This window comes from Eubalaena glacialis, chromosome 4 (genome assembly GCF_028564815.1).
Source record: "Eubalaena glacialis isolate mEubGla1 chromosome 4, mEubGla1.1.hap2.+ XY, whole genome shotgun sequence".
In the NCBI taxonomy this organism is placed as follows: Eukaryota; Metazoa; Chordata; class Mammalia; order Artiodactyla; family Balaenidae; genus Eubalaena; species Eubalaena glacialis.
The window spans coordinates 23,295,662-23,367,750 of record NC_083719.1 but is presented as its reverse complement, the minus strand read 5'-3'; the positions used below and the strand labels follow the sequence as shown (position 1 = coordinate 23,367,750).

The window sequence follows — 72,089 nt, the reverse complement described above, 5'->3', positions numbered from 1 at the left end:
CTCCAGACCTCAGAAGATAGTTAAAATCAGTGATCTCAGGGTGGTCAAAGAAAACAATTACCAAAGGCTGACTCAGAACCCAAATATTTGTTGTGACTCTCTTCAAAGAACTCTTGGGTGATATTTTTATTTAAATCAACGTTTGCAGATTTTGTCAAGTTTTCTGAATTTGTCTGCTGAGTACACTCAAGCACTTTTTCAATAAATAATTGGAAAATTATTTTTCAATGTAAATGAACAAAAATAGTCCAATCCAAGGTAAAAATAGAAAGAATAAAGCATGATTTGAATCAAATCCATATATTCTTTAGTACCTGGCATGTATAGTATATATAGTTCAGATTGTTTATTCTTATTCATATATTTTGTTTTATTTTATTTCACTGAATTCTGGCAACAACCACTCTGCTCTTTATCAATAAGTATTTTCCATTTAATAGGAGAAGGAATGATGAATTTCTAAATATAATCTTATTTATCTGCATGTTCCCTACTCTTCAAAGAAAGGAGTTTATCTTTTTTCCACTCATGTTACGTATTCAGGTTTAAGAACACAACAGAGAGGGTACTGAGAATAAATATTTAAGAATATTTATAAGATTTCTAGTAAGTTTGATATTCTTGGAATAATACATTTTTATACCAAATGGCATAGATTGAATTCTTAAGTGGAAGAACAATTAGAATTTGAAGTGTTGCTATATTTGTTCAAGGACATTGCTCTTAAAAATTGGAGAAACAGTATTTAGTGTAATTGTTAAGAGCACAGATTTGAGGTCAGACTATTTGGGTAAAATAAATACATCTGCCTTTTATTGGCTGTGTTTACTTGAGCAAGTTATTTAATGTCTCTGGGTCTTTGTTCCTCAACTGTAAAATGGAGATAATATATTCATATCTGTTTTTAAGAATAAATAAATACACGAGAAACACTTCGAATGCAGCCTTATCTACAGTAAAGTACTGTGTGTTAGTGATTATATTTAGTCTATTTTCCTATCCAGTGATAAAAATTTTCATTTCACATTTAATTTCCTAGGGGCATTTTATAACAACTAGAATCCACAATAAAAACAAAAAAGTTCTCAACACAATTATTTTCACTTTCACAACATGCTTTCCGTATGTATGTGTTTCCCCCTTGATTGATCTACATTCTACAGTTGTTTAACCTACTTTACCGAAATTTCTCCCTGATGATATTGTCCTCTCAAATTTCATTTCAGATGTTCCCTCCTTCATCCTAAAGCCCAACTAAATCCCCTGATATAAATGATCATCTCTCCATCTTAAGTCCCATAATAATTATCACCTCGGTTATAGCAAAGATTGCATTCTGCTTTGACTTTTTTTCATCCTCATCCAGATCTTAAATAACTTATCTATGAGCTTTGAGTTGAATCATTCTCCATCACATGTATAACTTGAGCTTTTTCTTTGTTGTTTCATAGGTAATTTTTAAATTATAAAACTAATGATTTTAGAATATTCAATGTAACTTAATACTTTATATGTATATATAATACCTTATGTAATGTATAGTTAGAATTCAGATTCAATTATCTTCCAAATACTTTTATTTGTGGGTATCTATATAAACATTTGCCCTTGCTCTGTTTTCTAATTTTAACTTTAAGAAAAGGTAGTACTTTTCCTCTGTATTTACTAGTGGTTTTACAATATTTTAAAATGTATTTTTCTCACATAGTGCTCATCCATAATATTACAAACATTGGGTATTGCATTAATATGACTAAGTTGCTGTAACTTAGTTTATTAACAAGAATATATTTCAAGAAGTATACTGTCCAATTAGTTTTCTATTTGAATAATTTACAAACCTTCTGAAAATGGATAATAGTGAATAATAAAAATGTCATACAAATTAGTAAGACTTCTCTCTAATTATATAACTATATGATATATTCTAAATCTTTGGGCCTTAAACACAAGGTAAATCTAAAAAGCCTTATAATTTAAATAAAATGCATAATAACAAAAACAACAGCAAGGACAAACATTCTTATAGCTCCTACTATTTATCACACAATTTAAGAACTTTACTAATGTATCTATTTGAAAGGCAAACAAAAGCTTAACACTGACTATTTCTAGTGCTATTACATGTGATTATTTCTCCTTGTACTTTTTTGTTTTGTTCAATAATTTTGTTAACAAATATGTTACTTTGGGGCTGAAAATTTTTGCCTTTTATGCCTTTTTTCTTTATTTTATTTTTAAGAAGTTACTTTCTGTTTTTCCAAATAATTGTACCAGAGTGGGTTTTTCATACATTCTGATATTCAGTGGAGGAGACTCTCATACACAAATGTTTTTTTAATGATTTTATCTTAAAAAACCTTATAGGATTTTTAAAATTTGAAATATAGGTATTTATTTCTAACTTAATCTCAAGAGAAAGTCAAAATAACTGCAACTATAAGATATAAGAAACAGGTATACATGAAATGAAAGAGAAAAAGAAATTCTTAAAATCAGCAACTATCAAAAACTCTTATATATTTACTATATACCGTTTTCAACATACATATAATCATATGCCTCATTTTATGGAAAAAGTTGGCAATATTATATATAGTAAAAATGTAAAAGCAGCAGCGAGTTCAATGTGAGTCTTCTTTATTTATAGAAAAATTTCAATGAAATGTTTTCAATCTCATGATCTATCCCTTTAAAGAGGTTCTCTGGTTCCACCTTATCCCCACCCCCATCCATATATGTGTGTGTATTTGAAAAAGTTTTAGATTTTCATTTGGAAAAAATTAAAATGGTGTGATGTGTCTCTCTAATATGGGTCTCATTTTTTCAGACTTTTGTATACTTCAGTCTGAATGCAAGAATTAAGGTCACTGGTGTTATACTTTAAGGGTTTTGGGGCTTATTGGATAACTGTGAGACTGGGCCCATTTTCACATTAGCAGTGACTTGAAAATTATTCCACTGGGTAACAGACATATTCAAAAACCACAATCAATAAAATTAATATTTTAGATATGATCATAATAAAATCTTATTAATAAGTGATTAGGTTTGGGGGGAAATATTTCATGTGCATTTTGTTAATAAACAAAATATAACATGCATTCACTTTTAAGTGAATAGCCGATAACTCAAAGTACTGCCAGTATTGCAGTTTTGAAAGAAGAATTTCCCTTCACCAAATAAATGTTAGTCCCGGTATATTTCCTGAAACAATCTAACTTTTTATTTTCCAAGTTAGGTTTTTAGCCATGAACTTCAGCATATTTTTGAATGTTTCTTTTTTTTTTTTAATTTTATTAATTTTATTTATTTATTTTTGGCTGCATTGGGTCTTCGTTGCTGCGCACAGGCTTTCTCCAGTTTTGAGGAGCGGGGGCTACTCTTTGTTGCAGAGCACGGGCTCTAGGCACGCGATCTTCAGCAGTTGTGGCTCGCAGGCTCTAGAGCGCAGGCTCAGTAGTTGTGGCGCACGGGCTTAGTTGCTCCACGGCATGTGGGATCTTCCCGGACCAGGGCTTGAACCCATGTCCCCTGCATTGGCAGGCAGATTCTTAACCACTGCGAAACCAGGGAAGCCCGAATGTTTCTAATAATGGTGTACCGTGAACTAATTCAACACCGATCATTTTCACATACTGGATTTTGTTGTTTAAAGCAATGACAGCCACTTAACCACAAGGACATCCTTTATTGAGAAATAGGATACCACTTAGAAATGCATCACAATAGTTGCAGAATATATATTATCTAATATTCACTGGGCTCACTGTGAGACAGACTTGAGCTAGTAATAAAACAACCTATTTTATTAATTTTCATTTACTTAAGGGTCATTTAGTCCAAACTAAATATAAATTATCATTAATTCATTCAACAATATTTATGGAGCACTGATTTAGGGGCAGGTCCTTCTCCAAGCTGTGGAATTTCTATAAGTTTCCAAAAGACAACAGTCCTAAACTCATGGAGCTCAGTCCTATAAATCTTAATTATATTAAAAAGTCTTTTGTAAAGAACTTTTGTTGTTGTTGTTTCTAAAACAGACTCAATTCAAAGAATTAAAGATGAATTATATACTCATATAAAATTTCAGGTTGATTTAAGTTAAGAAAAAAAAAGAGAGAGAAAGTATATCTTTCAAATTTCAAAAACAAAATTATCCATTTCTCATTAAAGCATTTACCTTGTGGAAAATAAGGATGCTTCAGCTTTTTCTCTCACTTCCATAGGAAGGGATTTTTATTCTTTTAAGAGAGAATTTCCTAGCACTTTCCTTTTTTTACTAAAAAGAAACTATTCTTATATTTTTTACCGGATTTTCACAGCACCAGGACCCGGGGTAATCAAAGTCATTCACCAGAATGACCGTGCATTGTAACAAGGCCTTCTACTGCTGCCGTCCGTCAAGAATGGAATCATTTTTTTAATGTAGAGAAGCCAGGAAGAAATAAAATGAAATGTCTGCCCTTTAACATTTCAGAACTGGGATACTGATTCACTCTGCCCTATTCCAGTTAAATGTAATAGATGTATTTTTGTACTTGTTCAAACCACAGAGCGTCTGATGGACATTCTTTTAAAATACTCCTATAGATAGAATATATTCTTCCTCTCTGTTTATTTTCTTTGGAATGGCAGCTGCCTCAACTTAATGAGGTTGAGACCATTTCTCTAAGGATCAGATGCTAGTTCAGTGAGATTAATGAACAGTATGAAAGCTTAGTTTGATATTTGAAAAACTTATTTATTTATTTACTTATGACCACTATTCATGGAATTCTGCTCCATAACCAGCGAATTCTAGTTCCTCAGACCTGATTCAGGGTAACGTGTAGACTTTAAAATATGACCAATACTATATTTGTTCTAATTTTCCCAATATTCAACTCTAATAACACTGGGCTTTTGTTCATTTCAATGGCTAATTCTAAGCAATAAAAGTTTATTTTTCTTTATTTACTATTTTAGACCCTCAATAATTATCCTCCTAGTCTGTCAATTTGTTATAATTTCATCATGATGATATTTTGACATCCTTGACTCTCTAGTAGAATCAGTAGATTTTTAGCAACATTTATTATTTGTTCAGAGATTTAGAGTTCATTCATTTGCATTATCTGTCTTATCACAGTGCCTGAGTGAAGAATGATGGTGATGGTTTCTATAAATACACATTCTCAGTTGAAGGAAACATTTTTCTAATCCTTTCCTATGGTCATTAAAAATATTTTGAAAGTAAATATTAAATATTTTCAATACCAGTTAAAATTAAAGTATTATTTCTCTGTGTACCTATTAATATTGTAATTGCATCGTAGTAGGCTGAAAAATGTCTCCCCCCAAAATATTCACATCCTAATCCCTGGAACCTGTGAATGTTACCCTATATTGCAAAAAAAACAGGGGTATTTGCAGATGTGATTAAATTGAGATCTTAAGATAGAATATTATGTTGGATTATCCTGGTATGCCCTAAATGCCATTACATGTATCCCTATGAAAGGGACTCAGATTTTACACAGATGGGGGAGAAGGCAACGTGAAGATGGAGCAGAGAGATACTTAAAAGACACTGGAATGATGGGGCCACATTTGACGGGATGCCTGCAGCCACCAGAAACTGGAAACGTCAAGGAAAAAATTCTCCTATAGAGCCTCTGGGGAGACCATGGCCCTGCCGCCACTATGACTCAGATTAAGTGATACTGACTTTGATTCTGGCCTCCAGAACTGTGAGAGAATAAATGGAACACATTTTGCTTGTTTTAAGCCAAGTTTCTGCTGAATTGTTACAGAAACTTTTTATGACTTCGAAAAATTATTCTTATGTTATCTTCTTGATTGAGTGCGTAGCTAATTTATTTCTTAGTTTTTAGTTAATTCTTGAAACATCAATGTCTTTCTGAGAACTATTTTTATCATATTATATATTCATCGGCTCATAATCCATATGGTTGCCATTTAACCAAATTTAGTGAGATTTTTCTTAGTGCCCATATTCTATGTGTGTAAAACATTATAGATGTTTGAATAGATTGAATGTTATTCATATCATAGACACATATATTATAGGTTAATATATAGAGGGGTATGGATAGATAATTTTTATTATCAAGTAAAACCAAGTTTTATTATAATTCCTTCTTCATTTTTTCCTCTTAGTTTTTGGCTTGTTTTGCTATATTTAAACAAAATTGTTTTCTATTGACTTATTACTTAACATGTCATACAGTTTGTAGTGATTTCCTGTGAATTTAAAATATACATTGTTATATCTTTAATTAATAGACCTTTAGTTAACCAGCTTCTACCTATAGGTGATATGTTGTTTCATTGCTGGGTTTCAGTATCATTTCATATGTTGTTTCCTGCTGGGTTTCAGTACCTTTTTAAATTCATGAGGAAAGATGTAATAAGTTATATAAAAAAAAAACCTCATTGTTTGAAGGAGCTAGAAAATGTTTTATTTCTGTGACTGCATTGAACTTGTATTATTGTTGTTTCACCTGTCATATAAGGTCTTTAAAACTGGGCTTAAAATGCCCTAAGGCCAGCATTGTCACTGTTTCTTTAGCTTAAGACTTTTGTCTTGTGGTGGAAATAAAGGGGAAGGATCTGGATGCATATACTCGTCCCACCCACATGGCTGTGTTCCCCTCTCCAGTCTGCATCACTATAAGCACTTCTAGTTGATCTTTCAGACCTGTGCTGTGAGAGGCCAATGGGGTTCATGAAGAAAGAGTCCTCCAGGGCATGCAGACTCCCCCAGTTTCTTCAGTGCAGGGTTGTTTCACATGGCATTCCCAGCCTGCAATTAACTTTCTTCAAGTGTCTGTCCTTCTAGCTAAATTCTTCTTACCAGAGTCCTGCTGTGCCTACCAATTTTGTTTACTTTTGTGTTGTTTTAAGAACTTGTTTTATCTGTATGTAACAGTACTATTGTAACAGGGAAGAGCTAAATTGGACTCCAGGTTAGATCTGTTTCTTTGAATTTAACCTTTGCTTTTCATTGCTTTTGTTATTATATCATGCATAATGGCCTGCCTCAAGCAACACTGCCCCTCTGCCTGAATGTTAAACTAAACTGCCTTTGTTCAGCTCCCAGGGAGCCGATCTGACCCTGCCCACTTGTGAATGGCTGCAGATAAGAAGAAATTAACACATCTCCTCCCATTTTGCAAGATAAATGGCCTTTTTACTTTACTTCTTCACCTCCTCTCCCTCTCTGTTCTATAAAAGAAACTGGCGTCCAGACCCCCATAAGATGGTTTTTTGGGGACCCTAATCCGCCATCTTCTCGGTCTGCCGGCTTTCTGAATAAAATCGCTCTTCCTTGCCTCACCACTTCCTGTCCCGATTTATTGGCCTGTCGTGCGGCGAGCAGAGCGAGCTTGGACTCGGTAACACTATGCATTATTTGGAACATTAGTCATCTCTTAGATGTCATTTTCTAAGAAAGACAACTTCACATCTGACTCTTGACAAATTGTAAATTCTTAAGTACGTCTTCACTGCTAGAATTTTCTATTTTCTATTTCTTATTCCACTTTTTAGAGTATTTCCCTCATTCACATGTGTGTTATATTGTCCAAGTTTTACACACTTGTGATGTTTCTCTGTTCTTGTTTATCATAATTTTTACTGATATAAAGCAAACCCCTTGATTTTTAAATCATTTTTACTGTAAATTCTATTTTGACTGAAATTTATATTGAAAATCTTGTTCTAATCTTGCTTAAAATTTCCAGGTCTATAAATGGAGATACTTTTAAATGTCTTAAATTTTGTTTTTGATTTGTCTACTATAAATAATATAGTGATAGAATTTTAAGTAGTCAGTCTAGGAAAATTTGTCTTTTAATGCAAGCTTTATATCAATTCACAATTATTATGATCCATAATATACTTCATCTTATATCTGGTTTTCATTTAAATTCTTCTGCTTTTTCCCTTGTTTCTGCATTTTCTTGTATTCCAATTTAAAAACTTTTCTAGAAATAGTTTGTGTTTTATATTTATGGTTCTTATTTTTCTCTAATACTTAAAAATGTCTATCCTCTCTTTATAAATGGTACATGTGAAACTGAGCAGGGCCCTTTTGAGGCTCCCGGGCACGGAGGTCTCCTTTTTGTCCCCTATTTCTTGTCGGCAAGACTCCAGCCTCCATGACCTTCCCTGAGTTCCCGAAGGGCAGATTAGAACAGTTGCTAATCAAGGGAGGAGCAGCCAGGAAACCACCTGAGGCAAGATTAAAGGGACCACGGAAGCTCCTCAAGATTAGGAGACCAACCACTGAGACCCTGCACACACCCTAATCTTGTCAGCAACCCCACCCTTGGGAAGTATTGCTATAAAACTCCTTATCAGGGGGCTTCCCTGGTGGCACAGTGGTTGAGAATCTGCCTGCCAATGCAAGGAATACCGGTTCGAGCCCTGGTCTCGGAAGATCCCACATGCCGTGGAGCAACTGGGCCCGTGAGCCAAAATTACTGACCCTGCACGTCTGGAGCCTGTGCTCCACAAGAAGAGAGGCCATGATAGTGAGAGGCCCGCGCAGGGGGGACCAGGACCCTGCCCCCCAAGGCTGTACCATTGTTTCTTGACTGCTCCTCCTTGTCTCTGCATCCCTCCCCCTCCTGATTAGCAACTGTTTGAACCTGGCCTTTGGAACTCAGAGAAGGGGATATAGAAAGGCTTTTGTGCCCAGGAGCCCTATAGGGTCCTGCTGGGTTTCAGTATCTTTTTAAATTCATGAGGAAAGATGTAATAAGTTATATATAAAAAAAAAAACCTCATTGCTTGAAGGAGCTAGAAAATGTTTTACTTCTGTGAAGGAGCTAGAAAATGTTTTACTTCTGTGATTGCGTTGAACTTGTATTATTTTGCAATACAAATATTTAGTACTTAAATTGCATTACATTCCAAAGCAGTGTTGTCAAAAAGTATTTATGTTTTAGTCAGTTTTCTCCAGAAAAACAGAGCCTGTAGCAGATATAAAGATATACAGAGAGAATTTTTTTATGAAGGTGACATGTGATTATGGAGGCTGAGAAGTTCCACGATCTGCAGTTGGCTTGCTGGAGGCCCAGAACACTGGTGACGTAGTTCCTCTTCAAACCCAAAGGCTAAGTGGAGGGGAGCCAATGGCGTAGGTCCCAGTCTGAGTCTGAAGGCCTGAGAACCGAAAGCACTGATATCTAAGGGCAGAAGAGGGACCTCCTGGCTCCAACAGAGTAAATTCACCCTTCCTCTGCCTTCTTGTTCTATTCAGGCCCTCTGACGCCCCCCTGCATTGGTGAGGGCCATCTTCTTGACTCAGTCTACTGATTCAGATGCTAATCTCTTTCAGAAACACCCTCACAGACATACCCAGAAATAATGTTTCACCAGATATCTGGGCATCCCTCAGCCCAGTCAGGCAAGTTGACACATAAAATTATCTATCACAATTTTGCATGAGCTGTGTTTTGCTATTTACATATATATGTACATACATATATAGTTTTTTATATATAAATTTATTTAGTTTTACTGAGCTTATCTATGTGATTAATTTTCTTTTTCTGAAAAAAATATGTATGTAGTTTATTTTTTAATTTTTATATTTCTTCAATATATTTTGTTTTTTTATACTTGCATAATTAGTTACAGAGTTGTTTTTACAGTATCTTTTTTTGACCACACTTTCACAAACCGCTATATTGTTTTGGAGAATGGGGTCATCTCTCAATACATGTTTTATTACCTCATCAGATAATAAAGAAAATGTGCCTGTTTTAAAGTGTAAATATTCCTTTTCTCTAGAAGTTTGTAGGAATTTATTATTATTTTGTTTGTTCATTAATTTTGTCTGAATGTTTCCGTTGAAAGCACCATCAATCTTAACAGGTTTTGGGGGGTTTTTTTTAATTCAGTGAAATGTTCTACTATTTATTTATCTAAATACCTTTTTCTCTTATATTCTCTCTGTCCCTTAGTAGGATATATGTTACTGAGGTTGCATGTGCATTTATTTTAAATTCCTAAGCGCCCTTAAAGAAAAGTTTCATATTCATACTTTGCAGGAATGCTATCTTCTCAAACATTCCTAAACATATTTATTAAGTTATTTGTGTTTATTTTTCCATTCATTTCTTTCCTTAGTAGATAGTTCTTTCATTAGCTCCAGCCAGTGTTCCTCTTCTATGTTCCCCTCAGATATTTGGTCATTATGGATTTTTCTGTGTAAATTTATAACAGTAGTTAGCATTGATCAATATTAGTAGTTTAAGTGGCTTCTTTTTATTCACTCAGCACAACACTAAATATTTTTCTTTTCCAAACAGCAGATGCACTTTTACTTTATGTGATTTCTAGCTGTGGTTGTAATTATGAACTTGAGTCTGGTCTGGTTTTTCTGCTGAACAGGAAGAAATAGCCTTTTCTATGGTGATGACCAGAAGTTTTCCTCAGCACACCTCTTTCCAGCTTCAACACTCTGGGAACCTGCCATACTTGATCTCTTTGGAGAGGTATTCTGGGACAAATCCTCTAGATATAGAAAATGATAAGAGGTAACTGGCACAGAATTAACAGCTTTCATACTTGGCTACAAGACAGTCTTCTCTAGTTTCCCAGATATTTCTTGACCTGATGCATTTTAGGACGCTTGAAATCACACTATTTTGAAGTGTCTTAATTTTGCTTATATTGGGTTGTGGAAGTTTCAGATTAGGTTTATCCTCTCAAGGCAATCTGATCTTATTGGCTCTGTCTCCTTCAGAAATAACAGAATAATTTATTCTTACTAGGGACTTCTCTTGGTTTTTCAGGACCTCCAAGTCTTTAACTGTTTATTTACTGTATTTTGTGATTATTCTATAATCTCAATGGGATTTTTGAAGGAAGAAGAGATTAAAACATGCCCTTAGTCAGCCATTTTCAACCCCCAAGTCTCGCTTTTTTTTTAGGTAATATTATCACAGTGAGGGAACAAAAAAAACAGTTAATAACAATCAGAGTTTAATACAGAGTACGGTTCTCTGAGTTATACATGGAATTATATAAACAGCAGTTGAAATCTAATCCCTATTAGAAGGAAATGCACATTCTTAAATGTGATTATTTTAACTTCATTATGATTAACTTTAATAAAATTACATACAGTTTTCTGGAATCCAGTTTATCATTAATTAAAATGACAGGTATGATTAACACATCCACATTAAAAGTGTTTTTAAAAATTAAGCAAGAAAAAAATACACTAATAAAGTAAATGTAAATTTTATTAGTAAATAAGGAAAGTTAATTAGTTTGAAATAATTAGAAATAGACATATCCTAGATTTAAATTGGGTGTAGAATAGAAATCCCACAGAGAATGTAACTTTAATTCAAAAGGTAATACGGTGAGTTTTACAAATCATAACTTGAGTGTGGGTGGAAAATCACTTCGGATTCTTTTTAAAGTGTGCATTCCTGGACCTCATTTCCAAATATCCTAATGAGATTCACAAGAAACTAAATTCCTAACAAGAATCCCCAGGTAATTCTTTTTTTTTTTTTTTTTTTTTAATTTTTTGGCTGGGTTGGGTCTTCGTTTCTGTGCGAGGGCTCTCTCCAGCTGCGGCAAGCGGGGGCCACTCTTCATCGCAGTGCGCAGGCCTCTCACCATTGCGGCCTCTCCTGTTGCGGAGCACAGGCTCCAGACGCGCAGGCTCAGTAGCTGTGGCACACGGGCCCAGCTGCTCCGCGGCACGTGGGATCCTTCCAGACCAGGGCTCGAACCCGTGTCCCCTGCATCGGCAGGCGGACTCCCAACCACTGCGCCCGCAGGTAATTCTAATGGGAAACACTGTTCCAAGAGAGTATGTACTCATTTTACCACTCAATAAAAGAGCTCAACAGAAATAGCTGATCAGATTTGATAATGCTGCAGCAATGCTAACTATAAGAGTAATAGTAATAATAATTACAAGAGCAAACAAATTAATAGCTTTATAGTTGTCAGTCTGCTATGAACTTTCTTTTAATGGTTTCTACTAATCCTTATAAAAATCTGAGTTCCTACAAATTAAGTTCATACTTCTGATAAAGAATTTAGTCTAAGAAAAGAGAAGCTATTTGTCTGATGTCCTGTAAGTAGCAAGCATCAGCACTCTCTGACAGCAGAGACTTCTCCCATAATCCTCCCTGCTAGACACTTCTATTTAAAATCATAATTTTAATAGTGCAAGTTGAAAACAACATATATTTATATAATTACTATGTACCATGTTAATGTATCACATGACTAATAGAAAGACACTTTTCTGATATTGATTCTTCCCATACAAGAACGAGTTATTTACTTCCATTAGTCATATCTTTTTTTAAGACTCTCCATAATGCGTCACTATTTTATCTATTGAATTTCTAAAATTTATTGAATGAGTTATTTCTAAATATGTAAATTTTTGTTCTATTGCAACAGAGTTTTTTTTTTTCTTTCCATGATGTTTCTTATCAATTTTTATTAGGAGAAGTAATTTTGGTATATAATTAGATCACCAATTTAACACATAGCTTATTTTAATTTTTTTTTACATTACTAAAATTTTCTAGGTAATGTATCTGTAAATTGTTAAAATTTTACACCACTTATGCCTCTCATATAATCATATGATATTTGAAAAAATGCATATTAATCAAGAACTGTGTCAAGCACTGCGTTGAGTGTTGGAGTGCAAAAAACAAAAAGCAAAACCTTGCCTCATTAAACTTACAATTTACTGGTAATCTCAGGCATTTGCCAAATAACCATACAGAAATATAATTACAAATTGGATAGGTTCCATTAAGAAAATACTGAAAGTTTTTTTTTTCCAATAAATTTATTATTTTATTTATTTATTTTTGGCTGCGTTGGGTCTTCGTTGCTGCACGCAGGCTTTCTCTAGTTGTGGCGAGCGGGGGCTACTCTTTGTTGTGGTGCGGGGGCTCATGTTCTCATTGTAGTGGCTTCTCTTGTTGTGGAGCACAGGCTCTAGGCACATGGGCTTCAGTAGTTGTGGCACGCGGACTTCAGTAGTTCTGGCTCACGGGCTCTAGAACGCAGGCTCAGGTTGTGGTCCACAGGTTTATTTGCTCCGCATGTGGGATCTTCCTGAACCAGGGCTCGAACCCGTGTCCCCTGCATTGGCAGGCAGATTCTTAACCACTGCACCACCAGCGAAGCCCAAAAAAATACAGAAAGCTTTTAATGTATGCCACTGGGCATGTGATTAGTAGTTCAGATTTTAGAGAAATGCTGCAGTTAACTAGAAGTGTTATGGAATATTATTTTACATGGGTGACACTATTTGAAAGCTCCAGACATGAGGGAAAACGGCACAATGGAGAGCCTAGGGCCTGGTGACTGGGGCAGAGACCACAAAGGGGGATGAGATAGAAGAGTGTATTATCTACTGCTGTGTAAGAAATTACCCCCTAATTTAATGGCTTCTAACAATAAAAATGTATTTTCTAACAGTTTTTGGGAGTCAGGGATCAGAGTGTGACTTCGTTAAGTGCCTCTGTCTAACATCAATACTGAAATTATAGTCTGTAGGCCACCTGGGGCTCTGGTCACACCTATAGACTCAAAGTGAGGGGGGATAAATCCAGTTACAAGTCCATTCATGTGGTTGTTGGCAAGTCTCTGTCCCTCGACACATGAGCCTCCTACAGGGCCGCTCGACAAAGTGGCCTAACACGGTGATCAAATCCAAGAAAGCATGAGAGAAAGCAGCCAAGATGGAAGCCAGTCTTTTTACAGCCTAATCTTGGAAATGACAACTCACCCCTTCTGCTATTCTATGTTACGGAGGACTCCATAAGTCCAGCCTCCACCACTCACAGCCCCTCCCTCCCCCACCCACACCACCACGCACACACATGCACACTCCACCCTTCCGCTCTTCTCCATCTCACTGTCTATTGTTTCTGTGCCCAGGGTGACCATAAGCTGTGACTGAACCATAAAAATCGTCGCGTATGCACAACCTGACAGTGCTTTGCAAAATGCCCATACTGTGCTCCTCCGACTCCCTGTCTGACGACTTCTTTGAGCCGTTACAAGACCTCATTTGGCACGTTCCTTTGCACAACCTGAAAGTATGTGGGAGTTTGTAATGTCCCAAGGGATAAACGTTGAACAGTAGGATTCAGTAATTTGTGGGTAAATTCATTCCTATTTATCCCTTCCAATAGAAGGACCCAAAATGAAGCTAGTATGGATTTTTGAGAGTAATCATGGTATTCTGCAATTTGTCTTACTTAGTGGTAGGCAGTTCAATAATCTATACTTGTATTGTCTCTCCCTTCCTCCTTGCCACTTTGTCTTTCACTTCTGCTCCCTAGAAATGAACATAACTCCTCTGCCTCAGGCTCAGCTTTCTGGAAAGACTAAGCTACCAGCTTGTACTTAGAATGCTAATCTTCAAGGTGGAATTTCGGAACTGAATTTTACCCTCAACTGAAAGCAATAAGAACACCATGTAGCAGCACAATCACTAAAGATTTTATCTGTCATTTGGATGAGGTATAGGTGGAAGGTGAAGAGTTCAGATTTATAATGGCTAAGGCACTTGAGCAGTATGACAGCCAAAAATAATTATAAGGACTGTGAAGTGGGTTGGCTTTTTATAAACTGCTAACCATAAGAATGTACTGTAAACCGTTGTTATTTTTAACCCAAATTTTAGTATAAAAATATGTGACCTTCAAAAATTAGAAGTTTGCATTCCTATATCCCTTACCTAGAGTTTCCAGGTTTCATTATTTGCTATATATCCTTTATCTCTCACCCTCGGTCTACCTAAACATACACTCACAATAATACACATTTTGATTACATATTTATCAATTATTTAAAACTAAGTTTCTGATACTTCACAGAAATATTTTAGCTTGTATTTCTTTTTTTAAAAAAGATATTTTATCTAATTGTAATGTAATTATCACACCCAGAAAATTTAAGCCTGATATACAAGAATGTTCTTTAATATGTATGTCATGTGTTCAATATAACAATTTTCCCCAAATATGCCACCAAATATTTTTCTAGTTGTTTTTATTTCTTAGTCCTGATCCAAGATCTAATAAAAGATCACAGATTGAATTTTTTGGTCATCTAGAACAACCCATATTCCTTTTATTTTTATAACATGGACGTTTTCACAGTTGTGACTGTGAGAATTTTCTTCACTTACTTCCAAATACCAGGAATGAACTTGACTAAGGCTCCAAATCCACCACTCTGAAATCCAACTCTGTGATAATACTGAGGTCACAGGCTGTCCCTAAGGCAGATTCATGGAATAAACGGGACTCCTCTTGGAGCTGATGTTGCCAGTAGCAATGCCCCTTTATTTTCCATTCTTGATATTGAAATTTTTCATTCTTATGGGACGCTCCTCTCCCTTTTTTCTTGGTCACTGTAACTAGAGGTTTGTCAATTTTATTGAACTTTTCAAAGAATATGCTTTTATTTGCATTGATTTTTTTATTTTTCTATTTTCAATTTCATTAATTTCTTCTCCATTCTTTATTACTTCTTCTTTCTACTTGCTTTGGGTTTAATTTGCTCTATTTTTCTTTAAAAATTTCTTAGGATGAAAAATTAGATTATTGATCTGAGTCATTTCTTCTTTCCTAATATAAGTATTCAATACTAAAAATGACCCTGAAAGCACTGCTATAGCTGTATCCCTCATATTTTGATGTGCTATATTTTTATCTGTATTTCATACAGACTATTTTTTCATTGGTTTTAGACTTCCCCTTTAACCCTGGGTTATTTAGAAATGGGATGTTTAATATCTAAATATTTGAGAATTTTTTAGATTTATTTCTGTTTGACTTATAGCTAAATTCTATTATTAAAATGTAGCTATGATTTCTACTCTTTTAAATTGTTTGAGTTTTTTTTTTTTATAAATTTATTGATTGATTGATTGATTTTTGGGTGTGTTGGGTCTTCGTTTCTGTGCAAGGGCTTTCTCTAGTTGCGGCGAGCGGGGGCCACTCTTCATTGCGGTGTGCGGGCCTCTCACTGTCGTGGCCTCTCTTGTTGCAGAGCACAGGCTCCAGACACGCAGGCTCAGTAGCTGTGGCTCACGGGCCCAGTTGCTCCACAGCACGTGGGATCCTCCCAGACTAGGGCTCGAACTCGTGTCCCCTGCACTGGCAGGCAGACTCTCAACCACTCTGCCACCAGGGAAGCCCAGTTTGAGATATTTTTAATGGCTTATTATATGGTCTATCTTGTTGAATATTCGTATGTCTGAAAATAATGTGTATTCTACTGTTGTTGGGTGAATTGTTCTATAAATGTCAATTAGGACTATTTGGTTGATGGTGTTCAAATCTTCTATACTCTTATTGTCTTTCTGCCTACTTGTTCTATCAATTACTGGGAAAGGATTGTTGATGTCTCCCAATTATAATTTTAAAACTCCCTACTTGTTTTACTAATGTCCATTTTTGTCTCATTTATTTTGATGCTCTGTTATCAGTAATATATATATTGATGGTCATTATGTCTTATTGGAGAATTGACCCTTAATGATGATATACTGTCCCATTTTATTCCGGATAGTATTCCTTGTTCTGAAGCTGGTTTTTTCTGATATTAACATAGCTATTCAAGGTTTTGTGGGATATTTTCATGGTATATCTTTCTCCATCTTTTTACTTTTAACTTATCTTTATCAGTATATATTAACTGCATTTCTAATAGACACAGTAGAATTGGATCTTGCTGTTTGATCCAATCTGACAATTGCAGTCTTAAGAATGTTATATTTAAGCCATTCATAAGTAACGTGATTATGGATGTCATTGGATAAAAACTTTACTAAATTGCTAGCTGTTTTGTATTCATTTATTATATACTCTTGCTCTGCCTTCTTTGGCATTAAATAAAAATTATATAGTATATCATTTTACCTCCACTATTGACTTATTACTTATACATCTCTTATAAAGCTTGTAGTGATTTCCTGCTAATTTAAAATATACATTGTTATATTTTTAATGAATATACCTTTAATTAATCAGGTTTTACCTTCAAATGATTGTTTCACCTGTCATATAAGGTCCTTAAAACTGGCCTTAATATACCCTAAGGCCAGCAGTGTCACTGTTCTTTCTGATTAAAGCTTTTGTCTTGTGGTGGAAATAAAGAGGAAGCATCAGGATGCATATACTTGTCCCACCCACATGTGTTCCCCTCTCCAGTCTGTATCACCATAGGCACTTCTTAGTTGATTTTTCAGACCCTTTGCTGCGAGAGTCCAATGGGGTTCATGAAGAAAGAGTCCTTCAGGGCATGCAGACTCCTCCGGTTTCTTCAGTGCAGTGTTTCACATGGCATTGCCAGCCTGCAATCATCCTTCTTCAAGTATCTGCTCTTCTAGCATCCTACCAATTTTGTTTTGTTTTGTGTTGTTTTAAGAACATGTGTTTTTCTGTATATAGCAGTACTATTATATTATTTGGAACATTAGTCCTCTCTTAGATGTCACTTTCTAAGAAAGACAACTTCACATATGTCTCTGACAAATTGTAAATTCTTAAGTATGTATTACCTGCTTGAATTGTCACATAATAGTAAATGTTACACTGAAAATATTTTATGATGAAAGACCTTTGGAATAAAATACCCTTGGAATATTGTAAACAAAGTTTTAACATATTAAACAGGGAACTTTTTAAACAGAAGTACTTAGTAAGTTTCTCACAACTTGACATAACCTCAAATACATACCTCACTTAGAATGATTGCTTCTATCATAGAATAGTCCTATGCTGAGATCTATTCCATTATTGAAATAGCTGAAAATCAATGTGTTATTGGGAGATATATAGCCAGGTGTATATTCACATTGTCAGTATGCTTTATAATAAATGCTCAAGGACTTAAAATTGTTATAGCTAAGTGATTTGCCCTTGAAATTCAGGGATTACTGTTATGTATTTTGACTCTTGCATTTTATATAATAATAAGTTCATTTGGTTCAGAGCCCTAAATGTTTCCAAATGACTACAATTTTTTCAATGCCAGCAGTTTGGAAAATAATTGCTTTGAATCTCATTTTTTTTTTTTTTATTACCCATCATCTACACTATGCCATCCAGACAAGAGAACGGTGAAGTAAAAAAAACATTGTTGATTTTTTGGTTACATTACAAAGTCTTCCCATTAATGTTTATTGATATGGAGTTTTTTTAAGTGCAAGGACTAAGGTCACTGAAAGTATAAAATAACATGCCTTAAATTTTGTTGTTGCTGGTAGATAGGCTCTGCTATAGAAATGCTGTTTTGAAGGATAGTCACAAAAAGTCACAAAATCAGATATGTAAATTTTACATGGATTAGAATATATTAGCTCAAATTTAACTTAATCCTAATTTTAGAAAAGCTACAGAACATAACAGAAAGTCAAGTTAAAAGCTTATTATAATTTGTGATAAGACAAAAGATCATATATTCATACCATTCCACACTTCACAATATATAGGGCATGGAATTTCTAACACTCTTGATATCTTTGGCTTAATCCCATAAAGTTAACATTAAAAACTTCAATAATTTTGAGAAAGATTAACAATTTAAACAAAAATTACATATGGTTTAGGATTTACTAAATGAAAATTGAAATTCCTTTCTGAAATTTAGTGATTATTGATTTCTTCAATCCACATAAAATTAATTTCAGGGCACCAGGGCACAGTTCAGTCAGATGAGCACAAATTTCCTCATTTTCTCTGTTCAATGTGAGACAAGAAATATTCAAATATAAACCATACTATCTTCTATCTGATGATAGTGTGTCAGATACAGTGGTGTTCATCAACCCAATCTATTCAGCCCCACTGTTTTCCTAGTCTTCTTTCATCTAGGGAAAGCAATGTAGCATGGTTCCAACAATGAGATGGAAACAAGTCACTGAGTTGAGTTTTGGGAATGTTTTGAAGAATGGTGAGGCTCCATAGGCAGGCAGTTATGCTTTTGCCCTTAGGCACTTTATGTTTTTTCCACCCTTCTTCTTTGTGCTTGGAATAATGGCAGGTTGTTAGAAGATTATCAATCATTCTATGAATGGGAGAATGGAATCCACATGCTAAAAATGGCAAAGCAGGAAGACAGAATGTACCTGGGCCTTCAATGGCATTGGTCAGAAGCTGCATGTTTAAGAAAAACATAACAGCAACAAAACAACTAAGAGAGAAGAGGAGGATGAGAGAGGATGAGAGAGAATGAGAGAGAGAGAGAGAGAGAGACTTAGAATGAAGAATGTTCTTATATGTTTTTCTCCCTTGTTTGTACTCTTTCTTTGAAAAAGAAAACCATCATAGGATAAAGTGCTAAAAAAAATACTCAATATTTAGTTAGTTAACTTATTCAATATGCTTTCCAGAAGAAAAAAAAATTCATTACATGATGTGGTTGACAGAATTGTAAAAATATCTCCCCAAGATGTTTTGTTCCCTAGCTGTTCAGTAAAGCACTGATACAGGTACTGCTGAGAAGAGTCTTTCACATGGAATTAAGGTTACTAATCAATTGCTTTATATTAGGAAGGTTATCCTGGATTACCTGAGTGGACCTAATGTAATCATATGAGCCCTTAAAAGCTAAAGAGGAAGACAGAATCGTCAAAGAGATGAAGCTTGAGAGATTTGAGGCATGAAAGGGACTTGACCCATTCTTGTTGGTTTGAAGATGGAGGAATGGGGCCAGGAGCCAAGGAAGGCTAGCAGCCTCTAGAAGCTGAGAAAGATCCCTGATGTCTAGCCAACAGGCAATACCAGCAAGAAAACAGGGACCTTAGCCCTACAACCACAAGGAAGTGAATCCTACCAACCACTCACACAAGGCTGGATGTGGATTCTCCCTTAAAGCATCAAGAAAGGAACACAGCCATGTAGACACCTTGATTTTAGCCTTCTGAGACCCAAGGAAGTTAGACTTCAGACTGTGAAGGCACTGTGAGATAATGCCTGTGTTAAGTTTCTAAATTTGTGGCAATTTGTTATGGCAACATTATGAAACTAATAATCATAATAATACAAGAAAACCTGTTTAGGACATTTGCAAAAAATGTCCTGACGTATTAACCTTTCAAAAATTACTTTCATCAAATTATAAGGCACAGATCAGAGATCAGAACCCTGAAAAATTACTACTAAGAACTCAGTGTTTTAGTGGAAGCAGGGAAGTAAGGATCATGAGATGCAATCAGGGTAGATAGTGTGTGGCACTGTGGATGGTCCTTTGTGAGTGGGTTTCCCATTGGAAGTTTGAAAAATAAATGCCAAAAAACTACACTATTTCATAGTTTTTGCTAGTGTCAATTTCTTAAAAAAAATCTTACATGAATTACTATAATTTCAACAAAACATTGATTTTACTAACATTTTATATTGGTGTGACTCTAAGATTTGAACTATAATGATATGGTTTACTGTGAAATATAGGAAATTTATAATTATGTGTTTTTAAATTTTTTGCATGTAAAAAGTTGGTAGATTGAGACTATGCAATCCCATCTATTCACTCTTTTTGTGATTATACTGAAGTACCATTCTCTTCAAAAAAGAAAAAAATATAGAGAGCTCAACTGAAATGAAAGGATTATAGTAGTATGAATTACTCATTCATATTAGCGATATACTCAATCAATCCAAAAGTAATAATTGAATAACCATTATATCCAATGATTTTTATACATAAATTTACCTATATTGCCACAACACAATGCATATTTTGAATGCATTTAAATTATTTTACACATACACAAAATAAGACTGATGATGATTAAATTTCACCTCGAAGTATCTTATTAGGTGAGTAAATAGTAGGTGGCACAGAGTACAGTGAATAGTACCAACTATTATTTCATCACTCACTTATAGTAAGAAAACATTGAATAAAGAGTCAGTGTTGTATTTATCTGAGTTCCCCAAGCAAACAACAAAGTACCTAATACGTAGGAACATAAAAATGCTGTTGGAGTGAACTGTATGTTAATACTTACACGATTTAAGCAAGAACATGACCAAGGATAAATGTATAACTGAATAGTTATGTTCTGTCGTTTTGATAAAACATTTCAAAATAACACTAAAAAAATCAAAATTAAGTTTTATTCTTAATTATTTGCTATCTTTCATTCTCTAAACAAATATTACATGAGTACTTGCCATGTAGCAAATATTGTTCAAGACATTTAGGGGATGGAAACAAACAAAGAAAGTCTCTGGCTTTAAGAATTTCCTGGACATGTTAGAATGTTTGCCACACGCAATACCTGAAGATGTTTATTAGAGCTTTATTCAGCATGCAGCAAAGGGCAGAGGAGGAAGCGTTTAACTCAAGGTAAGTTGTTTATCTGCTGGGGGAAAATCAGTGAAATCAGCTGAGAAAAACTGTCATGTGATATTATGGTTTAGTTATTTTGAAACGGGAAATAAAAGAACATTTTATACAGAAATATTAAATTATTTTATGGTGTGCAAATTCAATGTTTTTTGCATTGAGGTTTTTTAAAATGACAATGTTAATCATGAACTTAAGAAAAAAATATAGGTGAAAAAAGAGAAATGAGTTATATTTTTCAGGATTGACCTGAGGGGAATATATTCCAGGCAGTGGCAACGGAAGATGCAACTTGCAGGGCTGTGAAAACTCATGGAAACTTTGAATGATGACAAGGAGTTCAGAGCTGGAGCAGAGAGGTTTTGTAGGCAGACAGGGATGAGTCTGAGAAGCAAGCAGGAGCAAGATGACCAAAGTTCTCAAATATATTGCCGACAAGTATTTTACTTCAAACTAGGCTCTGGGAACTCAATGACAGATGTGAATTGCAGAGGAATGATCATATTTCCATTTCAGAACAGTCACACTGGCAACAATGTGGGGGAGAGTCAGAAGGGAGGCCAGAATGTGAGCCCTCAAATGAAGAAATAATGAGCATGAGCCCAAGGCCAGCAGAAATAGGGTGGAGGAGAGGGCTTCCAGAAAGATTTAGGACATAGAGTCTGTAAGACTTTCTGATTGATTTGAAATGAAGGGGAGGAACAGCCAAAGGAAGATTCAAGAACCACCCCAATTTACTGGTTATCAAAACTGAACTTATCACATATACTTGTGATAACTATAAACTGAGATTTTAAAAAATCTTATTTATACTTAAATTTCAGAGTTAACCTAAACATCTCCTAATAAAACTTGCCTATAAATTATGATTCCTTCTATTTTCTTCCTAATACTCAAAAGCAGTAACTTTACATTTCATATAATCATGGTATAAGTAGCATGAGAAATACTAATTGCAGAATATTTACTTCAATAAGCCTTCTTCTCATATGTTTGAATATTTCAAAACATAGCTTGTGACATTAAAGAAGAAATAAAAAAGATATAGTTAATTCTAAAAGGCACTATGAAATGCAAAAGTGCAACCAATACAATCTAACTATACTTAAAAAAACATTAAAACATTGAGTATTTGTCCACATACATTGCCCACTGATTTGCAGCAGCAGTAATTCATGTAAAAGCTATCATGTAATATACATGAGATTGCTTTTCTACAATCTTGCAGAAAGGATACTTGGAAGTATCCTTTTGCACCAAAACTGGAATCATTTTTCTGATGATAGGGTAAAGTAAGGTGAAGCTTTGCATTTCATGAGTAGTCAGTAAATGTAGGTGGTTGAAATCATTTATTCCTTTCAAAAAGATCACAAAATGTGTTATTCTTGATGATTTCCAACAATATTATAAGTCCTTGAAGTAGCACATATATTTGCAGAAAAAAAATAATATACACATAAGCAAAGCAGGGTGAAAGAAACAAAAATTTACCCATGATCCCAATAGTGATTATATATATATTTGAAAGAGAGAGAGAGAGAGAGAGGATGCTAGCTAGCTGACTAGGTAATGAGACTTCCTGAGCAAAGTCTACCATTACAGGGATTTTAGGAATCTAGAGGTGGGCAGGAATATACTGATTCTAGTACGTCAAAGTGCTTAGTCACTGGGGAAGCAGTCTGGCATGAACACATTGGTCAATCTTGGGGCAGCTGGAGGCTGTCAACCAGCTATCCTTTCTGCAGAAGTTTTCCTTGAATAGAGATGTAAGCAAGACACCTCCCATCCATCCCTTGCTTCATACAGATTCTCTTCTCTGTGCATGAGGTTTGGAAAACAGCTCCTCCGTTGTTCTTTTTGTTTTTTTTTTAAAGCTTTGTATATGCATTTTATCTTTTGAACCAGAATTTTTTTTTTTAATTAATTATTTTTTTTATTTTTGGCCGTGTCCAGTCTTTGTTGCTGTGTGCGGGCTTTCTCTAATTGCAGCGAGCGGGGGCTGCTCTTCATTGTGATGTGTGGCCTTCTCATTGCAGTGGCTTCTCTTGTTCTGGAGCACAGTCTCTAGGCATGCGGGCTTCAGTAGTTGTGGCACACAGGCTCAGTAGCTGTGGCTCATGGGCTCTAGACTGCAGGCTCAGTAGTTGTGGTGCACGGGCTTAGTTGCTCCGTGGCATGTGGGATCTTCCCGGACCAGTACTCGAACCCGTGTCCCCTGCATTGGACGGCGGATTCTTAACCACTGCGCCACCAGGGAAGTCCCTCCTCCATAGTTCTTGTCCGTGTTTCTGAGGGGAAACTTATGAGAGGTTAGTGGGAAGAGGTACAGACACCATTGCTGCAGGTAGGTTCAGGGTACCATTAATACTCATCCTCTCCCTCCTCAACCACCTATACTAATTTCCTCCTACCCTTAACTATTACCACAGGATTTGGTAGCTTACCTGGCTTTATGACCCAGAACTAGCTACATAATTTGCTGTGTTCAGTGCAAAATGAAATGTAGGACTCCTTGTTCAAAAATTACTAAGAATTTCAAAACAGTGACAGCAGAGCAATAAACCAAGCATGAGGTTCTTTTAAGTATGGGGCCCTTCATTTGACCTGTGGGACTGCCCAGGTCAAATGCCCATGAATCTGGCCCTGTTGTGGCCCAAACTTAAATTTCTAAAGGGACCGAGACCTTGGTAATCACCCCTCTGTCTGGCTGGGGTTGCTGCATTCACCCACTCACAGGTACAACTAGGTAAGTTCCAAATTTTATAATGAGAATGCATAATCATTACTGAACTGAGCATGAGGAATTGGATTAATATCAAGATTTTAGGTGTGGAAATGTTAAATAGGAGCTTAGAATTCACTAAATTATAAAACTGAAGAATTCTATCTTAAAAAATGTTTCAGTGTTTATGCCAGTTGAATGGTATTCTTTTAACAATGTTACTTTGTTTTCATATGTGGTGGGAACCTCCTAATTCCTGAAAAGAACTGTGATTTCTGAAAAAAATAAACAATATCTTGAAGTTTTGTGATTTCACACCTACTTTATAAACTAATTGAGCTGAAGATTGGTGTTTAAAATTCTGTGTTCTCGAGTGGACAGCTTGTGAAAAAAATTGAGGAAAAAATAATACTTACTGGAAAATAAGAAATTTATTTGGTAAAGTATAAAAATATTATATTGGAGAAGTGAATATGGCCTGTGCATTACTTATTAATAATAACAAATATTTACAAAGCACCTTCTAGGCACTAGGAAAAATTCTAATTGCTTTACATGTTTTTTTATTATATGATAAATGCCCCCATTTTATGGATAAGGAAACAGAATGAGTAAATCTAGGTAAAAATTTAAGAGTTATAGTCTTAATCAGTTTTTAAAATTAATTACAAATTAATAAAATTCATGTTCTGGTATAAATTAAATTGTGTTTTGAATCATTTACTTTTAAAAATTTTGTTTTAATTGTACTCAAAGAGAAAAAATATACTCCTGAGTTTGATTAGAGAGAAAAGTGGTCACATTTCAGGAACTAGGTAATATATGATCTTTATATACAATGCCAGCACCCAGGAAGAGACTGCCTATCATAAGTTGTTTTTCTCAAAATAACAGCTTTATGGAAATACAGTTTACTTACCATACATTTACCACTTTAACGTGTGCAATGTTTAGCATTAGTGGTTAAGTGTTCATTGTTTGGTATATTCACAGAGTTCTGCAAGCATCACCACTATCTCATTTTGGAATATTTGCATCACCCCAAGAAGAAATCCTTTAGCAATCTCTCCCCTGTCCTTCCTCTTCTTAACTCCTATTAAACTCATAAGTTTTTCAAAATTGAAAAAAGTCACATTGAATCCTAACCTGAGGCCCCATTTTTTGTTTGTTTGTTTGTTTTTAAGCTGTGAAAGACTTATTTGTTTGAAGTTTATGATAATTTTGTTTTTAAGAGATTTACAATGCCAAATTACTGAGGGTTTGATAGTAATGTTAATTTAAATCTGTTACACTAGATATAACAAAATTCAGATTTTTCCTTATGTAGTATGTTTAAGATGGGTTGCTTATATATTTTAACCCCTTAACGTGACTCTGCATTGAATTTCTATGGTAACTGCATTTCCGCAAAAACATAAAAACATTCAGAGGCTGTGCCCTCTCTCTCCTTTTCCTGTTGCCTTTCAGATCAGGAGAACATGTCTCTCCAGAAGTCACTGGAATGCCCTACATACATTTATTATTATTGCTATTTCCATCCCCCAAATTAATATCAAAACTACCATGATAGATTTGTAAAGAAACCATTTAGGACTACTCATGAGAAAGAAAATTATCTTGGATGATGATAGAAAAGAAAAAAAAATACAGTTAGAAGATAGGAAGTCAAATTCAAAGCAACCTTGTAAAATAAGTATTCATGTTAGTTTAGCACCCTCTTCTCAATATATTTTAAGATGAGTATTGATTTAGGGCACACTCTATTTCTGTATATTGCTATTTTTGGAAAATAATGATATATTTCATCCTGTATTGTGGAGTGACTGAAATTAAAGGTAACTGTGGGACCAATTCCTCAATTTTATAATGAGTAAGGTTTGCATCTTGATCACTTACTTTATCCATTTCATTGAACAACTAAGAATATTGTGTTATTGGGTAAGCAGATTCAAACCTTTCTTGAAGAATAGCAAATCTGTTATCTTAAGTCACAATTAGAACCAAATAACTGTGGAGACAGTAACTGAAAATTCCTGACTATTAGTGACTAGAAAGGGGGGCAATTAAGTATATGGAAAGTACATAAATCTTCAAGTTGCTGCTAAAGAAATATATGTTTATTTTCCTCTTCAACTGCTACTATTAGGCTCATTTCAAGCTAGTATTCTTTATATCAAAGTGTTCCTTTGTCACATAAAATTATTTGTTATTTAGAACCTTCTCACAGTTGTTTAATCAAATCCACTGAACATTAACTGAGTTCTAAGTGACCAGCAAAGTGCTGGGTTAGGAATAAAACAAGGATTAAGAAATCTTCTGTATCTTCAAGGAAATTAGAGATAAGTGATGGACATTTACACATAAGCCAATGGGTTTGTGTAATAAAAGATAAATGCTAACAGACAAATAAAAAGCTGTGTTTGAGGAGTTTAAAATGAGTGGATTTATCTCCCCTTTGAGTTTCAAGGAGTGTACACCTAAACTGTATAGTGAATGTGAACAAAAATTAAGAAACTTAAATATATAAAAGTCAAACTATGAAATATTAGCCCACATGCATATAAGGAAAGTTTTATACAGCAGTGATTCTATAGAAATATATGAGGAAAAGAATAATGAGGTAAGACATGAGGCTACAGGCTGGGGATAAATCTATCCATTCTCAAAGGGGCTGGAGGAGGGGTGCAAGACTAGGTGCCGACTCTGGAATTAACCTGCTTCCTTGGAAACCTGACTTCCTTTAATTACCTGGGTGCTTTTGACCAAATTGCTTACTTTTCTCTACCTAAATATCTTAATCTGTAAAATGTGCCTGAGAGGTGATAAAGGCTTAAATGAGATGAGATATGTAAGCACAAGCCCTCTCTAGACCAAAAAGTATAATCTATTATTTCATCAAACCAATTATTCAAAGATAACTTTTATTATTCAATTAATGTTTACTTGTTCATGTGCTTCAATTAATATTTAAAACAAGTGCCTTTTGGCTGGGACTCAAGTGACCATTTTTGCCCTTTGTTATTATCAGTGTTTACCTCTCTATAACATGATAAATTAAACATCCTCTTATGAGTTTCCAACTGAGAATATTTGTATTTAATGAATTTTGTTTCAACACTTATAGACTTGCTACATTATCATATTTCCAATTTTTAATTTCTTAGTCACTTGAGGTTTGGTGTTACTCAAATATTCCAAGTGGGGCAGGTAGACCGTTTCTAATCTAAAGAGCTACTTGGAGCAGAAAAGACATTGCGTGGAGATAGAGGCATGAAGAGAATATTGAAAATCCCCACTTTCTCTGTGGTTGATTAACAAGATTTGCTATACCCATGGTTATCCTTACCATTCAGTCATGCAGGGATGAGTGAGGGGGAGTGCAAATGTAAGTGGCTGCAGTGAACAGAGAGCAGGAAAGGTTCACTGAGGAACTAGAAGGAACTCTCTCACAAAGGCAAGAGTCTTGGGAGCCCAGTGTATCCACAATACAGGAAATTTAAAACACATGCAAAAAATTAATTCACTCACAATACTAGTAAAATAGTTAACAGTATCACAAAAGATGGAATGCCCAGCTTTTCCAAGTAAGCTTCAGAATGAATCAGAAACAGAATAAAGGATAGGTCTCAGCTGAGATAGAAAAGGAGGGTCAAGGAAAACTAATGATAATATGCTAGCAAATGGAACCTGTGAACATGTAATAGGAAAGAACAAATCTGACTCCATATTGGATCTATTTCTTTTACTTTAACCTTTGTGTTCTATTGCTTTTGCTACAAGTAAATACCTAAAAGAATGTTGCTTAGAGCCTGAAATATACATGATAGCCCATTCTCAAGGCTCTGATCTGTAAAGGTATAACACTTTTCCATTCATGTAGAGTTTAAAAAGTTGCAGAGCAGAGAATAATATTTGTCATATTGGAAGTTTACAGGAACACTGTGACCAGAACTGGGTGGACAGCTGCAAGAACAAAGGATTCAGGCACCAAGAAGTTTGCACAACCACCACACACCCTCCCCTTCTTGAATTATAACTCGAGTAAGATGGTTTTTTGGGACACTAGCCCACCATCTTCTCAGTCTGCTGGCTTTTGAAATAAAGTTGCTATTCCTTGCCCCAACACTTGGTCTCTTGATTTATTCGCCTGTCCTGCAACAAATAGTAGGATCTTAGACTCCTACTAAGTAACAAACAGAGCTTTCCATAAGTATGGCCAAGGAGAAGAGAAATTGCCTGACAACTACAGAAAAATATTCATTCAATTTTTTTTAAGAAAACCTAGCATGAAAAAGACAGAAAAGAGCCAGATATTAGAGAAAACCTAATTCAAGGTACAGAAGAAATATTTCCATAGAGACTTAATGATAAAATAAACCCAATAAACAGGGACTCAAAATTGAAAAGGAAGCCCATGGAGAAAAAAGCAAATCTCACACAAAACTAATAAATGATTAGACATGGCAAGTAAGAGAATAGATGCAGCTGAAATGGAATCGCTGCCAAAAAGAAAGGTAAAAACTTACAAAATGATATAATTTGAAGAAATTAGGAAGAGGTAACAGATAATGAGGACAGAAAAAATCATCCAATTGAAAGATAATTGGTATTTCTAGACACCTTAACAGTGAGAAGAAAATGTTTTAAAATAACATATTTTTTTCTGAAAGGAAATTCATAAAAGAAGGAAATAACTGAATTTGAAGCCTACAAGAGCACACTGGGAAATGATACAGATAATTGACACCAAGACATATCCATTTTAAGTTGTAGAACTTCAAGAATAAAAAAATAATTTAAGCAACCAGGCAGAAAAAAGCGATATGATTTCATGAGGTGAAATTCAAACTGGGCACAGATCTCTTGTGAGTGCCATTCAGAGCCAGAAGATAAAGGAGCCATTAGCATTTTCTTCAGGTAAATAAAATATGACCCTATATTATACCTAGTTAAGGTGTTGTTCAACTGTGAAACTAGAACATATACATTGTCAAACCTGAAAAGCTAAAAAATAAGACCTAACACCCACTGGTCTTTCTTGAAGACAAAATCCAACCAGACAAAAAACTCATAGAGAAGCAAGCAAAGGACTAATGTGATATTTCTTCACAGAAGACAGAAGGGTTATGTCTGAAAAGTTCTGAGAGAAAGTGTGAAATAAAAATTTTCTACCCAGCTTTTTAAAAAAAAAAACTGGATAAAAGCAACACTCAAGCACTCACAAACATGCAGAAACTCAAACACCTGCAAATGGCTTTCACAAATATTAAAAACAAAGAGGGAAAAAAACTAGACAATTAAATCCAATGAACTAAGACATAAATGTGAAAAAGTAACTCATGACGGGAGAAGCTTTGACAAAGAAACTGGTGGTCCTGCTGAATTATGGTAAGGACCCAAACATGTTCACTACAAAGGAAAACTAAGAAATGTAAGACTTCAGTACATTTGAATTGATATTGATATAATAACAGGAAATATCAGAAACATTCTGGCATTTTTTATGCTTATTATAATTGTTAGAATATTTCTAAAACAGCTGTGGATGAAGTGATGTAGATCCTAAAGCAATCTCTATTTGACCTTATATGGTGAAAGGACTTTAGTCTATTTTAAAATATAATTTATATAAAACAACTGTGGAATTTAAGGCTAGAGCAGAAAAATTTAAGTAACAGAAATGATGAAAGTTGGAAGAGAATGGGTGGAAATGTGGGAGGAAAGGTAAGTGATCTAATTCTCTGATCTTTCAAGAAAGATTCAATCCCAATTCAAATTATGCATCTTTTTATATATATAAAAAGATAATGTTCCTAACTCTTAAATTTTTTTTCATAGTCTACTTTCTTTTAACTTCAAAGTAACATTTAGAAGAAACTTATATCTGAAAAACGTACATTCGTATCTAAAATTCACCATGCCTTTCACTATCATTTTAGCTTCGTTTAGTACTTCAAATCCAAGTATAACTGTGTTTTATTAATATAGCATGCATCTTATAGCAACTCGCTAAGAAAGAACAGTTTAAAAAAAGGTATATGTGAATACATTATTGGGGAGGTGATCTCAGGGAACAATGGTGAAAAATAGAAGGGAAACAGAACTGAAGGGAGGGCCGAAAGAAAGATATTCCAAATATTTCCATCACTAGGGGCTGCTACTTCCATGATTCCAAGGGACTGAGAAGCAGTGTGAAGTGTATTTCAGGACCAAGGAGCAAAAAGAAAAATCATTGATCCATCAGTTCCCATTGCATGTTTTTCAAAGATTTACTCCATAATATGTTGCATATGTGGGGCAGCCAGGTTGTGTTTAGAATGATTCAATATCCTGGTATTCCTGGGACTGAGGGGGTCCCGAGAGCCTTTTGGTGCTAAAAATAGGAAAGACCAGGAATTACTGAAATGAGTTGGTCTAGTCACCTTTCGTTATATCTTACCTCATGCCTTAGAGTCAACAGAGAAAGCACGTGGTGAGGGGCAAAAGTCATCTGTTGTGACTTGAGGCAAGACTCTTCTATGCTGAAGAACAGTTCCCTTCAGTGGTGGCTGGAATGAAAGTGAGTAAAACAGAGCTCCTACAGTGGTATATAGAAACAGTCCACCATTTGTAACACTAAGATATCTTATTCCTCCTGTAGTTCTAGCTCTCATGTCACAAAATGGGTCCTACATTGTTGGGAGAAAAATTTGCCATCACTTCTTCTCTAAGAGAGGGGAAGTACGAGTACCATCCATCATGGAGACCATTTAAAATTAGTATCCATCCACAATCTTTGAATGGACTCAAGGCAAGAGGGTTAGTGAAAAAGCAACAGTCCACACTGTTGTAGGTGGCTCAGGAATCTAGGTGACTTATACATGCAGCTGGTTGGATCCTTTCATAACTGTTCGGCCTAATTCTGAATGTATCATTTTCATTATATAGTCAACTTCTGCTGTGCCCACTTGACTTTATGGCTTAATGATATGATTATGCCCAGTTGATGATGAGTAGCTCCGGTCATAGGATCACCTGAAATCCTAGTCATGTTTAAATAGAACATAGTGGTATGTGAGAAGCTCTTACTCAAACTAAGAGTAATTTACTGCCACAGAAACCAAGACTTTGTCCCCCAACTTCAATTAGGCTCTCTAATTAGGATATGATGTTTTATCATAATATTTCATTCCTCTCAGATTTCCTATCTTTGGTTGTAGGACCAGATGGTTTCACTGGTGAATTCTACCAAATATTATAAGAAGTCATACAATTCCTTCTCAAACTTCTCCAAAACATAGATGAGGAAAGAACACTTTCAAATTCATCTTACAAGGCCATCATTACCTGATACCAAAGCCAGACAAGGATATACAAAAAAATTAAATTACAGGTCAATATCCGTGATGAACATAAATGCAAAATTACCCAATAAAATATTAGTAAATCAAATTCAACAGTACATTAAAAGGATCATACACCATGATCAAGTGGGCTTTGCTTCTGGGATGCAAGGATGGGTCAACACTTGCAAATTAATCAATGTGATTCACCACATTACAAAATAAAGGATAAAATCCTGTGATTATCTTAATAGATGCAGAAAAAGCATTTGACAAATTCAACATCTTTTCATAATAAAAAACTCTTAACAGAGTGGATATAGAAGAAATTTATCTCAACATAATAAAGGCCTTATATAACAAGCCCACAGCTAACATCATAATCAGTGATAAAAAGCTGAAAGCTATTGCTCTAAGATCAGGAACATGACAAGAATGCCTGTTCTCACTATTATTTAACACAGTACTGGCAGTCCTAGCCAGAGCAATTAGTCAAGAAAAAGAAATAAAAAGCATTCAAATCAGAAAATAATAAGTTAAATTGTCTCTGCTTGCAGATGATATGATATAATATTTATAATAGACTTCACCAAAAGACTGTTATAACTAATAAACAGTTTCAGTAAAGTTGCAAGATACAAAATCAATATACAAAGGTCAGTTGTGTTTCTATACACTAATAATACCTATCAGAAAGAGAAATTAAGAAAACAATCTCATTTACAATTGCATCAAAAAGAATAAAATACTTGGTAATAAGTTTGATCAAGGAGGTGAAGGATTTGTACACTCAAGAATTGTTCCAGATTGAACGTTGAGCATCTTTTCATGTACCTGTTGGCCATTTGGGTGTCTTCTTAGGAAAATGTCTACTTAGTTCTTCTACCCATTTTTTAGTTGTATTATTTTGTATTGAGTTGTATGAGTTCCTTATATATTTTGGACATTAACCCTTTACTCCATATATGGTTTGCAAAAATTTTCTCCCATTCTGTAGGTAGCCTTTTCATTTTGTTGATTGTTTCTTTAGCAGTGCAGAAGCTTTTTAGTTTGATATAGTCCCACTTGTTGATTTTTGCTTTTGTTGCTTGTGTTTTTGGTGTCAAATCCAAAAAATCATTGCCAAGATCAATGTTAAGGAGCTTTCCCTGTATGTTTTCTTCCAGACGTTTTATAGTATCAGGTCATATGTTGAAGTGTTTAACCCATTTTGAGTTAATTTTTATGAGGAGTATAAGATAGAGGTACAATTTCATTTTTCTCCATGTGGTTATCCAGTTTTCCAGACACCATTATTTGAAGAGAGTATTCTTTTCCCATCAAAATAAGATATCAAAGAGGTATCAGCACTTCTGTCATTATTGCAACTTTATTCAGAATAACCAAGATACGAAAAAACTGAAGTGTCCACCAATGGATGAATAAATAAGATGTAAAATATATATGTATGTATATGTATAATTATATTATATTATATTATAATTAATATTATAATTATAATATATATATATAATTCAGCCATGAGGTAAAATGAAATTCTGCCATTTACAACAACATGGATGGACCCTGTTTTATTATACTAAATGAGCTAAGTCAGACAGGGAAAGATTAAATGCTGTATGATATTACTTATTTGTGGATTCTAACAAAGATAAACTTGTAAAAACAGAGAGTAGAATAGTGATTACCAGGGGCTGAAGGTTGGGGGATTGGGGAGATGTTATTTAAGGATACAAACTTACAACTAGTAGATAAATAAGTCCTGGAGTTCTAATGTAGAGCATAGTAATTATAGTCACCAATACTGTACTATGAACTTCAAAGTTACCAAGAGACTAGATCTTAATTGTTCTCATCACAAAAAAAGAAGTGATAATTATATGACACATTAAAGGTGTTAGGTAACACTATGGTGGTAATCATATTGCAATATATAAATGCATCAAATCAACACATTGTACACCTTAAAATTACACAGTGTTATATGTCAATTGTATCTCAATTAAAAAAAGAAAAAAAAAGTAATTGGTTGAATAATTTAGCTATCAGAATTGATGTATGTGTAACTTTACCACCTCAACGTGAAACCCTGATTTCTTTCTAGTCTAAGCTTCAGAATTCAGTTTTACAGTTGTTAATTAGAAATGAGGATTTTGAAAAGTCCTACACATAAATTCATGTAGATACATATAGCACGTGCACACACACACACATCATACTTTGTATATTTATTTTGAATAGAAAATGGAATAAGCAGGTGAGTAGTTTCAAAGTTGAAGATTTATTCACTTTTGGAAATTTTTAGGTAATTTTAGTCAGTTTGATATAAATATCAATATACTATATGTTGGCTGCCATTGGTCTAAAAATCTACCAGATCTTCCAGCTCCGTGCTACTAATAATATCTAGTACTGTTGTGAGCTGAATCGTGTCCCCCCAAAAGATATATTGAAGTCCTGAACCCAGGCACCTGTGAATGTGACCTTATTTGGGAACGGGGTCTCTGCGATTTAACCAAGTTAAGGTAAGGTCGTATTGGATTGAGGTGGGCCCTGAGTCCAATGACTAGTGTCCTTATAAGGAGAAAGAGACACAGAGAGGTAGACATACAGGGTAAAGGGCCATGTGATGGTGGAGACAGAGGTTGGAGGGATGAAACTGCGAGTCAAGGCACGCCAAGTGTTTGCCAGTGATCATCAGAAGTTAGGGAGAGGCAATGAAGGATTCTTCCCGAGAGTCTCCAGAGGGAGCCTGGCACTGCTGACACATCAATTTCAGACTTCTAGCCGCCAGAACTGTGAGAAAATAAATTTCTGTTGCTTTAAGTCATATACTTGTAGTATTTTGCTATAGCAGCCCTAGGATATTAATATACATACTTTATACAGTAGTAGATAGTAGATTGGCCAGTGATATTCCAACTGGGTAAACATTTCTTTGACATGTTCTTACACAGATGGGCATTCAGCATACCTTAATGACTTGCAATTTATAATTTTGCTTCTGTGACAGACCCATGATATGAACTTTGGAACAACAACAACAACAACAAAAAGTACTGGGTGAAGGAACAGTATTGTTTCTCCTGAGAGACAATTAGAAACTGGTTTCAGACAGGCTGGAAGTGGAGAATGCAAATTTTCTGTTAAAAATCAGTGGAATAAAAGCATTTTATTTCAATCTCATCTTTTCAACCCCTGGCAAATGCCCAAAAGAACAAAAGAATAGTAGAAAATTCAAGCTTTAATATAATAGAAAAAAAAATTTCAAGATACAAATAGAATTATACTAGCCAAAAAATGTGAAATATTAACCTAAACAAGAGTGCATGATATTTATTCTCACAAACTTCCTCAGTCTCCAAGATATTTCTACATTTCCAAAAAATTAAGTATCTTATTCTGCATAATCTCTACAAAATGACAGTTAAGACATCAAGAGTTATAGGAAGGCTCTGGGTACTGTGGAATATATCCTGTTGGGACCCAGATATTTGCGACAGAAAAGCAGATACCTGGCAAATAAAAAATAAATAAATAATAAAAATAAATAAAACCATCTGTACACTTTCTTTCCTAGCCTGAAAGTCACTTCACTGAAAGCTGAATAGAGGAGAGAAAGAAAAGCATTGCCATAGACTAAATGTTAGTGCCCCCATTCATATGTTAAAACTTAATTTACAGTGGGATGTCATTTGGAGGTGGGGCCTTTGGTTGGTGATCAGGTCATAAGGGCAGATCCCTCATGAATGAATGACACCAAACCTGCTGACACCTGATCTTGAATTTCCCAGCCTCCAGAAGTGTGAGAAATAAGTTTCTGTTGTTTATAAGTCACCCAGTCTACGGTAATTTGTTATAGCAGCCTGAATGGGCTAAGACAGGAATAGAGGAGGCAATCCATGATTTTATAAGTTGAGGGGTGCTCTGGACACTCTAGCTTTCAATACGATGGGCTCTCAATATTACACTTTCCTTTCTGCACTTTCTTCTGTACTTCTGAGGGATAAACCTGCAAGCCACATATTTCAGACACCCTAGCTTTCTGAATTTCTCTTGGTTTCTGCCAGTTGGAGGCACTAGATAGAATTTAGAAGGAAGAAAGAAGAAACAGAATATTACTTTGCTATTTCAGTTTCTTTCAGCACCTAGGGGCTGTGACAGTAGCAGTACCATAACGACAAAAGAAGGCATCTTGCTCATGTTCTTCTTGGCATGGAACCTCCATTCTAGGAGAAGAGTATGCAGGGGTGGAGGCAAAGAAAGGCAGACCAGCTCTGCAATATACAAAAATTTATTGAATTAAATGCTCACAAAATGGGTGAATTTTATAATATTTAACCTATATTTTATAAAGCTGTTTTTTTAAAGGCGATTTTAGGCAGCAGTGAATGTCAGCAACTTTGAGAGTAATTTGGCAGCAATGGGAGAGTGGGTTCCTGGGTTTTGCTTAACAGCAAAATACATTTCTAACGGTAGCAGACACAGACAGAGAGCTTACCCCTCATACTGTCAGCAGCTCTGGGGCGAAAACGGTCACATGAGTTGTAGCCTAAGGCAGTGACAGTTTCTTGATCTATGAAGAACAACCCTCCTCTTCCCTTAACACCTTTAGCCATTCCATCACTCTAGTCACCCGTGATCAGCTATAAATTTCCCCATCCTTAAATACTGAATGGTTTTCACACCCACCAAATGTATGCTGAATACCAAAGAAGATTTTTCTGTCACCCAAGCAATTTGTTGAGGAAAAGTTTGGAGTCAACACCTCTGAATCCACGCCCCAGATAGTCCCAGTTACCACAGCTGCCAACATCTCTGGCAAGCAGCAAAAATAATTCAAAGATGGATCATACTTAGAAAGAAAATGATATGTGCTCTACGCGCAAAACATTTTTCTTTAAATTAGTAAACGGCCATTTCCGATGAAAAGATGGTTACAGTAAAACAAAGGAATGAAAGAAATGCTTCTCATTATTCTCACAGAATTTATAGATAATATCTTTATAAGTAATAAGCGAAATTTGAGCAATGAGAAAAAAGTATTTCAAAGAGACTTTATAGGATGTCCAAAGAATATGGAATTGAGTTGCAAAATGTCACAATATGGCAAAAAATGAAAAGCCAGTGTAGAGAATAAATGCCCGTTATAGGTGGAAAAAGTTACATGTTTATAAGTAGTTATGAGGGTGACTCAGAGAGAAAGAAAGAGAGGGAGGGAGGGAGGTGGAGCGGGGAGAGAGAAAGGGGAATGTAAACATGATCACGGAAGGAAGGCTAGACTTTAAAAAGGTATATCTAACATGCATTATTGATATTTTTAAGAAGAACTAAGCAAATGAAAAAATAGAAAGAGTCTAAAGTGTAATTTTTTCAACATTTTTCTGAAATAAAGACAAGTTGAATGTGTAGACTGAAGGGGCTCATAGATTTCCAAGAAATAATGAAACCTAACATTCATACCTACCATTCCAAATCAAAGCATATTCTGGTAAGGATGTTAAAATTCAGGTACAAAGAAAGAATCCTAGGAGTAGGAGGGGAAAAAATCATGCCCCCTACTAGTGTGAAATATCAAGATGGATTCGACATCTTCACAGTAATATTCATGCAAGGAGACAGTTTGATCAGTATCTAAAATATACTGAGAGGAAGAATATGTGATGCAAGAATTTTATAATCAGCCAAGTAATCCTTTGATTTTAAAGAAAACTTTTGAGTAAAAAGGAAAAGGGTGCACGAAGTTATGCCATTTATGAATAACAAGGTCTGAAACTCCTAGGGGACAAGGCTAGGCAGTGATAAAGAAAGAAAAGGGGGAAAATGGAGCTGAAATCAACAGATTAGGTGATGAGAACTAAAGGATATTTTTTAAATTGACAGAGTAGACACCCATGCCAACCCACCCCCACTCCTGCCCAAATATATTAAGATTAATTTTTATTTAATGAAAGTGACAGAAACGTGAAGTGGTCACATGATCAGAGCAAAGGTAGCGGGAATATTCAGCCAGCCTCCTTTGGGTTGCAGAGTCTGTTAATTTTGACTCTGTTCCCATGTGAGGACTCTTGTCAATACGCAAAGCTCATTTTTTCTAAGCTCAAAGCTTTTTCAGAATCAAGTCACCTAACACCATTCAGAAAGAACTTTAAGCAGCATCTATGTCCTTCCTGTGAAATATTTATGAGCAACTTGGATTCTGACTTTTCTGTCAAACCCACCAAAACCTAGTCTACATTCTCTTTTAAGGACATGATGGATGTTGGAAATGGAAATCCTGTTTATCCCCAGCCCACTTCCATCTTTCTATTTTTTTCTATTTCTATAGATGATAGATAGAGAATAGAGATATAGTTAATTTCTCACTGAGCTTATTAAAAAATCTATTTTCTTACAAGATGTTACTTATATTATTTCATTTGATTTCCCCAATACTGTTAATAGTTGGCAACATAATTCCCATTTTACAGCATAGAAATTTCAATTCCATTAGGCTAAATCAATTTGTTCTAAATTACACAGAAATTCAGTTTTGTGTCTCATATTAGAAGAATCTCTTTGTACTTCCCCACCACCCATTACTGTAGTTGTAAAGTGCACCTGTTGGCAATCACATATGATAAATGATCATCTGATTCCAGAGAATAAATTACAAGTGTTAAACTTAAAAATAATGGCTTGTTAGTTCCTTATCCCCACATCTTTAATGACAGAAATCACAGCTCTTGTTCATGAGGATCACAGTTTTTGAAGTAAAATACTGGATTTTTATTTCTATTGCTATGATGGTATTATTACAGTAATACCAAAACAAGAAAAAGACAATACACAAAAAGAAAACTACAGACCAATTTCCATCATAAAATAAATGTAGAAATCCTTAGCAAAATATTAATAAATAGAATTAGCAATATATAAAAATAATTATACACCATTACCAATTGATATTCATTCTCAGCATGTAAAGCCAGTTCAATATTCAAAAATTATCAATGTAATTTACCCAATCCTAAAGAAAAAAAATTGCATGGTCATATAATTCAATGCAGAAAAAGGGTTTGACAAATTTCACAACCATTCATGTTGTAAAAACAACAAACAAACAAAAAGCTCTCAGAAAAATAGGAATAGAGGGTAACTTCTTCCACTTGATAAACAGCATCTATGGACATCAAAAACAAAAAGAAAACCAAAACCAAAAATCCCAAAGTTAACATTATACTTAATGATGAAAGACTGAATTATTTCCCTCCTCAAGATCAGGAACAAGGCAAGGATATTCACTCTCACCGCACTCATTTAACATAGTATGAGATGTTCTAGCAAGTTCAGTAGGGCAAGAAAAATAATTAAAAGACAGATATGTAGGTAAGAAAGAAATAAAATTGTCTCTATTCACAGATGATATGATTATATATGAACTGAAGTCTAGGAATACACATATACTCAAAAAAATACCCTTTTAGAATTAATAAATTAAGCAAGGATACAGGATATAAAACAAACATAAAATATTAATTGTAAACCTATTTGCTAGGAATTAACATATGGGCAGTGAGAGTTTTATAATCACTCAAAAAATGAAATATAGAAATATATCCAAATAATCAAATATTTACAAGACTTGTCATCAAAAAACTATAAAACACTAATGAAAAAAATCAAAGAGGTTCTAAATAAATGGAAGACATTCAGTGTTTATAGATTGGAAGCTTCAGCTTGGTAACTGTTAGTTTTGCAAGGGCTATCATAAAAACATATCAAAGACTGGGTAGCATAAATAAAATAAATATATTTTCTCACAATCCTGGAGGCTTAAAGTCCATGATCAAGATGTCAGCAGGGTTTTATTTTGCCTAAGGCTTCTCTTCTTTGCTCGTAAATGGCCATGTCTTCTCTGTACCTTCACAGAGTCTTCCTCTATGTGTGTCTGTGTCCTAATTGCAAATCATGCTGGATTAGAGCCCATCCTAATTACCTCATTTTAATTTAAATACCTCTTTAAAGACCATATCTCCAAATATAGTCACATTCTCATATTGTTAAGTCTGGGGGGTTAAGACTTCTACACGTAAATTTTGGGGAGAGTCAATTTAGCTCATAACAGTAAGGATTTCAATTATGCCAAAATTGATATGTAATTTTAAAACAATTCTCATCAAGACATCAGCAAGAATTTTTGTATAGACCAGATTATTTAAAAATATATATGGAAAAGAACAAAGGAACTAGAAGAACTAAAAGAATTTGGAAAATGAAGAGTATAGTAGAAGGAGTCAGTCTACCCAATTTTAAGCCTTATTTTTTCTCTTTTTCTTATTACTGCTTTATTTTTTTTTTTAATTTTTGGAGTATAGTCGCTTAACAATGTTTTGTTAGTTTCTACTGTACAACAAAGTGAATCAGCTATACATATACATATATTCTCTCTTTTTTGGATTTCCTTCCCATTTAGGTCACCACAGAGCACTGAGTAGAGTTCCCTGTGGTATACAGTAGGTTCTCATTAGTTATCCATTTTATACGTAGTATCAATAGTATATATATGTCAATCCCAATCTCCCAATTCATCCTTATACTATCTTTGGTAATCAAGACTGTGTGGTGTGAGTGGAGGAATAGACACATAGGCCAATAGAAGAGAACAGAAAATTCAGAAATAAACCCACAAATATGCCCAAATGATTTTTGACAAAAGTGGAAGGAACAATTCAATGGAGAAAAGATAGCCTTTTAAACTAATGGTTCTAGAGCAATCTGATAGGTTAAAAAAAAATTGAGTCTTGACTTAAGTCACACATCTTACATAAAAATTAATACTCTGGTTGTGATATTGTACTATAATCTAAGATGTCACCATTGAGAGAAACTGGGAAATGAGTACATGAGATCCCTCTGCGTTATTTCTTATTACTGCTAATGAACCTACAATTACTTCAAAATGAAACTTTAAAAAAAAATTTAAATACAACATTTAAATCCTAAATAAGATCAATAGTCTGAATGTTGATTCATAGTAAAGCCTTTGTCAGTTTGGTGCTTGTGCTATCAAGAGCGAGGCAGACTGCTATGATCAGGTGAAAAAAAGAGATTACTGTGTGTAGACTCTCATCCTATAATACCCCACTTGAGTACAGAGCTAACTAGAAGACAGTCCTATTTACCAATCAGCTGGGGGAACACATACTGTCTATATATATGTATATGTTTCATTTTTAGGAGATTAAAGAAATTCCTAAGCTATAAAATCAACACTATAGTGCTTAGGACTCAAAAATGTTACTTGCTAATTTCATAGTTTATGAAGATCTTTCATTATGAGCTTAAGGGAAGAAAAGAAACTAATATGTAAATTAAGCAAAAGAAAGTTATAATAAAAGAAAAACAAAGAGAAAACCCAACAGAGAAGGTAATAAAATTCCAGTGGAGATCATTACAGGTACTTTTAAGAAATAAAGGTAGTAGAACATAATGATAAGCATGATTTAGAACTGAAAAATGTTGAGAATAAAAGCAGTACATGCAATTTTTACATGCAATATAACCTCCAAAAATGACAGAAACTGAGGATGGAAATTATTTTCCAAATATAATTTTAAATGATTTTTTACCAACTGAGGAAATTCTTTCAGCCTAACATTCTCCCTCAAGGGGGCATTTGGATTTGAACTCCTAAAGATGGGAAGATAATTGGTATTTTATTGCTCAATATGTTTGCAACCATAATGATGAAAATAATGTTCATTGACTTTCAATTTTGAAGCAATCTTCAGGCCACGGAAAGAAGATGCTATGTTTAAGGATGGAATGAAAATCCAAGAGCTATGATAAAAAGTGTAACTGACACAAAGCAGATTGTGAAGAAAATTGGGTAGAGAAGCAAGGGCATTAAAATTGCCATATAAAGTATGAAAACTGAATTAAAGGACTATAGAAAAATGATTGAGTTTAATTACATTGTTTATACTAAAGATAATTGACAGAAAAACCAAAACAATAACATAATTGACTAAAACAGATGGAGAAGAGGACCTGAGTGAGTTAAATATTTATATTTGATATTGGGGGAATAATAAATGTTATCTGATATTAATAAATTCAGAAAATATCTTATATATTGTTTGAGAAGGGAAATAACCAAAATATAAACAATTTTGAAGAACTTGTCTGGAGAGTAGACTTAGAAGTGAAAAAGTGGTCTGACTCTGTTGATATTTAATATAAAACATTCTTTAACATGTAATTTTTTTAATGAGCATATATTACTTGATAAAAACAAATATTTTAAAACTACAACCCTACTTACTTATAAGTGATAGTGATTTATATGATAGGAAGGTACTTATTGTTGAATTGATATGAAAAAATTTAGAATAGAAACAATTACCAAACTGGAATCATGCATATAAACATTTTTTCTAGCATTTTTTATGTGTTAAAATGTTATTTTTCTTTGCTTTATACTGTTGAATTTGAAATATCACCCACCCAAGGCTCTTTGTTTCTCCCTAAGTTACTTGGCTAGCGGCTGCTTTTATTTGCAAGCACATATCATGTGAATTACAAGGAAGTAAAATAATTGGCCTTCAACTAGACTAAATTTTCACCAAGTGGATTATTGTGCCCTGATAATGCCCACAGTCTAAATGACCACACTCAAAACTCAAATGTGTTCTTAATTTAATTAATTATAATTTCCAATTTAGGAAAATTGTGTTTTGTATAAAATGTTATTTCATTAAATTAGCCACAATAAAAAATAAGAATCAACTTTCATTGGGAATATACAAGAGTAAGCTTCAAATAATTTTATCATGGAAAGTATTATAATAATCATTTCTAATATTTACAGATAAGAATTTTAAAATCCTTATGGCTTTACTTTCAAGAAAAGTCATCAGCAACATTTAAAAATGTAATGCTTATGAAATAAATCATCCAATTACTCTATTTCTATGTTTAAATCCCCCAGTTCTTCTGGCAATAGAATATGTCACTGAAGTTTTGTTTCCAGTGGAAAGTGGCTGGTACCTCCAATCCTACCCCAGAAACCCACAATTATATAATCTGCAATAATTATCCAGGTATTTTTAGATCATTTCCATGGCTTTAATATTTACTTGTCATGTTACTTATTTTCACAGCTAGGCATCACATCACCCATCTTTACAAATAAATTTATTACAAATTAAAGGATATAATCTTTCTTCTCTGACTAGTTTTCTACAATTTCTTTTTCCCAGTAACAAATATAATTAAAAATAATACTTGATCATTTGTTTTAACTTGTCAGTAGAACTTACCATTTCCTGGTAAGGACATCTTTGTTAAAATTGGATGATTTTTAAATGTGTCAAAATGATCAAGATAATAAAGGTCTTGAAATATTTGCCTATTTGAATTTAGAAATGTAAGCTATGACAGAATACAATTTCTTTCTGAAAAACACATACAAAAAAGAATAGCACGTTTCAAATAGTTAACTGTTATTTCACAAGGATCATAAAAATTAAATAATTAGATGAGGAACTCTATTCCCTTATTCAACAGGACAATTAGTTCTATCAACATTTACAAGTTTTAAATATAGATTTATAATGCAAATATATTTATAATGTACTTTTATTTTTTATAGTGTATTTTTTAAATCTTCAATTAAAATCAGTAATCAAAAGAATTTAACATTAATGATAATAAAGCATTTATTATAATGTTTCTTTTATTCTTCAGTTATACTATTTCAATACTTTAAATATATGTTCAATTTTATTACCATATTTATGAATTAAAAACCTTAGTTTTGCTTAATTTCCTCCATTAGCAAGAAAATAAAAATTGAATGATACATTTCCATTTATTTATAACTTGAATTCTTTATAAATAATTTTATTTATCAAATATGAATAACTACGATTATAAATATAAGGTTTCAAAAAATGAGAAAAGTGAAGATACTGTTCATGAATTTGTGCTAATGACAGTTAATTATGCTTAAAATTTATTGTCAATTTGAACAAAAAACTATCACAAAAACAAAGTAGGACACTATATAATGATAAAAGGTCAAATCACCAGGAAGATATAACAATTACAAATATATATGCATGCAACATCAGAGCACCTAAATATATAAAACAAACACTGACAGAATTGACTAGAAAAATAGACAGAAGTGCAATAATAGTAGACGATTTCAACATCCCACTTTTAAGAATGGAGAGGCAGTTACCTTATAGGGAACAATTTTTATGAGTTTTTCTTCTCTCCTTCCCTTATTTATTTTTGCAAATATTAAAAAAAAAGCACAAACTGTGAAATAATAAAGAAAGAAAAGAAACAGAGATGAAAGAGAGAGAAAGGGGTGGAAGGAGGGACGGAAAGAAGGAAGGGAGGAAGGGAGGGTTTCTTACACAAAATGTGACATACTATACACAGTTTTCTGCAACTTCCTTTTATCACTTAACAACTTATACTCCAAAATATACAGTATATAATAATATACAGTATATAATATACAGTATATAATCCATTTTGTAGAGATCTTCCCAACTGCTTTGCACAAGTACATAGTAATCCACTGTGTAGATATATTGCAGTTTATACAACTGTTGGATTTTGGTGTTAGAATTTTGGATTTTGGGGGTGATTTCAATTTTGTTACTAGTACCGATAATGTTACATTGAAGAACATTTGACACATGTCATTTCAAACTAATGTCAGTGTACTTTTGGGTCTTTGGAACAGATTCCTGGAAGAGGGATTGATAGGTCAAAGGCCAAATACAGCTATGATTTTGTTAGATATTGATAAAATCCTCTCCATAGATGTTGCCCCATTTTACATTTTGAAAAACAAAATATTAGACTGCTTCTTTCCTCCTTAGTCTCACCAACAGAGTGTTATCAAACTTTTCACATATTTCAAATCTTACAGGTGACTAATGGTTTTAGTTTTAATTAGCATTTTTCTCATTATAACGATTATAATACAATATGAAATATATTTTCTAACAAACATTGTTCCATTGAAAATATGAAATCTACATTTGGATCTGAGTAGCCCAGGGAAGTATCCTGGGTTAATGACATAAGTGGCTATTTAGTTGTAATTAATTAGGTTAATCTGAAACCATCCGTTTTACTCAGGACTGCAGTTTAAAGAGATAGGAGAAAGAAAGGCAGAACAGAAGGAAGGAAGGAAGGGAGGAAAGGAGGGAGGGAGGGAGGTAGGGAGGGGTGAAATAAGCTAGGTCTGAATTAAGACCAAAAAATATATGAATAAATGGGAAAGAACTGCTTAAATCAATGTAATTACCCTTGTTTGCTTGAAATCTGTGTTATAGTTTGAAGTCTGTACCATAGCTACCTTGTTAAAAAAAACACTAAATTTACCTATTTTGCTCATATTCATGTTTCTCATAAACTCTGACCAGAAATTACAAATTTTAAAGTTTTACTGCATTTCGGCAGTAAACTCCGTGCATAACCTCAGAAATGGATTGATGTCTCTTGTTAATACATATTTTGTTCATCATATGCTGGGTAGGAGCTACATATTAGTATATATCCTCAAAATTTTTATTGCATTTAACACACCAGAAGGGACATTATACAACTAATAAGAAGTGAAGTCCATGTTAAGTTATTTGATCAAATATGTTTCATGCAAACTGCCTAAGAACATCAAAACAATTAGTCAGACCCAAAATTCAATCTGAGCTAGCATTCATATTCAAAGATTTGAATTCAAAGGTAAGTTCAGAGACCAAATATCATATTTTGATTTGTTCTGAAGTGGCCATCTGCCCATATCAAAAAGCTACTGCAACAGTTTGGCAGGCAGTTTAAAGAACCAAAATAACTACTCTGTGCAGGTCAGGTTCACAGGCATCAGAGTGTTGACTTGGAAAGCACAAAAAGTAATAATCACAGCATGTGGTACTTTACCGAGTAGCCAGCCAAAAGTGTCTGTCTAAATAGTCAAAAATTTCAGCTGTCATAAGAATCCTTTGAGGAAACTTTATAAATACCTATCAAATTTCAAATATCAGTGGCCAACATTTTTAAAAGCAGCATAAAGATCTAATAAAATGTTATAGAAAAGTTATAATAATCCTAGGTACCCATAATTTATATCCTGACACATTTAAAATGTTCCTTTTATTTAAAAATGGCTTCAAAGATATCAATAGTTTTATTTGTACATTTTATAAATATTTGTGTGCTAGTCAATAGTCTGATTTTTAATTGTTTAAAGCAAATCCAATGCCACAAAGACCTACGTTAGTCATGCCTTGCAGGAGTTCAAGGGGAATATCCTCTATCTTCTCCCCTCTGCCCCTCCCCTACCTTCAAGTCTCCTCCTCACAGGTCTCTGCCTGGGAACTGCGGACCTTTGCTGCTCCTTTTCTTGGAAGAGTGGCTGTTGAAAGGAGTTAAATATGGCTCTTGGGTAAGTAAGTCTGGGTTGGAGGGCCATGAAGAAGGGTCAGCAAGAGGACAAGCTCCCTTGGTGTCCAGAACTTGTAGAATAGCCTGCAATGGAGTGGACCACCAGCTGAGGTCCTTGGAGTGAGAGCTACAGGCTGGCTGGGAGAAGGGTGACCCTAGTGTCAACCAAGAAAAGTTAGATGTGGCTGCACTTCAGAGAGCTCACCAACCAGGTGATGGTCACCAATAACAGCAGGAGGATGTTCCCAGTGCTGAAGTTGAGTATGTCTGGCCTGGACCCGAACACCATGTGTTGTTTCGTCTTGGACTTTGTGATGGAGAGCAACCACTTCTGGAAGTGTGTGAACAGAAAGTGGGTGCCTGGGGGGTCAGTCCAAGCCATATGTGCATATTGAACTCCTTACATAAATAAAAACTCTAAATTCATATAGTACAAGTTGAGAGTCTACAGGGGATGACTACCAGCCACGGCATTCTCAAGACTCAATGCATATCTGTCAAGGCTTACCAGAAAGAGATTACAGCTCTTAAAACTAAATACAACTGATTTGCAAGGGCTTGCTGCGATGTAAAAAGAAGCAGGGATCACAAAGATAAGATGGAAGAGCCCAGAGACAAACAGCAACCGGGGTATTACTAATGGAAGTAGCTTATCCCTGGAATCAGTTCCTTCTATCTGCTGTCAACCCCCATCCTCAGTTTGGAGGTCCTGTCTCACTTTTCTCCACCCATGGCTGTGAAAAATGCTCTATGCTGAGGAACCACAGTTCACCCTTCCCTGTCCCTGTCCTCAAAGCTGTGCCTAGGCCCCCTTCCCACTTGGACAAGCTCATACTTAGCCCATACACTCATTGGAAAAATTCTCCAACCTATTCTGACAATTCATTTGCAAGTTGTCCATGATCTGATCCCATGAACTTAACCCAGCCTCAGCATGTGTGTACATACTATCATGTTACTCTTGAGCACAACAGGACTGCATCATACCCCAACCTGTGGTCAGCTAGCAGGGCACCTTCACACCAGGGTCTCAGACAGCATAGCTGCCTAACGGGCTGGGAGTCCAGTTCTTCCCAGTGAACATTATCTTACCCAAATAATCTCAGGTCCCTTCTCCTCAGGATTCTCACTCTATAAGAACCATGTCATGGCCACAGATATTCCTGACAGCCAATATCACACCTTGGCCTCATAACCTCATGGATATCCCTGTCACCACCTTCCATGTAAACCAAAGCCTCTCCTTAAAATATACACTATTTTTTTTTTATGTCTACCAGTGTTGATTTGATCTAGGTACAAAATTACAGTCTCATAGGTCAAGAAAGAAAAAAAATCTTATTAACTTCACTTTAAAATATGAAAAGTAATATATGTTCTGCTGTTCATCAAAAAAACAAACCCACCCATCATCTGCAACACAAGTGTAGTCCTATGTTGTGTTTATATGCTACAGATGAATTTAAGTATGGAAACAAAACTCAGTTGGACTATTAAATCACCATTACTTGATCATAATAAAATTTTGTTTGCTAAGATCCAGAAACTTATTTTTTTGTGCCTCATACAGCATATAGAGGATTTGACACACTAGAATTAATAAACTCAACTCGTCTTATTTAGTGAAATAAAAAGCATACTTTCAATTGCATTCCTTGTTGCTTCAGAGTAGTTTTCAGGTCCCTTTTGTGACAGCTATCATACTTATAGTTGAGCTGTTAAGGACAAAATAATAAATTCATAGTTGAGGACAACAGACTTTAATTGAAATGGAAATTTCACTGTTCTGCCCACTAGAATGTGTTTATTTTGAGCATATGTAATTGCCTCTTGTATTGTTAAACCTACAACGGCAATATTTTTCTTCTGAAAAAAATAGCCAAAGACAATCAGCAAAACATTTTCTGCAAAATAAAGGCAATATGCAAAAAAAAAGAAACAACAACAATGAAAAACTAAATACAGTTCTAAAAAGATCTAGTGAGAGGATTCAGTACTAGAAATTAGTAACTTAAACATAATCCACTAAAATTTTCAAAAGTTACATAGCTCAGCCCTCACGCCAGGAAAAAATAAATTTTAGGATGGAGAACTCTTATTACATATGTATATTTTTTAAAAACCTAATAAATGATTTAAATGACTTTTCTTTATTAAGTATCTCCTCAAGTCTGCCTCTTAAAGACAGATTAAAATGCAGTAATTTTTTTCTTAATTTTTAAAAATTAATAGACTATTTTTAGAGACTATTTTTAGGTTAATGAAAAAAGTAAATGTAAAATACAGATTTCCCAATTGCGCCCTTGATTGTGTTTAGCATTTTTTGTCTGGACTATAAAAGTCCCTGACTTAGTAAGCTTCCATTTTTAATCCATCCACTGTTAGGGCTGTAAAAGCAATTTTTTTAAAATGAAAGTCTTATCTCCTGTCATATCTGTGTGGTAAACTAGAATTGAAATATTGAAAAATATACCATTCCATTAGTGAACATCCCTGACTCTACTACTTAGGTAAAGACTTCACTGTGGTCATTGTTCTCACATGCAATGGGAATCACCTGAGAGCCTGTTCAACCCTGGGTTGCTGATTCAGGTTTTGAAACAATGGGTCTGGGTAGGTCTTGAGAATCTGCATTGCTAACAAGTTCCCAATTGATGCTGATACTCCTGGTCCCAGAGCCAAAGTGTGAGAACTACTGCCTTATAATTTTCCTATTTCTGATAAGTCTGCTCTTCTTCCCTCTGTAAGTGTTTTGGTTTTTTTATTGCTGCATTAAAAAAATTCTGATATTTAATGACAATAAAATTACAGTTTATTTAGCCCCCAAATCTGAATTCCTTTATGTCTCTTCTAAAAGGAAACTTTTTATTCTCTACTTCCTCAGCCAGTATATTTCTATCAGCTTTGTGTCTATAATATCTTTTATTATCTTGTCCACTGTTCTTCCACTCCTGTTCCCTTTCTATTGTAAGTTTGTATCATTTTAGTACTGAATATCATTATATTGGGATGTCTGAAAAAAAGATAAAACAAACGTGTTAGGATCACCACTTTGGGTAAACATATCTTTATGATTTTATCATATCTAAATCTATAAATATAACTGTAGCATAAAAAAAGAGAAAAACATGAGGATGGATAACAAAAGCTCCTCATATTTATATTTAGGAACTGGTTATAAGAGAAAAGTGACCAACAGGAACAATCAGATAGAGAAAATTTGGAGTTTGTATTGGCATTAAAATCAAGAGAAGAGAGAAAGGAGTAATAACAAAATAAGAATAGAAAAGTGAGCTGGTTAGTACCTTCATGTATTATTTTGGCAAGAAGCTATAATTTTAAAACAAAATTTTGTTAGGCTACATGTCATGTCCCTTAGGAAATATTCTCCTCTCTTCATGTAATACAAGGAGTAGAATTATCTGGAGAAACTCAAGGAGCTCACTCTGGGAGAAAGGGACAGTGAGTCCACTGGGACCAGGGTCTCCCATTCCCTTGCTCAGCTCTTCCTATGGGAAGTGTGGCTTTATTTCATGACAAGAATATCTATAAAAATCCTTTGGGCCCCAAAATATCTCTGGATGCTGGGAACTCACTTGTCCAAATAACTCCTGTTAGTGGTTGGCACCTAGACTTCTTGACACCAAGCAGTCTGTTTATCCCAAAGTGACAAACTTTCAAGTTTGAACTATAAAAAGAAAGAGTAACTAGGGGTAGGTCTTTCCAATGAAAATCAGACTGACCATATTGGCCCACCAGCTTTACCATACATCTCTCCCTGTGGTAGTGGGGGAAGGAAGACCTGTGCATCTTTTTTTTTTTTTTTAATTGTGATAAAATATATATAACACCAGAACTTTTTCATCTTCCCCAATTGAAACTCTGTAACATTAGATATAACTCACCAGTCCCCCTCCCTGTTTCCTCTGACAAGCTCCATTTCACTTTCTGCCTCTATGAATTTGACTACTGTAGGTACTTCATATAAGTAGGATAATACAATAATTATCTTTTTGTAACTGGCTTATTTCACTGAGCATAACGTTTTCAAGGTGCATCCATGTTGTGACATGAGTCAGAATTTCATTCTTTTTTTAAGATTGAATAATATTTCATTGTATATATGCCTTGTTTATTCATTTATCTGTTGATGGGCACATAGGTTGATGCCACCATTTGGCTATTGTGAATGATGCTGCTATGAACATAGGTGTACTGATAATCTTTTTGAATCCCAGCTTTCAATTCTTTGGGGTATATGCTCAAATGTGAAATTGCTGTACATATAATAATTTTATGTTTACAACTTTGAGGAACAGTTATACAATTTTCTACAGCAGCTGCACCATTTTACATTCTCACCAGCAACGCACAAGGGTTAAAATTTCTACACGTCCTCACCAACACTTGTTATTTTCTGTTTTTGTTTCTGTGTTTTTGTGTTTTGCTTGTTTTCTTTTGTTTTTTATTATAGCTATCCTAAATGGTACAGAATGGTATCTCACAGTGGTATTGATTTAGCCTCCTTTACCTTGGCAGTCGTTTCTTGATGCAAGTTTTCATTTCTTCAGTAAAGCTTATTTCTTAACCCATGTTATGTAACATTGAGAAATTTGTCCCAAAGCTGTTGCATGACAGGTAGCAACAAAAGAGAGCGCTGCTTTTTATTACAGGTGGAGACCTAGAAAGACCCACTTTCCACACAATAGCTGTGACAAAGGGACCTACCTATAGGTCACATCAGGACTATCTATTAAGAAAATGAAAGATTTTTTGACTTTTAAGAACCAACTTTTAGAGGGGACCTTCAAGATGGTGGAGGTGTAAGGTGTGGAGATCACCTTCGTTTCCACAAATACCTCAGAAGTACATCTACATGTGGAACAACTCCTACAGAACACCTATTGAATGCTGGCAGAAGACCTCAGACTTTCCAAAAGGCAAGAAACACTCCACGTACCTGTGTAGGGCAAAAGAAAAAAGAAAAAACGGAGACAAAAGAATAGGGATGGGACTTGCACCTCTGGGAGGGAGCTGTGAAGGAGGAAAATTTTCCACACTCTAGGGAGCCCCTTCACAGGCGGAGACAGGGGGTGGGGGTGGGCAGGAAGGAAGCTTAGGAGCCACGGAGGAGAGCGCAGCAACAGGGGTGCAGAGGGCAAAGCAGAGAGATTCCCACACAGAGGATTGGTGCCAACCAGCACTCACCAGCCTGAGATGCTTGTCTGCTCACCCACTGGGGTGGGTGGAGGCTTGGAGCTGAGGATCGGGCTTTGGAGGTCAGATCCCAGGGAGAGGACTGGGGTTGGCTGCGTGAAGACAGCCTGAAGGGGGCTAGCGTGCCACAACTAGCTGGGAGGGAGTCAGGGGAAAAGTCTGAATCTTCTGAAGGGGCAAGAGACCATTGTTTTGGGGTGCACGAGGAGAGGGGATTCCTTCCCCATGTACCCACAGAAGGCAGAGAACTGCCTAAGCAAGCTCTAGAGATGAGCATGAGCCTTGGCTATCAGCTCAGACCCCAGAAATGGGCATGAAACGTTAACGCTGCTGCCTCTGCCACCAAGAATCCTGTGTGCAAGCAGTTCACTACCCACACACCCCCACCACCCTGGGAACTTGTGCAGCACACCACTGCCAGGGTCCCGAGGTCCAGGGACAAATTCCCTGGGAGAAAACATGGAGAGCCTCAGGCTGTTGCAATGTCATGCTGGCCTCTGCCGCCGCAGGCTTGCACCGCATTCCAATTATGACTACCGTACCCCTCCCTCTCCGAGGCCTGAGAGAGCAAGAGAGCCCTAATCAGCTGCCGCTTTAACCCCTTCCTGTATAGGGGGAGAAAAGTCACCTGAGGGCGACCTACATGCAGAGGCAGGGCCAAAACCAAAGCTGAACCCCAGGAGCTGTGCGAAAAAAGAAGAGAAAGGGAAATTTCTCTGTGCAGCCTCAGGAGCAGTGGATTAAATCCACACAATCAACTTGATGAATGTTGCATCTGTGGAATACCTAAATAGACAAGAAATGTTCCCAAAATTGAGGCAGTGGACTTTGGGAGCAAGTGTAGACTTGGGGATTGCTGTCTGTGACTGACTTGTTTCTGATTTTTATGTCTATCTTAGTTTAGTTTTTAGTGCTTGTTAACATTGGTGGATTTGTTTATTGGTTTGCTTGCTCTCTTCTTTTTTTTATTTTTTATATTTTTATTTTGATTTTTTAACATTTTTTATATTTTATTATTATTATTATTTTTTCTTCCTTTTCTTCTGAGCCGTGTGGCTGACAGGGTCTTGGTGTTCTGGCCGGGTGTCAGGCCTGAGGCTCCTAGGTGGGAAAGCAAAGTTCAGGACATCGGACGACCAGACACCTCTGGGCCCCACATAATATAAATTGGTGAGAGCTCTCCCAGAGATCTCCATCTCAACACTAAGACCCAGCTCCAGCCTATGGCCAGCAAGCTCCAGTGCTGGACGCCCCATGCCAAACAACTAGCAAGACAGGAACACAACCCCACCCATTAGCAGACAGGCTGCCTGAAAATCATACTAAGTTCACAGACACCCCAAAACACACCACCGGATGCGGCCCTGCCCACCAGAAAGACAAGATCCAGCCCCACCCACCAAAACACAGGCACCAATCCACTCCACTAGGAAGTATACACAAGCAACTGAACTAACCACGCCCACAGGGAGCAGACACCAAAATCAATGGGAACTACGAACCTGCAGCCTGCAAAAAGGAGACCCCAACACAGTAAGTTAAACAAAATGAGAAGACAGAGAAACATGCAGCAGATGAAGGAGCAAGGTAAAAACCCACCAGACCAAACAAATGAAAAGGAAATAGACAGTCTACCTGAAAAAAATGCAGAATAATGAGAGTAAAGATGATCTAAAATCTTGGAAATAGAATGGAGAAAATACAAGAAACATTTAACAAGGACCTAGAAGAACTAAAGAGCAAACAAACAATGATGAACAATACAATAAATGAAATTAAAAATTCTCTAAAAGGAATCAATAGCAGGATAACTGAGGCAGAAGAACAGATAAGTGACCTGGAGAATAAAATAGTGGAAATAACTGCCACAGAGGAGAATAAAGAAATAAGAATGAAAAGAATTGAGGACAGGCTCAGAGACTTCTGGGACAATATTAAACACACCAACATTCGAATTATGGGGTCCCAGAAGAGGAAGAGAAAAAGAAAGGGTCTGAGAAAATATTTGAAGAGATTAGAGTGGAGAACTTCTCTAACATGGAAAAGGAAACAATCAAGTCCAGGAAGCACAGAGAGTACCATACAGGATAAATCCAAGGAGAAATATGCCAAGACACAAATTAATCAAACTATCAAAAATTATATACAAAGAAAAAATATTAAAAGCAGCAAGAGAAAAATAACAAATAACACACAAGGTAATCCCCAAAAGGTTAACAGCTGATCTTTCAGTAGAAACTCTGCAAGACAGAAGTGAGTGCCAGGACATATTTAAAGTGATGAAAGGGAAAAACCTACAACCAAGATTACTCTACCCAGCAAAGATATGATTCAGATTCAGTAGAGAAATTAAAACCTTTACAGACAAGCAAAAGCTAAGAGAATTCAGCACCACCAAAACAGCTTTAAAACAAATGCTAAAGGAACTTCTCTAGGTAGGAAATACTAGAGAAGGAAAAGACCTACAAAAACAAATCCCAAAAAATTAAGAAAATGGTAATAGGAATATACATATCGATACTTACCTTAAATGTGAATGGATTAAATGCTCCAACCAAAAGACATAGACTGGCTGAATGGATACAAAAATCAGACCTATATATGCTGTCTACAAGAGACCCACTTCAGATATAGTGACACATACAGACTAAAAGTGAGGGGATGGAAAAAGATTTTCTATGCAAATGGAATTCAAAAGAAAGCTGGAGTAGCAATTCTCATATCAGACAAACTGACTTTAAAATAAAGGCTATTACGAGAGACAAAAAAGGACACTACATAATGATCAAGGGATCAATCCAAGAAGAAGATATAAAAATGGTAAATATTTATGCACCCAATATAGGAGCACCTCAATACATAAGGCAAATGCTAATAGCTATAAAAGAGGAAATCCACAGTAACACAATAATAGTAGGGGATTTTAACACCCCACTTTCACCAAAGGACAGATCATCCAAAATGAAAATAAATAAGGAAACACAAGCTTTAAATGACACATTAGACAAGATGGACTTAATTGATATTTATAGGACATTCCAACAAAAAACAACAGAATACACACTCTTCTCAAATGCTCATGGAACATTCTCCAGTATAGATCATATATTGGGTCACAAATTAAGCCTTGGTAAATTTAAGGAAATTGAAATTGTATCAAGTATCTTTTCCAACCACTATGCTATGAGGCTAGATTATCAATTATAAGAAACACAGTGTGAAAAATACGAACACATGGAGGCTAAAAAACATGCTACTAAATAACCAAGAGATCAATGAAAAATCAAAGAGGAAATCAAAACATACCTAGAAACAAATGACAATGAAAACACAATGACCCAAAGCAATGGGATGCAGCAAAAGCAGTTCTAAGAGGGAAGTTTATAGCAATACAATCCTACCTCAAGAAACAAGAAAAATCTCAAATAAACAACCTAACCTTACACCTAAAGCCATTAGAGAAAGAAGAACAAAAAACCTCCAAAGTTAGCAAAAGGAAAGAAATCATAAAGATCAGATCAGAAATAAATGAAAAAGAAATGAAGGAAACAATAGCAAAGATCAATAAAACTAAAAGCTTGTTGTTTGAGAAGAAACAAATTGATAAACCATTAGCCAGACTCATCAAGAAAAAAGGGAGAAGGCTCAAATCAATAGAGTTAGAAATGAAAAAGGAGAAGTAACAAATGACACTGCAGAAATACAAAGGATCATGAGAGATTACTACCAGCAACTCTATGCCAATAAAATGGACAACCTGGAAGAAATGGACAAATTCTTAGAAAATCACAACCTTCCAAGACTGAACCAGGAAGAAATTGAAAATATGAACAGACCAATCACAAGCACTGAAATTGAAACTGTGATTAAAAATCTTCCAACAAACAAAAGCCCAGGACCAGATGGCTTAACCGGTGAATTCTATCAAACATTTAGAGAAAAGCTAACACCTCTTCTTCTCAAACTCTTCCAAAATATAGCAGAGGGAGGAACACTCCCAAACTCATTCTACAAGACCACCATCACCCAGACAAAGATGTCCCCAAAAAAGAAAACTACAGGCCAATATCACTGATGAACATAGATGCAAAAATCCTCAACAAAATACTAGCAAACAGAATCCAACAGCACATTAAAAGGATCATACACCATGATCAAGTGGGGTTTATCCCAGGAATGCAAGGATTCTTCACTATATGCAAATCAATCAGTGTGATACACCATATTAACAAATTGGAAGAATAAAAACCATATGATAATCTCAATAGATGCGGAAAAAGCTTTGAACAATATTCAACACCCATTTATGATAGAAACGCTCCATAAAGTAGGCATAGAGGGAACCAACCTCAACATAATAAAGGCTGTATTTGACAAACCCACAGTCTACATTGTTCCCAATGGTGAAAAACAGAAACCATTTCCCTTAGATCTGGAACAAAACAAGGTTGTCATTCTCACCACTTTTATTCAAGATAGTTTTGGAAGTATTAGCCACAGCAATCAGAGAAGACAAAGAAATAAAAGGAATCCAAATTGTAAAAGAAGAAGTAAAACTGTCACTGTTTGCAGATGACATGATACTATATATAGAGAATCCTAAAAATGCTACTGGAAAACTACTAGAGCTAATCAATGAATTTGGTAAAGTAGCAGGATACATAATTAATGCACATAAATCTCTTGCATTCCTATACACTAACAATGAAAAATCTGAAAGAGAAATTAAGGAAATACTCCCATTTATCACTTCAACAAAAAGAATAAAATACCTAGGAATAAACCTATCTTAGGAGACAAAAGACCTGTATGAAGAAACCTATAAGACATTGATGAAAGAAGTTAAAGACGATACAAACACATGAGAGATATACCATGTTCTTCGATTGGAAGAATCAACATTGTGAAAATAACTATACTACCCAAAGCAATCTACAGATTCAACACAATCCCTGTCAAACTACCAATGGCATATTTCACAGAACTAGAACAAAACATTTCACAATTTGTATAGAAACACAAAAGACCCCGAATAGCGAAAGCACTCTTGAGAAAAAAAACCGGGGGCTTCCCTGGTGGTGCAGTGGTTGAGAATCTGCCTGCCAATGCAGGGGACACGGGTTCGAGCCCTGGTCTGGGAAGATCCCACATGCCGCGGAGCAACTGGGCCCGTGAGCCACAACTACTGAGCCTGCGTGTCTAGAGCCTGTGCTCCATAACAAGAGAGGTCACGATAGTGAGAGGCCCACACACCGCGATTAAGAGTGGCCCCCGTTCGCCGCAACTAGAGAAAGCTCTCTCACAGAAACGAAGACCTAACACAGCCAAAAATAAATAAATAAATAATAAATAAATAAATAAATAAAAGAGTTCTTCAATAGAATATCGAAAAGACTTGAATTAAAAAAAAAAAAAGAAAGAAACATGGAGCTGGAGGAATCAGGTTTCCTGACTTCAGACTATAACACAAAGCTACAGTAATCAAGACAATATGGTGCTGGCACAAAAACAAAAAAAAATAGGTCAATGGAAAAGGATAGAAAGACCAGAGATAAACCCACACACCCATGGTCACCTTATCTTTGATAAAGGAGGGAAGAATATACAATGGAGAAAAAGACAGCCTCTTCAATAAATGGTGCTGGGAAAACTGGACAGCTACATATAAATGAATGAACTTAGAACACTTCCTAACACCATCCACAAAAATAAACTCAAAATGGATTAAAGACCTAAATGTTAGGCCAGACACTATAAAACTCTTAGAGGAAAACATAGGAAAGACACTCTATGACATAAATCACAGCAAGATCCTTTTTGACCCACCCTCTAGAGAAATGGAAATAAAAACAAAAATAAACCAATGGGACCTAATGAAACTTAAAAGCTTTTTCACAGCAAAGGAGACCATAAACAAGATGAAAAGCCAACCCTCAGAATGGGAGAAAATATTTGCAAATGAAGCAGCTGATAAAGGATTAGTCTCTAAAATATACAAGCAGCTCATGCAGCTCAATATCAAAAAAAAAGAAAAAAATATCCAATCCAAAAATGGGCAGAAGACCTAAATAGACATTTCTCCAAAGAAGATATACAAATTGCCAACAAACACATGAAAGGATGCTCAACATCACTAATCAGTAGAGAAATGCAAATCAAAACCACAATGAGGTATCACCTCACACCAGTCGGAATGACCATCATCAAAAAATCTACGAACAACAAATGCTGGAGAGGGTGTAGAGAAAACAGAAGCCTCTTGCACTATTGGTGGGAATGTAAATTGATACAGCCACTATGAGAACAGTATGGAGGTTCCTTAAAAACTAAAAATAGAGTTACCATATGACCCAGCAATACCACTGCTGGGCATATACCCTGAGAAAACCATAATTCAAAAAGAAACATGTACCACAATGTTCATTGCAGCACTATTTACAATAGGCGGGACATGGAACCAACCTAAATGTCCATCGACAGATGAATGGATAAAGCAGATGTGGCACACATATACAATGGAATATTACTCAGCCATAAAAAGAAATAAAATTGAGTTTTGTAGTAAGGTGGATGGACCTAGAATCTGTCATACAGAGTGTAGTAAGTCAGAAAGGAAAAAACAAATACTGTATCCTAACACATATATATGGAATCTTAAAAAAAAGAAATGGTACTGATGAACCTAGGGGCAGGACAGGAATAAAGATGCCTATGTAGAAAATGGACTTGAGGACAAGGGGAGGGGGAAGGGTAAGCTGGGACGAATTGAGAGAGTAGCATGGACATATATAAACTACCAAATGTAAAATAGATATCTAGTGGGAAGCAGCTGCATAGCACAGGGAGGTAAGCTCGGTGCTTTGTGACCACCTAGAGGGGTGTGATAGGGAGGGTGGGAGGGAGACGCAAGAGGGAGGGGATATGGAGATATATGTATACATATAGCTTATTCACTTTGTTATACAGCAGAAACTAACACAACAGTGTAAAGCAATTATACTCCAATAAAGATGCTAAAAGAAAATAAAGAACCAACTTTTACATAACTAAATTGATAAATAAATGTATTGGTGTTATACAGGATATTCATGCATACATATATGTGTATGTGTATATATATATATATATATATATGCAATTATATATATATATATTTTTTCTTTTTTGAGAGAGAAAAGATGTCTAGCACTTTATTTCTAAGTAGCAACTGAACCTTGGTCTTATAAAACTTTTCATTCAATATGTATCATTTAGCTTGACTAATTAATAGTCAGATGTTTCTTGTAATAATATTACTGTATTAATTTATAACACCAAAGTTTTGAATAGTCATAACATAGAAGAAATAATTATGACCATTACTTTTAAAGCAAGCAATTGTTCTTTTCCTTAAGAATATTAAAGTTTGGAAATATAAGGTATATATTTGCCTTGGTTTTACTATTATTCACTCATCTTTTTGCCTCTACACTACTCCTATGAAATATTCCAGAGTATCACTGGACATGGAAGGGAGTTAAGCTCCTTGCTATTTAGAAACATCCAAGTGACATATTTTTTTTTTGTATTTAAAACATGTTCCCCATAATATAGACAGTTTCACTCTTCTGTGGAAAGTTAAACTATGTTTTAAAGTGCATACAAAGAGTGTTAACATTTTTGTGTGTGTGTATGTGCAGTTACTTCTACTGACAAAGTTGTTTGCTAAAAGTTGCTCCACTTTAAAATAAATATTCCTCAGCTATTGGCTACCAATAGCTACCAACAGTTATGTCAGCACTGTTTATATTTAATGTCTACTTGAGTTTTCTTTCTTTTGACTTTAAAATAGATCTTGCAATGCTCATACCATCTTTTCCTGTAGTGCTTGAGATAAGCAATTATCTACTTTTTTATACAGCTTCCATTTATGTTTAGGACAAAGTATATGTGAAAAATTAACACGAACTTTTTATCTCATTTATGTTTTGATCCTACAGAGGTCTAAAACAATGTTCTAAAATGCCTGACAACAATTTCCTTCAAAGTTGCTGATTATTAGCAAAATATGAACTTAATTATTTATATAAATTAAAGGATAATAAGGATTGGTCCTGCCTTGAAATTATGTGATATTCCTTTGGACAGCAATTTTATAATATAACCATTTATATGTGATTCACTTGAGAAATTATACTACGTGATTAAGAATCATTTCTAATGACACATCAGCATGAGTTTGGGAAATATACTCACAAACTTTAATTGTAAATAAGTTAGAAAAGTACAATTTCAGAAAAGTTGTGCTTGAAATCCATTAAAGTCATCATTGATTTTTATCAACTGAAGACTCAGAAGTATATAGTATATAAAAAGTATACAGTACACAGAAACTCAGCCAAAGTTTCCTACTTAGGGTAGCTTAGTTAGTAAAATATTTATCGGACACAATATTTGAAGTGTTTAGAAATATTATACTTGTTCTTTTCTGAGTGACATTTGTGGACATCTCTATTAAATCATTCTAAGGCTGATATTTCCGTAGAAATTCAGCATTAAAAGTCCAATCAAAATTTTTTACACTAACTGAATATGTCAATGAAGACACATATATAAACATATACTCATGGAATTATAAATTGTGAATATTTAAAATTGCTAATAAAATATTTTATTTATTTAACTTAAAGAACTTTATAAGCATTTTGATCTTGTTTTACTGTTTTAGGCCTAACCTTTGAACATCTATGTTCTAATTATTCTTATGGAAAATTAAATGCTATAACAAATATTTAGTTTTTTGTCCAATACTGACAAATTCTCGTCTTTTGCTAATTTACTGTGCATCTAGAAATATTTATTTTGGAAAATATTGAGCAAACTTCTTTTGCCCAGAATGAAAAACTTTAAAGTTTAAGATGGATTACACAAAAGAACACATGCTTTTCTTTTCAAAGGAGAGTGATTTTAAGAGCTTATAATGACTTAGTAAAGGTTTTCTGAAGATCAAATGCTTTTTAAATGCCCCTTTTTTGGTAATCTCTAAATTAATTGGAAGCATGTAAAATTGTTCTAAATTAATCATAAAAAAATCAACTTCAAATGTTTTAACTGGCTCTTTAAGTTTTATATTAACAAATTGTAGTTCATGATATACCTTAAAATATTCTGAAAAAGTATCCAGATTAAGTTCATCCAAAGAAGAGATAATGCATTTCTACATTTGCTTGTGATCATTGGAGTGAAGACTGTATTAAACTAAATAATGATACTTTGACAGTGTAAAGGTGCAAATGTAAATGAAAGTAACATTTTGCCAATGATGAGAAGATGTATTTTATACTAGACCTGACTTAAGGCTTTTGCACAGGATATTTCTTTGCCTGGAAATGGCTTTCCTCACATAATCGCCTGGCTTACTCCTTCAATTTTATTCCTCACGGAGGCCACACCTGACCACTCCACATCAACTGCCTCAATGTACTATGAAAACTCTTAGTCTGTTAGATTTTTTTCATAACATGAATTTTTATCTACTATGTTTATTCTTTTATTTTCCAAATTGTTTATTGATTGCCTCCCTTGCCCCTGCCAGAATTCAAGTTCCTCAAGTACAAGAACTCAAGTTTGTCTTGCTAGTTGATCAGTCCCCAAGACCTAGAATCATTTTTGGAAAATAGGAGCCCAGTACATATGTGTCAAAAAAACATTCAATGACCTAGGAGGAATTTCAGGAAAACTTTTGTTGTCATAATCACATAAAAATACATAATGTCTATAAAACAGCAATAACTAATTAGATGGGAAGAACAGGCTGGAATGAAAAAGGAATAATGAATCAAAAATGGGATTAGGTGAGATTAAAAAATACTGCTAAGAAAGGAAAAAGCACAATCTAAAAATGACAGCCACACTAGAGGCCCTAAGACAACAAGAAACATTAATATGATTATAAGTGTCACAGCAATAATCCTTTTTTTGGTTAAATTCCTGAATCAAAAGCAAAGTATAAAGTCTGAGTTTTAAAGATGAGATAACTACATATACGCAGAGAGAAACAAATCACCCAAATATTTGACAAAAATGTTAAAAAAAATAATTATATACAAAAAATATTTAAAAAGTGATGAAGAATGAAAGAAATGTCAATTGATACTTACAAATATACCAGTCTAAATTAGGGATATGATTAGTCTGAAACCATTGAGTGTCAGAAAAAAATGATAAGAAGGTAAAAGAGAAGTTAATAAGAAATCAATGATAGTATGAAAAAGGAAAACATTTCAACATAACAAGAAGATAATAGAAAAAGAAAATTGAGGTAATTTAACTACTAAACTGTAGGCTGTTCTTTCTATGTAACTATGTTCTCACTCTATCCACTTTCTGTCTCCTATTTTTCCAACATACTTTGGACATTTTAAAATAAATTGCAACACACTTGAAAACAGATAAATTGTAAGGGTTTACATCACATTTTCTTACCACAATGTTATAAAACTAGTAATTATAACAAAATGTGATAAAATATTTTGAAGTTAAAACACACATTTTTGAAAGTTTGTGTAAATAGGAAAATAAAAGCTGAGTTTTTAGATTTCTTATAAATATCAAAGTAAATTATGTACCTCAAAACTCAAGCACAGGGGAGGAGTCAAGATGGTGGTGTTGGAACACGCAGAGTTAGCGTCTCCTCACAACTAGGGTGTCTGCCGGCTGCTGGTAGGGGACTCTGACCCCCAAGGAGACAGGAGGAACCCCAGAGTGAACCAGTGGGATGTAGGCGGACCGAGGGGGGAGGAGAAGTGGAGCCCAGACAGGATTGGCGTCCCTTGGGCCAGGGAGCTTGCTGAGTTCCCAAGCCAATTCCGCCTCCTTCCAAAGCCCCATTCAGGCCGCATGGGTCCTGGGGACATAGGAGGGAGGCCAGGGAGATCAGGAGAGGAGCAGAGGGTGATTGCCCTGCTCACTCGGGCACAGGGAGCCTGCTGAGTTCCCAGGCTGGTCCCCTGCCCTCCAAGGCCCCCCTTTCCCCCTACCACATTGGTCCTTGGGGCATAGGAGAGAGGTCTGGGAGATCAGAGAGGCAGGTGGGAGGGGCCCTCCCAGACCCCAGACCAGAGGAGCAGGAGAGGAGAGGAGAGGAGGGCATTTGCTCTGCCCACTCGAGCCCAGGAAGCCTGCTGGGCTCCCAGGTGAGGTCCCCTGCCCTCTGAGACCAGAGGTGGGTGGCATGCCTGGGCTCCTTCTGTTCCATGAGTGTAAGCCGCACCCCCCAAAGCCCCCAGGACTTTTTCCAGCCTTGTGGGTCCTGAGCATTGGCCCCGCCCACCACCCAAACCTCACCCTTGCTTAGGCCCTGCTCTCCACAGCCAAGGCCTTCCCTCCCCCACCTTTTTTTTTTCTTTTTCCTTCTCCCTCCTCCTCTTTTTAACTATTGGGTACTGATGTACCTTCCAGTTGTTGATTCATATATATTTTTATTTTTACATTCTTTCTAACAAATCTGTTAGTTTCCTAGTCTAATTTTATTTTTTACTTTGTTACTGTTCTTTTTTTTTTTTTTTCTTGCTGCCCCACGTGGCTTGTGGGATCTTGATTCATGACCTCGGGGTCAGGCGGAAGCTCCTGCAGTGGGAGCTCCGAGTCTGAACCACTGGACTAACAGAGAACCTCAGACCCCAGGGAATATTCATCAGAGTGAGGTCTCCTGGAGGTCCTCATCTCAGTACAAAGACCAGCTCTACTCAATAGCCTACAAACTCCAGTGTTGGAAGCCTCAGGCCAAACAACCAGTAAAACAGGAACACAACCCTACTCATTAAAAAAAAAAAACAATGAGATGGCAAAAAAATATGTCACAGTTGAAGGAGCAAGGTAAAAACCTACAAGACCAAGTAAATGAAAAGGAAATAGGCAATCTACCTGAAAAAGAATTCAGAGTAATGACAGTAAAGATGATCCAGAATCTCAGAAATAGAATGGAGGCACGGATTAAGAAAAGACAAGAAATGTTTAAAAAAGACCTTGAAGAACTAAAGAACAAACAAACAGAGATGAACAACACAATAACTGAAATAAAAAATACACTAGAAGGAATCAGTAAAAGAATAACGGAGGCAGAAGAACAAATAAGTGAGCTGGAAGGCAAAATGGTGGAAATAACTGCTGAGGAGAAGAATAAAGAAAAAAGAATGAAAAGAATTGAAGACAATCTCAGAGACCACTGGGACAACACTAAATGCACCAACATTCACATTATAGGGGTCCCAGAAGAAGAAGAGAAAAAGTAAGGGTCTGAGAAGATATTTGAAGAGATTATAGTGGAAAACTTCATTAACATGGGAAAGGAAAGAGGCACCCAAATCCAGGAAGCCAGAGAGTCCCAATACAGGATAAAACCTAGGAAAAACACACCAATACACATATCAATCAAATTAACAAAAATTAAATGCAAAGAAAAAATATTAAAAACAGCAAGAGAAAAACAAAAAATAACATACAAAGGAATCCCCGTAAGGTTATCAGCTGATTTTTCAGTGGAAACTCTGCAAGCCAGAAGGGAGTGGCAGGATATACTTAAAGTGATGAAAGAAAAAAACCTACAACCAAGATTACTGTACCCAGCAAGGATCTAATTCAGGTTTGATGGAGAAGTGAAAAGCTTTTCAGACAAACCGAAGCTAAGAGAATTCAGCACCATGAAACCAGTTTACAACAAATGCTAAAGAAACTTCTCTAAGCAGGAAACACGAAGAGAAGAAAAAGACCCACAAAAACAAACTGAAAACAATTAAGAAAATGGTAATAGGATCATACATATCGATAATAACCTTGAAAGTAAATAAACTAAATGCCCCAACCAAAAGACACAGACTGGCTGAATGGATACAAAAACAAGACCCATATATATGTTGTCTACAAGAGACCCAATTCAGGCCTAGGGACACATACAGACTGAAAGTGAAGGGATTGAAAAAGATATTCCATACAAATGGAAATCAAAAGCAAGCTGGAGTAGCAATACTTGTATCAGATAAAATAGACTTTAAAATAAAGACTGTTACAAGAGATAAGGAGGGACATTACATAATGATCAAAGGATCAATCCAAAAAGAATATATAACAATTATAAATGTTTATGCACCCAACATAGGAGCACTTCAATACATAAGGCAAATGCTAACAACCATGAAAGGAAAAATCAACAGCAACAAAATAATAGTAGGGGATTTTAACACCTCACTTACACCAATGGACAGATCATCCAGACAGAAAATTAATAAGGAAACAAAACTTTAAATGACATAATAGACCACATAGATCTGATATTTATAGAACATTCCACCCAAAAGTGGCAGAATACACTTTCTTCTCAAGTGCTCATGGAACATTCTCCAGTATAGATCACATCTTGGGTCACAAATCAAGCCTCGGTAAATTTAAGAAAATTAAAACTTATCAAGCATTTTTTCTGACCACAACACTATGAGATTGGAAATCAATTACAGGAAAAAAACTGTAAAAAACACAAAAACATGGAGGTTAAACAGTGCACTCCTAAATAACCAAGAGATCACTGAAGAAATCAAAGAAGAAATAAAAAATACAGAAAAACAAATGACAATGAAAACATGATGACCCAAAACCTATGGGGCACAGCAAAAGCAGTTCTAAGAGGAAAGTTTAGAGCAATTCAATCTCACCTCAAAAAACAAGAAAAATCTCACATAAACAATCTAATCCTACATTTAAGACAACTAAAGGAAGAAGAGCAAAGAAAACCCAAAGTCAGAGGAAGGAAAGAAATCATAAAGATCAGAGCAGAAATAAATGAAATAGAAACGAAGAAAACAATAGCAAAGATCAATAAAACTAAAAGCTGGTTCTTTAAGAAGATAAACATAATTGATAAACCCTTAGCAAGACTCATCAAGAAAAAGAGGGAGAGGACACAAATCAATAAAATTAGAAATGAAAAAGGAGAAATCACAACTGACACTGCAGAAATACAAAGGATTATAAGAGACTACTACAAACAACCATATGCCAATAAAATGGACAACCATGAAGAAATGGACAAATTCTTGGAAAGGTACAATTTTCCAAGACTGAACCAGGAAGAATTAGAAAATATGAACAGACCTATCACAAGTAATGAAATTGAAACTGTAATTAAAAATCTGCCAACAAAAAAAGTCCAGGACCAGATGGCTTCTCAGGCGAATACTATCAAACATTTAGAGAAGAGCTAACACCGATCCTTCTCAAACTCTTCCAAAAAATTGCCGAGGGAGAAACACTCCCAAATTCATTCTACAAAGCCATCAGCACCCTGATACCAAAACCAGAAAAAGATATCACAAAAAATGAAAACTACAGGCCAATATCACTGATGAACAGAGATGCAAAAATCCTGAACAAAACACTAGCAAACAGAATCCAACAGCACATTAAAAGGATCACACACCATGATCAAGCGGGATTTATCCCAGGGATGCAAGGATTCTTCAATATATGCAAATCAATCAATGTGATACACCACATTAACAATTTAAGGAATAAAAACCATATGATCATCTCAGTAGATGCAGAAAAAGCTTTTGACAAAATTCAACACCCATTTATGATAAAAACTCTCCAGAAAGTGGGCATAGAGGGAACCTACGTCAACATAATAAAGTCCATATATGACAAACCCACAGCAAGCATCATACTCAATGGTGAAAAACTGAAAGCATTTCCACTAGGATCAAGAACAAGACAAGGATGTCCACTCTCGCCACTCGTATTCAACATAGTTTTGGAAGTCTTAGCCATGGCAATCAGAGAAAAATAAGAAATAAAAGGAATATAAATTGGAAAAATAAGGATTAAAACTGTCACTATTTGCCGATGACATGATATTATACATAGAAAATCCTAAAGATACCACCAGAAAACTACTAGAACTAATCAATGAATTTGGTAAAGTTGCAGGATACAAAATTAATGCACAGAAATCTGTGGCATTCCTATACACTAACAATGAAAAATCAGAAAGAGAAATTAAGGAAACACTCCCATTTACCATTGCAGCAAAAAGAATAAAATACCTAGGAATAAACCTGCCTAAGGAGGAGAAAGACTTGTACTCAGAAAACTATAAAACACTGATGAAAGAAATCAAAGATGACATAAAACAGATGGAGAAATATACCATGTTCTTGGATTGGAAGAATCAATATTGTGAAAATGACTATACTGCCTAAAGCAATCTACAGATGCAGTGCAATCCCTATCAATCTACCAATGGCATTCTTCACAGAACTGGAACAAAAAATCTTACAATTTGTATGGAAACACAAAAGACCCCGAATAGCCAAAGCAATCTTGAGAAAAAAAAATGGAGTTGGAGGACTCAGGCTCCCTGGCTTCAAACTATACTACAAAGCTACAGTAATCAAGACAGTAAGGTACTGGCACAAAAACAAATATAGATCAATGGTACAGTATAGAATGACCATAGATAAATCCATGCACATATGGGCACCTGTTTTATGACAAAGGAGGCAAGAACATACAATGGAGAAAAGACAGCCGCTTCAATAAGTGGTGTTGGGAAAACTGGACAACTACATGTAAAAGAATGAAATTAGAACACTACCTAACACCATACACAAAAATAAACTCCAAATGGATTAATGACTTAAATGTAAGACCAGACACTCGTCTTTTGGAGGAAAACATAGGAAAAACACTCTTTGACATAAACCACAGGAAGAACTTTTTTGACCCACCTCTTAGAGTAACAGAAATAAAAACAAAAATAAACAAATGGGACTTAATTAAACTTAAAAGCTTTTGCACAGCAAAGGAAACCATAAACAAGACAAAAAGACAACCCTCAGAATGGGAGAAAATATTTGCAAATAGAACAACAGACAAAGGATTAATCTCCAAAATATACAAATAGCTCATGTAGCTCAATATCAAAAAAACAAACAATCCAGTTAAGAAATGGGCAGAAGACCTAAATAGACATTTCACCAAGGAAGACATACAGTTGGCCAAGAGGCACATGAAAAGATGCTCAACATCACTAATTATTAGAGAAATGCAAATCAAAACTACAATGAGGTATCACCTCACACCAGTAAGAATGGGCATCATCAGAAAATCTACAAACAACAAATGCTGCAGAGGGTGTGGAGAAAAGGGACCCCTCTTGCACTGTTGGTGGGAATGTAAATTGATCCAACCACTATGGAAAACAGTATGGAAGAGTTCCTTAAAGAACTAAAACTAGAACTACCATATGACCTAGCAATCCCACTACTGGGCATATACCCTGAGAGAACCATAATTCAAAAAGAGACATGCACCCCAATGTTCATTGCAGCACTATTTACAATAGCCAGGACATGGAACCAACCTAAGTGTCCGTTGACAGAGGAATGGATAAAGAAGATGTGGCACATATATACAATGGAATATTACTCAGCCATAAAAAGAAACGAAATTGAGTTATTTGTAGTGAGGTGGGTGGACCTAGAGTCTGTCATACAGAGTGAAGTATGTCACCGTATGCTAACGCATATATATGGAATCTAAAAAAAAAAAAAAATGGTACTGATGAACCTAGTTGCAGGGCAGGAATAAAGAGGTAGACATAGAAAATGGACTTGATGACATGGGGTGGGAGGGGGAAGCTGGGGCAAAGTGAGAGTAGCATTGATGTATATACACTACCAAATGTAAAATAGTTGGCTGGTGGGAAGCAGCAGCATAGCACAGGGAGATTGGCTAGGTGCTTTGTGATGACATAGAGGGGTGGGATAGGGAGGATGGGAGGGAGGCTCAAGAGGGAGGGGATATGGGGACATGTGTATGCATATGGCTGATTGTGCAACAATCTGTTGTTGTGCAACAGAAACTAACATGGTATTGTGAAGCAATTATACTCCAGTAAAGATGTACTAAAAGAAAAAGGTACCAACAGAAAAAAAAAAAAAAAACTCAAGCATAAGGACAGTTCGAAAAACTGTAGTATTTACAAAAGCTGAAGATACACAGTTCCAAAGATAATCAGCTCCACTCTTACATATATACCTAAACCCAACAAGAGTGCATTCATAAGTTCACTGAAAGGCATGCACTAGAATATTCATTATAGCATTATTTGTAAGCCCAAACTGAAGCTACCCACATAAATGTCCACTCATAGGAGAAGCCATAAAAATTGTGGAATATTCACACAATGGGAATTGATTGTCTATAATGTACATAATGCATAATTTATCAATACTAAGTACAAAAAAAGACAGGACTAATCTCTGGTTTTAGAAGTCATGAGAGCAGTTAACTGGAACAGTTTTTACTGAGATGAGAATGTGGTAGGTTATGGGTATTCTGTTTTTGATCTGAGTCTGACTAAGCAGATATCTTCTGACATGTGAAATCAATCCATTGAGCTGAACTCTTTTGATGTGGTCACTAGTCTTTACCAATACTATGCTCAATAAACACTTAAAAGTACATAGAAATTAAAAATATCATTCCCATGATATTTTTATTTATTAATTCATTTTTATTTATTAATTCATTAAAATAAGTAGAAACACATTTTAATCGTGACATGCTTTGCAAAACAAAAGAAAAAAAAGACCCCTAAATTTCAAAGACTTTTATGATCACTCAAGAAAACAAAATTACAGAGACAAAGAAGCATCAGGAAATCAGTAAGGAAAAATAAATGATAAATTTTTTAAAAAATGATTTAAACATCAGGAAGTGTTATTTATAGTTCTGTGGGCTCCATGACTATGAATTCTTCTGTGAAGTGGATGAAGACTCCATCCAGGACAAATTTAATCTCAGTCAACTCAATGAGCAGGTGCCTCACTGTAGACAAGCTCTAGACATGATCTTGGACCTGAAGCCTGATGAAGAGCTGGAAGACAACCCCAACCAGAGAATCCTGATTAAGCAGTCAGCCAAGATGCTGTATGGGTTCACCGAGACCACCTATACCCTCACAAACCACGGCACCACCCAGATGTTGGAAAAGTACCAGTAGGGAGAGTTTGCCACTGCCCCATGTGCACTGTGAGAACAAGCCAATGCTTTCCAATAGCCTTTCTGACACCCCAGGTGAGGCCCTGGTGAAGCTCTACTGCCCCAAGTGCATGGACGTTTCCACACCTAAGACACCATCAAGGCAGCACCACACGGAAGGCCCCTACTTGGGTACCAGTTTCCCTCACATTGCTCTTCACGGAGCATGCTGAATGCCGGCCCAAGCAGCCCACTAACCAGTTTATGTCCAAAGTCTACAGTTGCAAGATCCATCCACTGTCCTACCAGGTGCAGTTCCAAGCCGCCAGCAACTTTGAGTCCGTCAAGACCGTTCACTGATTCCCAACCCCACCTGTCACTCAGTCTTTGACAGTTCCAGTTCTCCCCTGCCACATTTAAGGAAACCTCTATGGTTTATATTTTAAATTAAAAGAGTCTTATTGTGGTGTGAATATGAAATAAAGTAGAAAAAAGGCAAAAATAAGCATTTACTCAAAATTTATATAAAACCTTTTTGGATCTCTTCAGGAAAAATATTTTAGGGCTTGATGGCTCCTAATATAAATGTTGTAAAATCATAAGGTATTTTTTTAAATAATTCTATGCTAATTTATTTAATTACTAAATACAATTGATTATTTATATTAAGATACATTAGCATCATTGATTAATGCATGAGAAGAATACTGAATAGTACCATAATAATGAAGAAATTTTTAAAAAAATCTACAAAAACTACCATGTTGAAAGGTACAAGAATCACAGGTCTTTAGAAAGGAAGTTTTCATATACCTAAAATCAACTAATTCTCATATTATTTAAATAGTTCTGAGCTATAAGTTGAAATGGACTTTGCTGTGTCAAACCACAGACTGACTTGCATTATTTTAAAAAAAGCAAATCTCAAATATCACTAGTAAATAGCAATTAAATCTTAAGAGAGAATATATTTTTATGCTTGATAAAATCAATTCAATGTTTAATAAAATTCAAAGAAAGCATAAGTACAAACAGACGTATCTAAACATGACAAGAATGTGTATCTCAATCCACCTGTATTTCAAAATATTCTGGAAATTAATTTAATAGATTTATGATTATAAATGTGAAAAGAAGCTAAAATTTAGGTATTTGATCTAGCAACACTATAATGTACTATAAAACCTTTTATTTTTGCCTTGGAATAGAGAGTCAAGTCAAAAATAATGACTAATCCAATGAAATCAGAGTGTATACAAAATTTATGAACATCAGTGGGGAGAGATTGGATGACACATAAAATTGAGAATTGGCTAATTATGTCAAGTTGGGTTGATATAAAACATCTCTTAGTTGGAGAACTGAAATTCCAATCCCATCTCAGTGGAAAAAATCAAGATGCCTATTTGGAGAGTGTTCTTAGCCATCAAAATCTAGCTAGGCTAATTCAATGACTAATGATATCACCACACTTCTATGTGAGTGACAACAAATATAGACATTGTAATATTCATATTCTTCACAGTATATTGTTTGCTAAGCACTGCATGTTGTTCTAGTTTTTTTTTTTTCATATTAGAAGTGTTAGTTTTTGTTAACTTGATCTTTGTACACCTATCTATCCTTGAGGTGCTTGGATTTATCCTGTAGATACTATGTTGGAATCATGTTAGCCACCTCAGGGTCAGATATTATGAAACATTTTTGTAATCCACAATGGAGACTTTGTAACAAGCTACCGGAGTGGGGAGTAGCAATTTATTTAAGTATAAGGTATAAATGGGGCAGCAAAATAATAACACTAAAATTCAAACAAGGCCCTTTCAAATAAGCATATTGGTTGAAAATATTTAATCTAAGAGGCAAGTAGACAGATGAGTAAGGACAAGGAGCAGAAAATTATGGTGTCTTGGAAAATCATATACATGTGAAAATTGAATACTGTCAGCACCATGTTCTTTCATGTAGTCTTGAATTCAACTGTAATTGAAGCACAGATCATAAATCAGAAAGGTTTTTCAATCTGACACCCTTAGAGGAAAAAAGTGACAAATGTGATTTCCAGATTGCAAAGCATCAGTTTATCATTGCACTTTGTTGTGAAGATATAGAACAAAGTTGGAGAATATTTATATACCACTTATCCTAATGACACATGGAATAAGAAACTTGAGCTCATCATTCTGAAACTTAATATCTCTTTTGCTTACTAAAAAAAGCAAAAACAAAACCGTGATAATCAGGTATTTTTCACTTATATCTGGGGATGGTTATATTAAGCATGGTGTTTGTAATAAGAAGCTGCTGTTGCTTAAATGGATATTGCAACATATTTTTCTTGTCCACTCAAATTTATAATCTATGTTAGACACAGAAAATTTAGCTTACCAACTTACTCTAATTATCCATACGTATACCCCAGTTACCATGTTTTAATTAATGTAAACATTATATAAATTATATAAATCATCTTGAATTATGAAAAACTTTTTAAACTATCTTTCTAGCATATTGTTAAGATAAAATTTTATTTACAGTCAATTCACTTAAAAACATTTTATCTGAAGATTTTGGGTGGAAAGAAAAAGCGTTTACCATTACCTGTACCCTCAGAAGGATTGACTGAGTCTCTTAGTATCAAGTAACATATACATAAAGTATGAGATAACTTGTTTCTTAATCATATGCATTAGGAAGTATATACTGCCTTGCTAAATAAGGGTTTGAAAACTCTTATTCTGATGCTTTCTAGTTTCATAATCTTGAGAAAAGATACCTAATCTGTATTAAACACAATTTATTAATCTGTGACGTTGACAAACATTGAGTGACTCCTCATAGATTAATTGAAGAGATTAAATAACATAAGCCACATAAAGCATACTACTACACATAGAAAATGATCAAAGTGTATTGACTACTATTGATATTAATTTAATGTAAGTAAGTGTATTTGGTAGTTCCACCCAAACAATCTC

At 35.1% G+C, this 72,089-nt stretch overlaps 2 pseudogenes; both read left to right on the top strand.

Annotated features, from left to right (window-relative positions):
• The first annotated feature begins 13,994 nt into the window (after positions 1–13,994).
• On the top strand, positions 13,995–46,782 carry LOC133090490 (T-box transcription factor T-like; annotated as a pseudogene).
• A 239-nt stretch (positions 46,783–47,021) lies between these two features.
• Positions 47,022–69,471, top strand: LOC133090489 (casein kinase II subunit beta-like; annotated as a pseudogene).
• The last annotated feature ends 2,618 nt before the right edge of the window (positions 69,472–72,089 follow it).